Genomic DNA, 72,089 nt, shown 5'->3' on the forward strand with positions numbered 1-72,089 from the left:
TAACAGTTCTTCCTTGTCCCTAGAGGGAACTATCCTTCCCCTAGAGGATGTCTATCCTTTTCTCTATAACCTGTAGCTCTTGTACAAGTACATAGCAAACAAAAGTGAATCTTTGAGGAGGTAACAGATTTTATTTTTTTCCTGGGAAGGGGAAACCTAATTACTGCTGAACTATGTCAAACTGCTACACTCACATTTCTGTCTCCCAAGCCTGCAGCCTTCATCTGTGAGTGGATAGTACTAGCTGCACCACAAAAAAAGAGTAAATATGCTTTACATGAGCAATTAGGGAGTTACCAGTTTTCAAAAAAACAAGTTCCTCTTTACTCTCTGTACTTGGAAAAACCATTTCTGCAATTTTATTTACTTTATAATGTTTACTACTGTAATTCTTGATGTTTTAGTTATTCATGTAATAAACATTCTTTCTCTTTGGAAGTTACTTGCATTGCATAAAAACATCACAAGAACATCCACAGTTCACTATTTATTGGTTATGTATGTTTCACTGCTCAGCGCAAAAGCTTATCAATGTACATGCAAAGGATAGTAAAATTTGGATTGCCATTCTGCTCTCCACTGCCTCTGGCTCTCTCCACTCTCTTCAAGATTTACATTTTTATTTCTTTTCAGAAGGACCTGAACTTTACCTCTTCATAGGTTAATTTTTTTTATGTCCTGAGACTTTCCTACTGCTTTGTGCAGTTCAGTTCAACTGAAATAACACCACATTTTAATGAATCAGCATTATTTTTTGCCTCAGTTTTTCTCCTCTGTTTCCTACATCCTAATACTCTGCATGTTAGTAGAGCAAAGATCTTCACTGAATTGCCCACAGCCAAGTCCAAGCCCATTTTTTTACTTACTTACACTTGAGGTAGTGGATGCAAATTACTTTGTCCACAGTTGATCTGTGAGACTTGTAACATGCTGGCTACCTCCTGACTGCACACCCAGGACCCTTGTCCTCCCTCAGGAGGAAACCTGGAGTCATGGATCCAGGTCTGAGTTTGGGAGGAGAGGACACCTCAAGGAGTACCTCCTACCCACACTTCATACACAGCTGGTGAAGTGTCCAAGCAGCACAAGTAGCTCCAGATTTGTCACAAGTCCCTTCTTCCTATTTGCTGAAGGACTGGACTCAAGCTGCCTCTTGAATCTTCTTATTCAGAGATCTTTGCAAAGATGTGAGAGAGAAGTGAAGAAAGGAAGACTGAAACAAGAGGATACAGGATTTCTTGACAGAGCAGGCTGAATGGAGCTGTACCCATCATGTAGGAAATCCCAGTCCCAATGTATTGGATGAGATTCACAGAAAAATTTATTAACTTAACTACAGATAATATTACTTGTTCCTCATGTAATACCACAAAAAGTGGAAAAAGAATACGTATGAAAACATCTGTGGGCTTCTCCAAAAGTAATGCCTCCTATTTTATTATGTAAATGGAATCATAGAATCCTTGGAGTTGGAAGGGACTTCTGAGGGCCATCTAGTCCAACTCCCCTGCAATGAACAGGGACAGAGCATCTAGATCAAGCTGCCCAGGGCCTTATCCAAGCTTGCCTTGAAAGTCTTCAGGGACGGGGCATCGACCACAGCACGAGGTAACTTGTTCCAGTGCCTCACCACCCTCACTGTAAATGATTTTTTCCTTATATCTAACCTAAATCTACCCTCCCTGAGCTTGAAGCCATTTCCCCTTGCGCTATCACCACAGACCCTGATAAAGAGTCTGTCCCCTTTTTTCCTGTAGCTCCCCTTTAGATACCGAAAGGCCGCTATCAGGTCACCTAGCGACCTTCTCTTCTCCAGGCTGAACAGCTCCAGCTCTCTCAGCCTGCCTTTGTAGGAGAGGTGTTCCATCCCTTGGATCATTTATGTGGCCCTCCTCTGGATGCACTCCAAGAGGTCTGTGTCTCTCCTGTGCTGAGGACTCCACATCAGGATGTACTATTCCAGGTGAGGCCTCACCAGCACAGAGTAGAGGGGCAGGATCACCTCCCTTGACCTGCTGGCCACACTTCTTTTGATGCAGCTCAGGATAAGGTTGGTTTTCTGGGCTGCAAGGGCACATTGCTGGTTCATGTCCAGCTTGCCTTCCACCATTACCCTCAGGTCTTTTTCAGCAGGGCTGCTCTCAATTTTTTCATCCCTCCATTTGTATTGGTAATGGAGGTTGCCTCAACCCAGGTGCAAGACCTTGCACTTGGATTTGTTGAACCTCGTTAGGTTCACCTGGACCCACTGCTCAAGCCTGTCTAGGTCCCTCTGAGTGCCATCCTGTCCCTCTGGTGTGCTGATTGCACCCCACAGCTTGGTGTCATCAGCAAACTTGCTGAGGGTGCACTCGACCACACTGTTGATGTCACTGATGAAGATATTAAAGAGTATTGGCCCCAACACCAACCCCTGTGGGACACCACTCATCACCAGTCTCCATCCAGACATTGTGCCATTGACCACCACTCTCTGGACCCGATCCTGCAGCCAGTTCTTTGTCCATCAAACAGTCCATATGTGCATGTATACGTATTATGTGCCAGTATTCAATTACATTTTTTTGCTGTGTGACGGACAGTAGCAGAGGGGCAGACTGACAAAATCGCATCTGACGTGGAAGTGCATATGAAGTAAAGGTGTGTCTTTGAATTCCTCCATGTGGAAAAAATGGCACCCACTGACATCACTGGCACTTGCTGAATGTTGATGGAGACCAAACAATGGATGTGAGCACAGTGAGGTGATGAGTGGTGTGGCAACAGAAAAAGTAGCACCTACGCTGGAGCAGATTTTTACAAGTACAGTGTGAATGCTCTTGTTCATCGCTGATGAAAATGCATGGCTAATGATGGTGACTATGCTGAAAAATGATGTTTTGTAGCAGATATCAAGTAGTGATATTGCTCTATCAAGTAGTATTATTGTGCTCACTGTATCAGTTACAGTTTCCATGGAAGTAAATGGGAGATATTACTTTTGGAATGACCTACGCACTTTAACAATTTTTCTATACAGTTTTAATTTTAACTTTAGATTGTTTCATTCTTTGCAGAGCTTTTCTTCAATAAGCTGTCTGTAAGATAACATAAATTCCTCAGATAGCATACTTTTATCAAGCTATCATGCTTACTAGCTATTCTGATAATAAATTAGTACATTGAGAGGAAAAAAATTATTTATTCTAAAAATTTCATGATGTCATATTTTTGCTCAATTTCTTAAAATTTTAACTTTTAAAATTATATTTTTTGTTCTTTAAAGAAATATTTTTTCAAAATTGCCCAGATTAAAATTACATTTAAACATGTCCAGATTTTAGTAAACATATGAGCTTTCAAAAAAGATACTTTTTGCTCTAGGATTCTCTGTTAAAAAAAATCTTGCTTTATAAAACTTTTTAATTATAATTATGTTTAAATAAAAATATATTTCAGGCAGATCCCATGTTAGCTGACCTGCAAATCACAAAAGGGAAATGATATGAATTTTTTTTAAAAAACATATTCAGTAATTTTCAACTAAATATTACAATGCCTTCTCTCCAGAGAGCAAACCAGGGTAGCGTGTTTTTTGCATTATTCAGAAAATCATCTATGATTGGACTTGTTTTCAATTAAAGTGTTTTTTTTCACTTACACTAAGAAATTATGTAGGGAGTTTTCTCTTTGGTCACATGATATTCCTGAGAGTACTTTGAAGTTTTTTCATCTGAAAATAAAAGAACCACACAGACACAACCCTCTCCTCACCCAAACCAACCAAACAGAAAAGTACCTTTAATTCCAGCATTTCTATTTCCTTTGTTTGCTTTATATATATTAATTTATTGATCTTCTGTTATTTTTTACTGATGTGAGCTAGCAGCTTTGGCTCAGGAAAGAGCTACTGAAATTATTCATAAAGATGGAAAAAATTCCATTAGACTTGAAGCATAAATTGCCTCATTCTACCCCTGGTCTGTGATCCCTTTTCGTTTAGGCTGCCGTGTGTCCCTGAATGTATTCATTTTCAGAACTGTTAATTGCCATACCATATTCTCATTTGAAATGTAAGAGCTTTCAAACAAAATAAGTTCAATCTTCAAACATTTGCAGCACCCAGCATCTGGGTAGCAGGGACAAGCTAGGGATGTGCAACAGTACAAATCCAGGCCACACATTTTTGAGAGAAACGATTTAATTCTTCCCTCTTGTCTCCAATCTGACTGTTCCAGCTTTATTGTGCCTTGCACTGCGGATGTGTGACACAGTGCAAAGGGTGACACAATGCTGGGAAAGCAGAAGGAAAGTGAATGGGACTGTAAAACTCCCTCTTTAGGCTCAGCGGGGAGTCTTCAGAGTTTACTTCAGCAGAGAGGAACTCCTTTTGAGTTTTCCTTAAACAGAGCAACACAGTAAGAGGAGCAAAACTGCCTCCTCTCCCCTCCTTTTTTTTTTTTTTTAAATCACTTTCTTAGCATGATTATCGTAAATTTCTCATCCCATGAATATAAACAAAGCTGTTACTCTTCTTGGTTCCTACAGGGCAACCCTGTGGAGGGTTTCTACCTGCTCTTTAATATTTTTCTATCAGTGATTGCATCTCTCAAAACATTATTCTATTGTTCCCATGAACCGCATGTATGCACAAATACACATACACTTTCAGAAGGGTATTTTTCTGCTGTAAATGGCAGAAGAAAAAGCTACAGGAATCTCAGTTACTCTGTCTAAGTATCCCTATGCACGTTCATAATTTCTACCTATGCCCCTTTACATCACTGATATTTTATAATTTTCTAGTATCTGGGGCCCCATGTCACCCTCATACTAAACTTTAGTCCCTATTATCATGGATAAGAAATGTTCTGTGTCTTGAGAGACATCTTCAGTTATCCTGAAGGATGTCTGCATTGGTAGGAATTCTTGTCTGTGTCTCATTATGTAAGTTTTCTAAAATATCCTGTACAATTATAAAATGTGGAAGAATTTTCTCATGGCTGTGGGAAGAGTTGATCTGTTGAATCATCCAGAATTAGCCATGATCCTAAACCTAACAGTACTGAACAGTATTGAAGCTCAAGCAAAATGTAGCTCATAACCTCCAAAGCCTTATTTCCTCAGAGAACAAGGAAGCCATTACCGGATTTTCATAATTTACAAGCAGAAGCAATCACCATGGCTTCCAAGTAGACAAGATTTCACTTGAAACAGTTCACAACTGGGAAAGAAAAAGCAAGGGATCCCAAATCACAGGAGGAGGTCATGGGAAGGAAGAGTAGGCATTAGAAAAAGGGTAAAAGAAATTGTCAGTTTTGCAGAAAACACTTACTTACTGATCAGATTGAAGCATATTTCTAGTTCAACATTTCAAGACTCTCCACACACTTAACAGTTGCACGCACACTTATCACATGGCTTGCTCAGAGTGCTGATGGAGAGAAGAGATTCTCCTCACATAGCCACTGAAATACCACACAAGATTTTGGGTAAATCATGAACCACTTTGACAAATTTTACTATCAGTAAAATGATAGTTAATCTCACCAAGATATTCAGATCTTTTTGTCCGTGCTCTGGATGAAACTGGCTATTGGCCATGTATAGGTGCAGGATTAAGCCATAGACTAGATTAGTTGTCCTGTTTAATTGTGAGCAACATCTTGGGCAGTTTTGATAAGTATTGAACATTACTCTTCACAGGCAGTGCTCAGGCATGATTAGGCAGCAGCCAGTGGGATGTGGAGGTGGATATAATCGGGGCAGGTCAGCTGTGCCATGCCACTAGCACTACGAGTCAGTGGACAGTCCAGTCTCTTTGTCTACAGGTACATTTACAGACAAAACATACTCTGAGATTGGAAGTGTTTGTGTGAGCTAACTTTTAGGTTATTTAAAGATATTACCTGTCCATCAGAACTGCTGAAGCTGAAAACCTTGGCACTACCACTCTTGGTGCCTCTTGCCCAGCCTGCCTAAGCTCCCTGGCAGCTTGTCTTTTCCACTCTGCAACTGGGCAGGAGACTAAGTTGGCTGAAACCAGAGAGGCACAGATGGTACCAGAGTACTGTCTCCCAACACACCAGGTGCTTTAAACCTTGGATTTTTGTCAGTGTCTCCAAAAAGCTTTGTTAACAGTTTATGTGGTGCAAAAACGAAAGACATGTGAGTGACATTGAGTATCCAAGTTGTTTTTATTAAGCAGTGCAATTCTCTTTCCCTCTTTTTTTAAAAAATGTATATGCAGTAGATTCCTAAATTCCCAACAGTTTTCCTCCAAGCTTGAGCAGTACATTAAATATTGAAAGGAAAACTTAGAAACAAAAAATGATCTAAGTACAACTTTTAACCCAATTAGGTAACAATGATCTTTGTATTTTAACAGTTAACTCTTAAGGATGTGATCAAAGATTGGGTTAATCTTTTTCCTATAACATCCATGATTTTGCTCTTGTCCATTCTGTAGCTATAGAATAAGTCTTGAATCCAAAAGTTACTTTATTGTTTGACTGTATTAAACTAGATTATGAAACGTAATATGGAAACTAAAGAATGCATGATACCCACAGGTCAATCCTACTATATACGTGCCATAACAGGTAAGTTTGTCTTTGCTAGTGTATTTCCTGGTATATACAATTAGATCATAACCTTATTGTGATAGGAAAAAAAAAGCATAATAAAACTCATTCTCTAGTTATGAGCACACAATACTTTCTGTCTGTGAAAATATAAGCAACAGAAAAGAAGTAGCATTTCAAGATTTCTGTATTTGTCATTCTTGAATAGTAGAAATGTTACTTTCCTCTCTGCTATTACAGGATGATTCATTGACCCATTTCACATTTTGAATATACAAATAAAACAAAACAAAAAAATCCAGGGAAATTAATTTGTTCTTCTTTATAGTAATTGATTTGCCAATCGGTTTATCTAACTTTATTTATCTATCGAAGCATGCATGCATTCATCTATGCTTCTCAGTTACTATATTTTGTGACACTTCCAAAAACCTGGAAAATGCACAGGAATGATTGTGTTCTGTTCACAAAGTGTCTCTAGTAAAGCCTCCTGCCAGAATTTCATTTCATGTGCACATGAATAACCCACTAAACCCAGCCAGAGGTTCACTGGAATCAAACTACTTTTTATTAATGGGTCTTGGGGTCAAATTCAGCAAATGCTAAAGAATGCTTACTCCCAGGAGCAATCTTTAATCATTTGGCCCCCTTTCCCAGCTAACGGGTACTTTTGTGAGCAAGGGCTGCTCTGTCTAGCTCAGATGTTCCAGCCAATGATGATGAATTGATATGATGCACTCAGGCCTTGTAAATCACAGTGTTAACCTGTTAATTCACTGATTAGCGTATGTAGGATATAAAGAAAGCTGGCAGTTTGACTGAAAGACAACTGATAAAGACTGAAGGGGCAGAGAAATGTTGGCCTCAACTACTTGCATTCTTGCCAATCTGCAGTGGGTGTGATACTGCCACTCTGTCCCAGAAACTTTGATGTTGGCTGCTGTGAGAACAGCGTAGCAACTTTTTAACTTTATTTGAGGAGAACTGAAGGACTGGATAATATGGAATGGAAAACAGTGTTCACACAATTTGGTATACTGTTTAACCATTTGGAATGAAGAGCTCTTTTGCTTAGAAAACACTCTAGCACACCAGTATGAATGTTCACATTTTCTTTGGGTCAGTACAATCAGGAGGACAACACTAAAATGGAAAAAAGGTGTGCACGTTCTGAAACAAATGACCATATCAGTAATGATCTGCTAGTATAAATCACAACTCTTAAAGTGGAAAATTCAATATAGATAAAAACTTTCTATATGCACACATAAGTTCCACAGAATTTGCCTATTTAGATTTTAAAAAAATTATATTTTACATGGAATTCCCAAACACTAAAGAAAATGCATGTTAGAAAATGACACAAAGTGGCATAAAAATTAAACATTATGAAGATTATTTTTCTTTACATGCTTCTGCACCCCCAAGAGCTAAATAGCTGAAGGTCAAATGTGCAAAACAATGACTACAACTAGAACAAAATGGATAGTAATCATAGAATGTCTTTTAGACAGTTTTCTTTATTATTCAGAAGTTGGAAGCACAGAATATTTCACTTAAAATCTTTTTTTGTGAGATTTCTAGTATGATTTCCCAAATCCAAGAAGTACGGGTAAGATTCTAAACACTAGAGAGTCTTCCTGTCTTGTGGTTTATCTGCCTAGATATTAACAGTCTGTGATGGATATGCACCAACCACAGGGATGAGTCAAATGGAGGAAATGAATACATCATTAAATAAGATGAATTCATTTGAGACATCTTAGCAACTAAGACAGGTTAAAATATTCTGTTGCTGCCAAACAGGAAATATGCATAAGTAGGCATGGGAATAATGCCCATATTTTGCTAGCTCTAGGAAGTTATTATAGAAAAGCTAAACTTACTTCTGTACTAAGCATTTCAGATACAGTCAGCTGGGAATTACAATAAAAGTACAAATCATTCCTCATTATTGAACGGTAAAATCCAAACAGAATTAATATCTGGAAATCCCCTGACTTGTTAACAGCTCTTTCTATGTTTAATTTGAAATGCATTTTGTACAGTTGATATGAAATGGAACAGCCAAGGCAGCTAGGCTATGAAAGTATTTATTACTGCGCTGTGAAGTTCAGCTGTGACCTCCAGCACTAAACCACCCCATCCCTGGCTTTTAATTCCCAGAAGCTGTAAGGTGTGCATCTCCTGTTATGCCCTGCAGCATTTTAAAGGGGAAGCACACTTTGTGAAACGTTACAGCATACAAATCTGATCAGGATCATAGCTATTCTAAGGAGAAAAAGACTCTCCACTACCCCCACACACAGATGAGGTTATAATTTTGGCATTTGCTTTGTTTCAAATGGCAGCAATTATTTAAATATTTAACAGAAGGGAAAAAAATGGTTCAGAAATATTGACGTGAACTATTTTGAGCTAAGCAAAACTACAATTTTCCCAATTGGAAGCACAATTTTAGTTCAGTTAGCAAACTGCTGTTCAGTTTTGGTGAATGTGGCTGGAGGTGAGAGACTGTGGTAGATAATGGAAAAATATAGTTGGAAAGGATGTGATGATCACCAGGTAGGAAAGAGCCACGTGGGTTCACAATTGTGACTTAAGATCTTGTTTTTTTAAAATCTAATTTCTAGACTAATTTTATTCAGAATTAAATTGTATCCATTTGGCCTTGAGTTGACATCATCTGGTTCTTTAAATTATTCGTTTGTGGGCCTGCTGTTTGTCTTCCATGTAACACAAAGAACAACTTCCTCTCAGATTTCTGTTTTATACGAATAGGTAAGCCTTGAGGTCTTTCTCGTTTCTCATAACGTAAGCTCTGCATTTCCCTCACCTGGTGGTATCCCAGCTGTACACCTGCTCCACTTTTGAACACAGGAAACTGTGATGGATTAGAACACCCAGACTTTTCCCTTCCTTGCGTTCCAATGTTTATACTCTTGGGACTCACCCAGCATAGCAGAGGCATACTGCATCTACTGCTTTTACTACTCTTCAGTGCACCCTAAAAATTATTACATGCATAGAGCTATCTCAATGATCAGTGTAATTTCAAGCTGACCTGAACAACTGGTACTTTAGAGACACAGCTGAACTGTAAGTGCATATTTTTTCAGAAAGGCTGGGGATGACCAACAGAAATTACACATTCAGTCATATGACCTCTGGCTAGCACACAAAAAGAATAGCCCATTTGGCCTTTTCACTATCTTCTAGCTAGTATTTCTTACCTATCCAACACTGAATCAACTCAGAAACTGGGGTGACTGTTGACTGTCAACAAGTTACTCTAAACACTTTTTTAAAAGTGACTTTCTTATTTATTCCCAGTGTGTGGGCTCATAATAAAGTTCATTTTATGTTTGTAAGTGTATGCCGACACTTGGAGGTAAACCAGACAGAGCTGAGATACGCACTCAGGTGATTAGAATGCCATTCATGCCCAAGATGACCAGCCGACTTGGGAACCTCTGAATTATCCAGATGCAATTTCAGTGATCCCTGTATTATCCCACTCAGCATTAGGAGGTCAAGAAGAGCCTGGGAGAACTTAAAAAGAAATGAAAAATCAATACCTTTGAATTGTCTAGTTCTCAATAGTATGTAGACTACTGAACAACAAATTCTGATGTTTTTAACTCCAAAAAATGCCTTGAAGCACCTTGTTTTGATATATGAGTATTTCTAGATGTCTGAAAAGCGGACTTCACAGCATGAACTGTGGTGCTCTGTAAGCTCTCCTCAACACTCTCTGGGTGAACACAAAAAAAGGCCTGAATGTGTCCATGTATCCCCTGTCCAGATGCATGACAAAAGCACTGCCACCCTGCTGCCTGCAGGCAGAGATTTTTCAGGTACTTGGTTAGCCCTGGTTCACAGAAAGTGCCTGGAATTGTCTAGATGATGACATTCAATTTTCACAGATATACAGAAAGACAAACTTTTTTCATATTCAGAAGAAGGTCCATTTAAGTATGTATGTAAGCCTAAAGTGAAAAAAAAAAACAGCCTATTGGCTCAAATATTTACTCCCATGGCAAGGAGAAATCTGCAGCCAGCATGTGGTACTGCCAGCATCCTTCTCTCCCCTCACGCTTTGGAAACAAGCAGTATATTCCCACTAAGAAATAGGTATAACCACAGAGTAAGTGCACTCCTGTAGTTCCTGAGCTCACTTTTGTTTGGGCTTTTTTAATTCTTATGTCTTATAACATATCTGAGGTTGCTCTATCAGAAGAAAGTTCTTCATGGAAAAAAAACTGTCACCATGAAGGTCACAGGAGTTAGAGATATAGCGTACACAAGAATACTGAAAAGCTATATTTACCAAAATGATTTGTAGACAAAACAATGATATAGAACTTCGAGGATTATGGGAAAAGTAACTTATATCCTCTTTCATTTCATTATTATCTTATGGGAAGAAATAATAATAATGGTCCCACTAAAACTCCTGTATAAAAGTTTACTCCAAATATTGGTGTCATATGTATGCTGTATACATAGTTAGGTGCTTCCACAACTGTCCACAGCAGCTCTGTTAAACAACATTAAACATTAAGCAAGTCACACTGGTAACTTTCCTCTGCATGTCAACACCCAAACACTCACAAAGGCAAGTCAGAATACTTCCTTTATAAAAAGCCACAGAATAAATTTCCATTCATATTTTCTAGTGACATGTAATTGAACAAAATCTCTTAAGGAAAAAAAAATTGAAGGACTACCCAAAATAAAATATGTTTAAGCCCTGTGAAGAGATATTTTAATGGTTTCTTTTTGTCCTTTTACAAGATTAAGGAACGTGAGAGCAAGGACAGAGATTGAAGAGAGAGATTGATGCAGTCAATATTTAGCTGTTATATCTTTATTTGATCTTCCCATGATCTTGAATACCTCAAAATATGTTTCCTGTGAAAAGACACCTATTGTGATTCTTGTGGCCAAATGGAGATACAAAAGAGTTGCTGAAAATGACAGTTTTCTGGGTACATGTGCAACCAGTGTGGGAACTTGGGGGTCCCTGCATGCTTGAGCTGGGGGACAGCTTGTTGCAACCTCTTTTGGGGCAAGCTGGAAGAGAGGGTGTGGAGGGGCTGGGCTATTGCACACTCACTGCGCTATGATGTGCATGGCCAGAGTGCTGGGGTGGCTGGGTGGGGGAAGAAGGTAATACGTAAGAAAAGCTCTATTGATATGAAAAGGGGCACAATCTTTCCACTGCTATGCTGGGCCAGCACAGCTTCATAACAAGCAGGGATGTGATGCTGAACAAACTACACTATGTTGTCGCTTCTTTTTTTAGTCTCTTTTACCCAAGCGTTTGGAAAGCAACAAGGAGAATTTCAGCATTTAAGGGAGGTCTTTGAAAACACCTTGTTTCTCATGAGAGTCTAGCGCAGACCTCCCACACCCTTTGCTGTCCAAATAAACTTTACAAGGGAATGTGCTTTACATTCCCTGTTGAGCATGTATAGATAGGATTGCTTCGGCACAGCTCACTCTCTGTTGACGACAGTGTTTCCTGTTATTGTGAAGGAGTCATGGGCCTGCCTCCATTTCAGATCTGTGGAGTGGTGGTGCCACAGATGTTTTTTCAGGTGTAACATTCCTGTTGGCCACACAGGCTGTTCACACAGAATAAAAACCGCATCTTCAGCTTGACTCAGTGTGTCTGTTTGCTCAATGCCGGGCTAAAGCATCTCCTCTTCTTGTGGCAAGGATGAAACCAGGTAATGTGGAAAGGAGCTGAAAACCCTTCCCACTGCAATAAGAAATGTTCTGAAAACCAAAGATTTCACTTTTTGTACTCATTATGGGTCAGCTAGGGCTAAGCGAGAAGGACGGGGAACAGCGAGTTCAAGGGATACGCAATAGGAAAGACTTTCCTTTTGCCCAAAGAATGTGGTTAAACTTTCTCCCTGTACAAGATTTATCCTGTTGTGATTTCAAGGACCCTTAAAAAAAACAGCATTTGAGAGCCACCCACACAAGATAGCAGTGTAGCAGCTGCATAACAACATTAATGTGGTTAATGGCTGTAAATACAGTGTAGTATTATGAAAAGGTCACTGTGAGAGTGTATCCTGCTGTGCTAGAGCTTGTGCAGGTGCTGTGGGTGTATTCATAATAATATCGTATCACTGATGGCAGGGAATTATTAGATACAAACCTTCCCTGTGTCAGCTGGTAGAGAATTTTGCATTCCATAAACTTACTTAACCCCAGCACGAGAGCCTTTATAATACAATGGCTGCTTTATTGACTAAGAAACTCATCTCCCTATCACTTTGATGTACCATCAGAAACGTGCTTTCCTTTTTCTTTCCAGTTCAAATTTGTTCTTACTTCATAAGCTTTCTGTTTGCATTAGATAGTTAAGAGTACTAAGAGTCCTAAAATTATTGGTTTGATGAAATGCAGACTTGCTCGATATTACTTTTATAGTAAAATATGGTAAGGAAAACTATAATCTATAAAAGTGAAAAACCATTGCTGAATTGAGGTGTTTTTTTTTTTTTTTTTTTTTTTTTTTAAATAAAAATGCAAGCCCTGCAACCTCCTTTTGCAATGAGGGCAGTCTAAGGGTTCAGTTTTCTTCATTCTTTCACTCGACTGTGTTTTAACAATGGTTCTTCTGTTTGTTGGAGACATTCCTGAAGCTGACAGAACAGTCAATACTTCGTATTAAGAAGCTGTTGTTAAATATTGCACATGGGAAAATAAATGGTTATTCGGGATGTTTCTAAAATGTCATCAACTCTACACAGCTATTCACCATACTTGCATCATTCTCTGGTAAATTCATATGAACAGAGAGCTAAGATCAACGTACAAGCCCAGAAAAATATAAAGGAATGCTGAAAAGAATTATGACATTTTCCAAACTTTATTCATGTTTACCTCCCAATTTCAAATTTCAACACTCATTTTAGGCAAATCTATAGCTGTGGTAGTAATGATGGCAATAAAGTCATAATTATCAATTATCCATAGTCTTTATAATCTTCTTTTTCCCAAGGAAAAGGACATCAGTAGAGGAACAATATTTTGGGTTCTCTCTCTGATTCATCAGAAGTCACCAGGATGTTATTCAGATGCAGTAATTTGCAACTTACACATGTACACACAGAAGTATACACAATTACATGTAGGTTTGTGTATACATATTTTTGAATAACTATCACTTTGTTACCTCAAGAGATAACAAGTGAAGTGACTAGATCAGATTGGGCTGGTCACACAATAAAACACTTTATTTTTACATATCATCATTCATGCAAACATATCATTAAATTCTTCAAAGCCACTTTATCTACACATGCCTGAATGGTACAACAAAATTGCTCAGCTTTACAGGAAGCATCTGTAGGTGTTGAAGGGCAGGGGTGAAGATGGAAACAATGGCCAAGTTTCAGGAGAATGATTGAGTACTGGAAAACTGTGAAGTTCAGGGAATGGAATATGCACTTTTTTAGGCAGTCGAAGAGGCTCAGAGCCACTGAGCAGATGACTCCCAAAAGGAATTTGAAGAGAATTAGTGGGAATAGCTATTTCAGATGGCAGAAGGAATCAAAATAGAAAACCAGTTCCTTGGGCCTGAACTGTCTCCTTTCAAGTCTGAGACACATTTCCTCTTTATCAGATCTTCTGTATCCAAGAGCTCTTTATCCTCCCCTGATGGAATGCTTCGGGGGTGGGGGAGAAACTGAAGAGTGCTCTGCTTCTGACTCCTCCATCACTCAGATGGAGGTGGACACAACTTGCAAATTTTCTGTCTGTTCTGGATTTGTACTGCTCAGATATTTCCTCAGCGTATTCCGATTTGCCTCTCAAGACCCATTTGCTTTCTCAGAGCAGCATTCTGCCTGCTAAGGAATCCTCCATCTCATAACCAGGCATCACTTAAATATTTGCTGTCAGCAGCAGAAAGAATACTAACAAATCTAACATGATAAGCACTGGAAGTAAATTAGTGTGGACTTCAGATACTGACAAACTGACTTTATTTTGACCAGTATTATGCACTTATTTCCATGATAAATATCAGCAATAATATCAGAAGACACTATGTGATTTGTCAAAGGGCACTCTGTGGAACTAAGTAAAAACAAATCAATAGAAGTTTGTATTTTAGTTACTTTCATTATAACACCTTCTGTTAGTGTTAGGCAAAACTGCAAAGATGATAAGTGTTCAAAAGAAGTGGTTTTGAGGATACATGAAAATCTGCCTTTTCCACATGAAGATAATAGCTACAGCAAATGTTTGAGCTGTACATTTTAAGATTCTCTGGAAAGTTTAACACTTACATATAAAATTCAGTTTTGAATCACATGGCAGAAATCCTGTTGGTTTCATTCTGGCAGAATTCTTGCCCTTTCCTAACTTTTCTCTTTCATTTGGGCTGTGATTCCCTTTAATTTTTCTTGCCTTTTGTACAGTTTTCCTTTAGCTTCAATTTATTTTTAGATCCATGGTAATGCATAGTTGTTTGCAATTGGTCCATTGGATATGTGGCATAGCTATTTTGTAGTCGAAAAATGAACAAAGAAACAAACAAAAAAACAGAAAAAAGAAGAAGTATGCATGTTGAAATCTTCATTTAATGGTCTCATAAACAGAAATGATAATAATATGAATTGGATTTGTAGGACTTCAGCATTACAAAAAATCAATAGCTCTAATTAATAACTTAAATACAATACCAGATATCTCAGCTTGGATCATTAGGGACCTTCATATCCAGCTGTGAGTCAAAAATTTAAGAAAAGATTTAAGAAAAGAAAAGGAAAGGTGAGGGAAGGCTCTAGAGAGTCTTTTGATCTGCTGAACCTCCTGGTTGGCTGTGTTAGATGTTCAGGAATGCAGGTAGCAGCTGGGGCATTCTTTTGCTATCAGTGGCTGTGCCTAGCTACAGGCAAAAAGCAAGGGACATTGTTGTATTGTGAGATATATGCTTTATGGTTTTAGAAGGGGTAAGTAATCACTTACTTGGTGCTTAATAAGTCAAGGAGTTTGGGAGTGATAAATTCAATTTCCAGTTATCTATTCAAAAACAGATGGTCACATTTCAAAACACTTTATTGCCACCATGCTAGCTTGAAAGGTCACTCAGTGCTCTCAGCTGAAGTCTTCTATTGTTTGTGATTTCTGCTTGCAGGCTGAGAGCAATATCCTGTGCATTTATTTAGCCTGCGTTACTAGTCACTTTAATCTGACACAAGTATGGCCTGCCACCCTCAACTGGATATTCTTTGTCTTCCTTTGGGTAGGCATAAGGATTTGTGCAGCTGTACGGCGATCTGACTCACCCTACAAACATGAGATCTGGTACCATGATGGTGGTAATAGGCAACTGGGGGTGTAAATAGGACCATCTTTTCTAGCATTAGGCAGCATTTGCATCAGATCAAAATATCTGAAGGAGCCTTGAACTGGAATCTCCTTGAGCTTCATGGAAGAACTTGGAAAATTCTGTAGTTTTGAAGGCAACAATACTCATGCATATGTTTTATTACTGCTAAGTTTAATCAAATCTCTGGAAGAAATTTCACAGCATGCAAAGCTAACTCAGAAAAAAAACAAACTGTGACATCCTTAGCAAAACTGTAACTGGTTCTTCTGGCAAAGGCTGTTTACTTTAGCAGATGATCAAATACTAAATGAAAGAATTTTAAAAAATCTCATGTTAATTGTTTTTGTTGGTTTTCTTGCCTAGACAGCAATGCAAATTAACTGTTCAGTTGCATCTCAACTTAAGTTGAAGGGAGGAAAGAACATGAATAATAAATCATTTTTCTCTATCCTGGCTGCTTTTAACCTTCCAACTCACCAACACATATCTTAAAGTGAAGATTTATGTAGTAACAGAGAAGTTTGTGATGAAGAGACTGTTTCGTAGTCATCTGTTTCAACTGCCAGTTCTCATGGCTCATTTCTACTCCATCACACCAATTTTACTTCTTCAGATTTCTTTAGATAATTATCCTCACCTCTTCTTATTTAGTATATAATTACTGTAGCATTCTGTGTCACCCGATTTCTCGAGTTCTGTCAGGCCCAGGCCTGTTCCACTGGTAAGCTTTAAAGTGTCGATCACTTTTCAGACGTTTTGCTAAGTGAAGGCTCAAGCATACAACAGAGAGGCATCTCCTGGCTGCACTAACCTACAGCTTCTGAGTCATTTGCTTACCTGGCTTTTAGTGTATCCACTCTGAGGGATGTGCACACAAGAATTTGAGAGGAGAAGCCATGCAAACTGGAACCTCCGAAGAATTAACTCTAGCTAATAGACTGAGATCTAAAGAATTAGATCCCGTGAAGCATTTCAGGTAAATATTTGTTGTGTTGTCAGCAACATCACTTTTCTTCTTTCACAAACAGCTTTGCTAGATCCTTTTTATTAGTGCTGTTAGTTACACACAAGAGGTTGTTGATTGCCAGAAGAGGCAACTGCAGCAACACAGGCTGCTTCAATTTTTCTCTTGGCTTCTAAGGGACCTTTTTTAGTTTTGCTTATTATTTTATTTTATTTCTACCAACTCCTGCTAGCAAACAAAATTTAGATTTCTTCTATCTGAAATAGGATTGTCTGTGATCAACAGTAATTGTTTACCCATGCTCAGTACTACTGTAAAGTTACTTGCTCTCTCTCACCAAAAAGTGAGCTCCAAACAATTCATAGCCATCTGGAGAGCCTATACCCCCTGCTACCATGTACAAGCCCTCTCAGCCTTCAAAGCACTCTCCAGCTGACAGTTTATCTTTGTGTTGTTCAGTGTCAGCAAAGACATAGGTTTTGCATCTAAGGGACTTCCCTGATGTATCTGTCTGATAGAAATTAATTTGTGAATTTACACATATGTAATGCCAGAGAAATCACTAACTTCTCCTATTTTACTCCCCACGGTAAACCTCTGAATCCTTGAAGTGATCTCAATAGGATGATGGTTCTTCTTACAGAGATAGATTAAATTGCAGAAATTGAATATTATCTTTATTCTCCACGTGTGGTGTTAAAACTAGCAAGCTCTCTGAATTACTTTTAATATCTTCCAAACTACTTCAGGGAATATTTCTATTGTCTGATGAGCTCCATATATCTCCTGTGAATCCTGTGCTTCAAGTGTTGATTTTTCCTTTACTATACTTTTCATGACAACTATTAGTTTTCAATTGTTTTGAAGAAAATCCATAACACAAATTGTAAATATATATATTTCAGATTCAATTAGAACTTGGATCATTTCAATGTTTATTGTATGGTAGACTTGAATGATTTTTCTTCAATGCTTATATACTTATATCTTTACTTTGTCTGCAGAGTCAAAAATGGAAAGCAGCTTTATTCTCTTGTAGAACTGGCTGTTCTGCATAAATTATGCAGTGATAGCTTTTTTTTTTTTTTTAAATAGTTGTTCTTGCCCTGTTTAAGCAAATGAGTTCCAATTTGGCAGTCTTTTTTTTTTTTTTTTTTTCAGGTGTCTATTCATTAATCACTGGTTAAGAAATACCTCTCAAGGCTTATGTCTGAAGACAGCTGTAGTCAAGTAAGGACCTTGATTAACTTCCTTTGTTTTCTTAGTTTGAACAATACATTCTGTTATCCAATTTGGGTTTTGCAATGCCTAGTGTTTTAAACTACTATTGAATGCACTATTATTATCTTAGAAAACACCAAGGGTATGATTACATCTTTTGAAGTTATTTATATTTTTGTATGGTAATAGAGAAATGGAATTTTAATGTAAATGAGTAGAAGATTATGGTGCATAATTGTACTGTCTTCCATGCTGCCCAGTTTTTATAATTGTTATGTCCTGGAATACAAAGGTGTGACTTTTCATTTCTCAAGTTGGAATTCTTTGATGTTTTAAAATAAATTTCAACTGACAGTTCTTTACAGTGAAGAATTCTCTAGTTGATTCAATTTAACGTAGCTTGATGTGAGTCAGAAACATTAGAAAATCTTCGTTTTTTGGAATTATTATTGTCAGCCATTACACTTTGGCAGTTGTTTCCTGGAAGCTTACTCTGGTCTGCAGAAAGTACCTGTGACAAACTGCCAGTTTACTCCAGATTCTGGCAAGGGAATCTTTTTGCATAACTCATTTTACTCTCTGAGTAAATAATTTCTGTCTTTCTATTTATTTATATCAGTATTTTCTCCTTTTATCTAATGTGAGAGGATTCAGTGATAGAGATGTTATTGTGCTTGTTTAGAGATAGCAATATGTTTAGCTTTGTACAGTACTCAGCAGCAGACAGTCACTGTCCTGGAGAGCTTAAAGTCTAAATATACCTCAGTTAATGCCTCAGCTTTCTTTCAGTCTCTAATATTCTCAATATTCTCTTACTTTTTTTTATCTTAATATGCTTCAATTTTAAACTAACATCTGAAACAAATCAGTGTGATTTCTCTCTGTGAAAATAATCTGACAACAGGTAAAAAATTATTCCCTTAAATTTGAAAATACCTGTGGGCTCAATCTGGCATTCACTGAAAAACAAAGGAAGAATCCCATTATAACTATAACCTTGAGTGCTTGCCCCCTGGCAGTGTCAGTAAAGCATATGCAGGCACCCTGGCTGTGACACCTCTCTTCTCTGTATCTGCAGAGAGCAGGTGAGCTGTGGCAAATTACTGATGCTCTGGTCATGAATGAGTTCTCTCTGGATAAATCACATCTGATGTTTTGGTGAAAATAGACATGCATTTTGAAGCAATGAACTGCACGTCTCTTCAGCAAGCCTCAATGTAAATCTGTGATGTATCTTTTTGGCATCAAGACTGCCAGCAGCAAGGTGAAGATGAGTGTGATCTGCTAGTTGAATGCTGAGCATATGGAAGGACATCCTGTGCTAGGAACAAAAGGACAGTCAAGAAGAATGAGGAAAAAGCAAACTTCAGCAGGAAAGCTTTGTAGTCCTTTGAGCACTGCTTCTTTATTTTGGTTGTGGATAATTCTGTGTCTGCCTCTGTAGTTACTCCTTTCTAAGAACAACATTAGACAACACTGAGCTGTGGTGCTTCAGATTCTTTCTGTGGATTAATCTTCAGGTTCAAAATTTGGGTTGGTACAAGGACCATCTGTTTAGTGTAGTTTGCAGGCAGAGTGAAGATATGTATGTTGTAATTGTATGTAACTCACTAAATAGAGAAGGCAGAGAATGTACTTGAACTTCTATGTTTGTACTGATGGACATTTTGTATATACAGAGTTGTTCAGTTGAAGCTTTGGCTTTCCTCTTCTTTCTACTGTTGTGAGTGGTTATGCTGCTAATTTTGTTCATGCTTGAGAGTGCTTGTAAAGAATGAAGTGATCATATCTTTTTTTTGTATGTGGTGATGTGGAGAAAAATTTCTGATTGCGCCTTTATTGCGTTTGAACGGTGCAATGGCTTCCAGGGTTAGTAAGAAATAGAGACATTCTCTGTCACCCAAGCTTTTTCTGTACTGTTCTGGTTATAATAGCTTAACACTCTGAGAAAGGGGACATTTCACTCTGTATTTGTACCTTCACATTTCCCATCCTGACAGCTTATACCTTGTACTGATGTTAATTTTGCTTCCTCTTTGGCTCCATTCTCATTCAATTCGGTCACTGTATATAAAAATTTGCTTCTTGTTGTCCTGTTTGCTATAAACATTACTTCACAAGCAGCTGCATGCTTACATGTGTTTCATACTAAGCCCAACACCCATATTACACCCACTTGACAAGGACTCTGTCCGCTGCATAAACCAGAGCCGCTTCTTTGCCTTGACATGTTCCTGGACTAGCTAGTTAGCTTTAACATTTTTTCTACTCTTCAGCTTCCATCTTCCCCATTATGCATAGAGATGGCCTTCACTGTATCCCTTCTGACTTGCTGTTTTCAAATGTTCATTTGTTTTTCTTCAATTTATTCATGTGTTTTAAAAAACTGTAAATCATGGCTAATTGAAAAATGAGAGAAGGCAAAAAAAAAGATATAGAACACTGCTGCATAGAGGTAGGTTTCCACCACATATTCTGCTCCAGCTCATGTCAACACCAAAAAAGATATCAGAGATTGATAATTCAGTTATTGACCTCAATTTATACCTCATATTCTTTAAATTTTGACTTTACTAATCATCTATCCACAGTATTTAACTTTTCATCATGAGCTTTCCTCTATCTGTAAAGGGGCAGTTAACATTTGGAGCTAACTGGAATGCATGTTTAGGATTTGAAATACTGTAGAACACACCGAGAAAGAAAAATAGAAAGGTTTTTAAAAAAAATTGTTGCCATTTAAGAAGGATCTTTCCAACCTTGATTTGGTATATTCAGGAGGTCATGTTGGAAGCCCCTGCTTGAAACAAACATGTATCTGAATCTCTATGAGCTATGATTCACAAGCTCAAGCAGACAAACACAACAATAAAAAGCTCTGAAACTTTCCATACCTATTAATCACACTAATTCCATGTACCTCCCTCTGACTACAGATCCAGCTTAGCTGATCTTGTAGTATCCTTTAAGAATGACCAATTAATACATGTACTGTTATTGCATATGGAGGTCTGTGTTCATGCTGCGGTGAGTGGGGACACATAGGAAAAGGAGAGACTGCTGGGTTGTGGTGGGATTCTTCCCCGTTATGCAAAACCATGAACTGTAACTCATGAATCAGAGCCTTGCCTTATCAAGCACACCAAATTTCACAAAATACAAAGAAGCAGATGGATTTTTAGGCATTTCAGGTAGAGAAAAATGAGAAAACAGCTTGTTATCTATCCATCAGAACTTTCTATCTGTTCCTCACATCTCCTTGCCCAATAAGATCTGCTAAGCTGCCCCTGTGAGAGTGCTATAATGTCTTTCAGTCACATAAACTCATTGAATGATATATGTTCATTAATACAGTTCACTAGATTGTGTAGATTTAATCCAGATCAGTCATGGGCATGTGATCCCAACTCTGTACCATTAGCGGGAGAATGTGATGTGCATGCTGGCTTTTTGCTTTTAGTCTGGTTCATGCTGGCTACAGGAGAGCAGATTTCTGATCCAGCATAAAGCTGGAGCAGTACAGACAGTCAACACCTGAGGCAACATCAGGTCTGCTAGGACAAAATTACCTATTCAGAGTTGTCTAAACAAATGTGAAGTGGCAGAGTGAGTTTCTAGTAGTCTAATGCTTTGTGCTATGCAGCCATGCAATTTTGTACTTGATGCTAGTTTTACAGATGCCTTTAAACAAGCGTTATATGCCTTCATACTTGATTTATCATTTCATGGTACCGCTGCTTTGAAGAGTACAGGAGGCAGGTATTAGCTAACACAATCCTTTTTCACTGAAGCAAGGTATGAAGCAATTTCAGCTCAGCCATCAGCAAAACAGGATCTGCTTATTGACAATGTCAAAAGTCAGTCTGCAAGAAAGGGGGCACAATACATCTGTTTCTCTGTATTTTTTTTTCATGTAGGTGCAACTTAGCCATGTGCATATGCTTAGCAGACCAAATTCAAGAAATGCTGAAGATACATAAATTGCAGTGTTGCTTTATATTTGTATTAAAAAGTGTCAGGTGTTGCACAGATTTCGTTTCTAGCTGTCGTGAGACCCAAAGGACAGCATTTAAAAAAAATACAATTCCTGATTTACAGAAAGGATGACAGAAAGGGGAACAAAGGAGTTAAATCAGGCTCTGTTTCTTTTTTGGGGGGGAACATTTTATTTGACAGAATCTTATTTTCCTCCCACCTCTTCATTTTTTGACAGGTGTCAGTCAAGTTATAATCCACAGATAAGAACATTATCACTCTCTACCCTTTTTCTGAACTACTTATACATGAAAGGAGGAAAACATGCAGTCATTGAAGATGATAACTGCCTAATGAGTTGTTCTAGAGAACATTTAATTTGTAAAATTCATTATGAAAATGATGCAACAGAATAATATATTTAGTGGGTAAATCTTTACAGGAATGACTTCTTATCATTGCTATTGCAATAAAAGGTTTTTTTTTTTTTGTTATAATATAAATTACATTCACTTGCTTCTGAATTTCTTAGCTATACTTTCATTCAGTCAGTGCAAATGGTTTCTGAGGTGAGTTCAGAATAACACAGACAAATATGCCACTAGTCAAATAACCTGTAGCACCTAAATAAATAGAACAATACAAATTTCCTGATTAATCAAACTTATATTGCTATCATCTGCAGAAAAAACTCTTTTATACATGACTAATTTGAGAATGATTAATCTGTTCAGTAAGAAGTACTGCAGCATTGTCTGGAATAAACATTTATATGCCTATCCTGCCATACACACCTTCTGCCCTGCCATACTTAGACATGGACTTCTGTTTGTACTGCTGGATGTTATTTGTATTGTGGACTAAGTTCTAGTTGCATAATTTAGCACTCATCCCCATTCCCAGAGATTAAAGCACTTTGTGCTAGAGTCATGTTGCACCTCTTCCTTTGTAGACATGTGAATGGAAGAATAGAGAGAATTTCAGGAAACTGTAGTTAGCCCTGCCCATTAAGTTAATTGGCTTTTTTAGATTGCAGACAATTTGAACACCTTTTAATCCACATCTGCCCATCCTATCTCATATAGATTTTGTGATACAGTGGTGTTGGGGAACCTACTTCACAAAAACATTTCCTAGTCCTCCACCAGAATGTAGAATCAGCCAAATGTGGGAACAGCACTCCATAGCCACTGCTGGTGTGATGAGCAGGCCCAGGGATCAAAATTTCATCGCAGGGAAATCAGTTTTTAAGGTCATATTCTAAAGTAAACCACTTGGATTTCAATCAAGTCATTCCCGGAGAGGCAAAGAGCTGGAATGATTCTGCTGATACATCTGCAGGGGATTTATAAAGCCTTCTTTCCCCTAACAAGTCTTTCTTTCCATTTGACACCCTCTCACTTATACACTAATGCTTTTGGAAGCTAGGTGTGAAATGAAGAAAAGTGTACCTGTTTGCACAGTGACTTTTTAACATTAGTAGTGGGAAGTATTATGTAAAGTGACTACTGCAAACAACTGGAAGTTTAGCTTGGCAAATGGCAGGCAGTCTCTGCACAATATTGTTGCATGCATAGGGAAATTCCTAGCATGACTGATTCAAGAGTTTAACATAGCTGACACCTTGCTGAAAAAAAGATATATTTCAAAAATAGGTGCTTGGACATTGAATTTAGCATTGCTGAAGAATTTAAGCCATGCATCCAAAAAAGGAGAAGAGAGAAGAAAAAAAAAATCCTTTTCATATTTCTGACATCTTCATTTTATGAGAAAGCTGCAGTGGTGAGTTCAGTTACTTTCTACATCAAAGGATAGCTGTAACCAGCTCTGGAAGTGGGTTAACATGTGATAATTAAGTGACTTTAAATATTAATCATCCTATTTAAAAGTAACATTGGCAAAGAAATAGATCCCAAAAGAGAAATAAAATTACATTATAAACACTATTCTGTAAAAAGGGGACCTATTCAAATGCTTTCTTTGAAGGCAGATGAGAACTGATCCAGTGCCTGGGTGCTATGAGGAAGCTGAATTTTTTTCATAATTGTTTGACAAACTTCTTCCAAGACACACAGCGCACGGATTTAAAATGCATTTTTCCTGTCGTGTGTCTGTGTTTATGAGTGAATACCATATGGACTTTGGTCTGGGATTTGCTCATCTGAAAAGCGCTGGGAGAGGGCTCCATGTTTCAGTTAACTGTTTCCTGTCAAGCAGACAAAACATGTTTATGTGAAGGAAGCAAAAATGACAAAGCTATGTCAAGGTAAACAAGTGTATGACTGAAATTTCATTTCCTCAGGGCCTGGGGTATTTTTGTTGTTGTTATTCACATCTGGATAAAAAGGACAGATTAGGCATCACAACTGTTAGCTTCAGCTTTTATCAGGGAACTAAAGATAGGCTTTGACTAGGAAATATCTACATAATTTGAAGGCTAAGCTGAGCCTGAAGGCAGCGATCAACTTAAAGATTTGTCCTACAATAGTATATTGATGTTAATCTCGAAATGGAGCAGATGTGCCTGACTGACACAAAGTCAGGCAAGGCCATGCTCTGAGTAGGGATTCTGGAAACTGATAAAGATGATAGAAAGTTTTTATAAAATTGTGCACTCTTTCACAGTGGCTAAGGAAAGAAGTGGGAATTTTCATGTAGATTGACTTGGATGGATGTGACTTTGTACAGTGTCCCCTCCAGCGCAGAGCAGTGAGACTGCAAACTTTCTCATAGAAAACTAATGTAAATATAAATACATTGTTTGGATAAAATTGGAAATTTGTGAATTCTGCCTTCTAGTTTTTTGGGGGGGTCTTGTTTTCTGTGCTATAAGAATATTAGTTCAATCCTGAAGATACTGCTTACGCCAAATCCTGCTGTTCTTGTGCCAAATGACATTTAATAAAATGAATGTTGAATTTGGTTCTGTCTTTATTCATTTTTTAAAAAAATATATTCACTGACTTTAATAAGAGTTTTGTAAGGGCTGAATTAAACTAAGTAGAAACATCAGGACCTAGCTAAGATACTGACTTCTCCCATGTCCTCAGAGCTCAGTATACTGGAATTCATTAACTCCTATAAAATGCAAATGGTTGTGTTATTGAGTAATGGTAAACAGAAAGTTACATAGATGCATTAGCTTACTTGCTTTCAATTTCTGTTATGCCTGGTAAGAAGCTGTTTGTGTAATTTTGGACATCCGGCTATGACTGGAAAGTTGCAATCATGTAAATTATTGGTGGGGAATTTGTAGAACTCACAGAACCTCAACAGTGTCTTGAGCTGGACAGGTGATCATGCACACAGTCCCAACAGATCAGAGCAACTGAGTGAGCAATGAAGTATGCTGCTGTCCCTACTGTCACATGGAGAAGTGCAGGGGCAGCAGTGAAGGCAGTGACAGCATCATTTTACATTGAGCAATGGATTGTCACACTTGGAAATACTTATCTAGCTAGCAGAATTAGTTCCCAACATTATTTCCCTATTATATTTTGAACTGATGAAGGATAATTTGAAGCCTTAGTCTCCCAGGGAAAGCACTGTTAGAAGACACAGTGCCTCTTTGTCAAATTTTCTGCTGGTCTATGCACCATTTGTTGTTGCCAATGTATACAGTATTTACTTTCAGGAAAGTGTTTCTTCTTTGCATAGAAATAACCATTTGAACAGCTTTCTGCTCCAGCTGGAAAAAAAAAAAAAAAAAAAAAAAAAAAAAAAAAAAAAAAAACCTGTCCAATTTTTTCTCTTTCTAAAAACAGATTATTAAGGTTACAATATTTTTAAGAACATTTGTCTCTGTTCCATGAATTGATTGTTATATATGAATTTTGGTTTTTGTGCTTTTCTAATTGCAGTCTTAAATATCCTTTCTTGTTGCCTTGTTTGAGACTTTTAGCAGACAGTGACCAGAATAATAAAATTGTATATTGTCCTAGGCAGATTCACTCCTAAACAAACTGTTCCTCATAGATTTTCAGAAGGCACCAGCAGCTCTTTAAGAAGTAACAGCCTACAAAAATGTTATTTTTCACAGTTAAGCAGACTTTGGTCTAAAGCTGTGCAAACAAGCCTCTGAATCTTTGTTGCTCTCAGGGACTGTTTTTGGGTGTGTGCTGATCTATAAATCAAAACCATTTGAAACAATGTAAAAGAAAATGTTTTAAGAAAATAAATACAAAAGGAAGCGCTTTTCTCTTCTCCCTCCTGCAGATCAGGGTATGTTCCAGGGAAGCCAAAGGCATTACAGAGATGCAAAATGAGAGTATGAGAGAGGAGGTTTAAGAGTGCCTGATCCAAATCCTACTGAATTAGTGGCAAGTTTCTCCTCAACCACAGTGAGTTTTGGATGAGATCCCAAGCTCTGATTTTGGCAGTAATCTTGGCTACAACATCACAGTTCACTTCAGTGTGAAATAGGCAAGTGCTAAACTAGGGAAAAAGTAGGTTAAAAATAATAATAAAAAAAGGCATCAGATCTATGAGGACCTTGCCAGACTCTTTTATAAATAATATGTGGCTCTTCATGAAACCATATGTAACACTGGCATTGTATAAACAGTCCAGATAGCTTAAAAACTTTTGAGTAGCATTGATGTAAGAGGCACTAAAGCAAGATGACAGTTATTAATGCTTTGCGAGGACTACAAGATAATATGGCCACAGGTACTTTAGAGCAGGCAGTTTATATTGGATCTTATTCCATTTCTGATGTCAGTGGCAAAACTCCTGGAGACCTCAGCAGTGAGAGGATCCAGGCAGTTGTGATGAGAGGAATCTATTTTCTCTGAAGGCAGCAGAAATGACTCTGAACATTACCTGATGTTTACTGACATCATCCACCCTTGTGTTCCTGATGGTTGACATCAGCGTGCAGTAATAAAAGTAGTGCCCTCCCAGGGAACCTAAACATTGGAGAACGGCTGGAGGTGAAGTCCGTGTATGAGAATACCCTCAACGAATAAAAGTTTTTCCTGCCAGGATCCACTTAGAAGGAAAAATAAATAAATGGCTAACTTGTTCTGGCTGTTCTTTTAAAATCAAATGATGCTGATTATTTTCAAAGAAAAAAAAATCTGTAGGGTCATTTAAGCAGCTGTAGTTTTATTGTTTTTAAACAATATAAGAAGAGATAAAAGATAGGGCTGGGTCAGGTGATGTTAATCACAGATTCTTGGTGGTTTTTTTTTTTTTTTTCCCCGTTCAATGCCTGCAAGTAGTTACACTCATAGTATTTGCCAAAAGGAATATAAGAAGCATCTTACTCTGTGGTCAGCAATTAACTATTGAATAGCCAGACTCTGACAAATTGGCGCAAGTTTATGCTTTGTATTCAAGTCAATGGGAGTGTTGTTCACAGAAAAAAACCAATGCAGCTTTCCAATATCCTGAGATCTGGGAGGAGAAGAGATTTTGTCCCTAAGTATTTCCTGTGTAACTTTTTGTTTAACATTCAAGAGTAGAAAAAACACATAGCTTTGATGAGTGTTAAAAAGTCCAGTCAGTGTTGGGGAAAAAATCTGTGTACATGTAATTATCCCATAGTGCTTTTAGGTCTGCAGTTTGTTCTCTGGTCCTGTGTGTTGATTGCCTGCTCTGAAGAAATCTTCTTCACTCTTGGGCTCTCTTTTATAGCGAATAAACTATATTTCTTCTCAAACAAACCTCAGGTACAGTTCTGGAGGAGGATCACTCCAGAGGCTGCTAGAAATAAGCCCTATACTTACTCAGTCCTCCAGGAGACTTTGTACTCTTGGCCATCTCCAAGGAACTAAGAGCACATGTCATGGTTTTATGATTTTCTGTTATTGGTATTCCACATCATAACATCATGTAGTGAATGTACCTGGTTCTCAGAAGAGAAGGACTACTACATTCCCCAGGGGACTTTAATCCTCTGTTACCGTTTTCCGGTCAGAGAGAAAGATAAAAACTCGCAGATCACAAGACCTTGTTCTCTTTCCGCCTGTCTCTCGTCCCGGCAGCATCTCGCTCCCCAGCCATCTTATTGTCCGTATTAGATAAGGCCTACCTTAACTTTGGACACTCTCTCTCATTGTATTGGATTTATCAGCTTAAATTGTAATTATATTGTATTATAGTGTGTTATTTTGCATTCTGATATCTTATTTAGTAAATTAGTTTGTTTCTCCTCAGATTGTTGCCACTGTTTTGTTTTTAGGCCCATCTTCCTACTCTTTTTCCCTTTTCCCTTTCCCGGGGCATGGGTCCGTGGGTCCCCCGCTCCATTCGTCACGGAACTGGGCCGAACGCCCGTAAACCGTTGACAGCACATTGTGTATTTCATGGTATAAAATCATTATGCTGAAATGTTCCAACACAGTCCTTACACTGTTTTGGACTCATTGTACTGAATAAAATACAGAGGAAAATAATACCTATGTCTGATGGCCTGATGGTACCACATAGGGCCTTGGAGAATCCCAGGGCCAAATGCTATGGAGTGTGGATGCAGTTAATCATCTTCACCTCTTGGCAAAAAAGCAATTAGCAGGGTAAATATTTACCTAGCCAAAGCACATGTTAGGCATGGTTAAAACAAATCTGTGTATGAGGGATCATAATTAACACTATCAAGTGCTCAGTTTATCTTTCAGGGCTTTGTTCATCTCCCTGCCTTTAACAACTGATGCAAGCAGTTAGAAGAGTGCTGGGCTGTGGAGTTTAGCAGTCACAACTCTTGGAAATCTCAAATAGTACTTCCCCATCTACTAGGAAAAGGTGCCAGATCACTGCCAGATGAGACGGAAGTATTATGTACGGCATACTAGCGCCTTTTCAAAAAATACATCTTGCAGGATCTTTCTATTTTATGTCTCAGGACTACAGTGTGATACAGAGAATAGAGAAAGCATTGAGAAGAGACTTAATCCTGCATAAGTGAAAAAGGCCTTCTTGGAATTATTCTGGGAGTCGAAGAGGCTGTGTGTCTTGGCCATCAGACCTCTTAAGAGGTTAGTGCTTCTCTTTTGTAATATTTGTATCCTGCTGGTTGGGTTATTTTCTAAGTCATATTTCAGCACTGCTTAGCTTTTAAGGAGGGCTAGGGAGAGGCAGGAATGTCCTGGTTCACAGGGACATTTCCAATAGTGGCACAGAAAGTGTATACAACATATTTTATCAAGCACTGAAAAGTACGAAGGACATTGTTCTCCATAAGTATTGTGAACCCTGGGAATGTCATTTCTAGTCACTGAAAAAGAGGTTCCACAAAGCAAGGAAATCATCTTAGTCCTTTAATGTGATGGTGGATTTTCATAAGAGACTTCTGGGAGCCCCTGAGGGTCTCTTCTACCACATCAAATGGTGCAGTTCAGCTGCACCTGCATCCCATTAAGATTCTCTTTCTATTCTGGATAGCAGGCCACCAAGGTTAAATCTGATTCAAGGATTCTTACTAATGCAGTGCTCACTACATTTTAGGAGCTGAACAGAAATCAGTTGTATGTGATAGATAGTGAAGAACAAAGCAGAAACATGAGGTATAGGGGGTGTTTATCGTTAAGCATATTTAAAATAAATAAAATTCAGTGTTGATAACAAATTATTTTTCTGGATTTTAGTATGTCACTTCAGGACATACTTTCCCTGTTGGTAAATTTGCATAATGAAAAGCTGAAGTGATCAAGAAGTTACAGTCAGAAATATGTAATTCTCTATAAAAGCAGAAAAGCTAACCCAGTGACTTCTCTTGTGCTGTGAAAACTGAATTCTGTATCTTCAAATGTTGTTTACGTGCTTCATATCTATGAGCCAGAAAACATAACCCACAAAGCCGGGCTTGTCCCCATGACCCACTGACTTTTTGACATCTTAAGGTCATGCATCCAAAGCATGCACAAGCAGGAAACACAAGGCTTCTTCCAACCACATCCTGGTGTGTCTGTAGTGTAAATTAGTGCTGTGAGAGCTCTGGGAAAATCCATCTGGCAGGCATGCTATGTTTCTTTTCATTTTTTCTTATAAATTGTGCTAAAGGGTTTGCTCTTAGTCTGAGTCTAACTGAAATTAATGGGAATTAAAGGTAAAGGAAAAAAGAAAGATCAGCTATAAATGACTGGTGATGGGGAAAAACCTGTATGTTGAGAAGTCGTCGAGCAGGAATCTCCTACACCTCAGGACTGATGTGAGTGATAAGATGTAAGACAAAGATTAGGGAATATTTATTAGAATTGTAATGCAGTGATGTAAGATTGACAAATATTAGCCAAAAAGCTGATCATCTTCAGTGTTCAGGATAGGATAAGTGCACATTCTTATTTATAGAACAGGACATAAGAGAGTGTATTTTTGACAGGACTACAGATATCTCCATTTCAAGTCTTAAAGAAACTTCTTAACTCATATAGCAATTTATTTATCTAGCAACAGAATTAATCCTCTGTCAGTCATATCTGTCATGTCAGCCAAAGCTGAAAGAATCTACACAGATGCCATTGATCCCTACTGAGTAACTGTTATTGAAGAGTCTCAGATTGCTTTTAAAAATAATCATCTTTCATTAGGTTTACATGAATGAAAAGCAAGCAAAAGAAAACCAAACAAACAAACAAACAAAAAAAAACCCCAAAAAACAAAAGCCAAGACGTAAAGGAAAAAGTAGAAAAAGTAAAAGTGTAAAAGTGTTCTATAAGCAGTTGTTGGTCTCAGAGTACTCAGCTAAGATTTAAATAAAAGCAAATTATTTTATCCTGTGTGATTCTTATCTCAAGTCCAGGTTAAAAATGGACCTGAAGTTTCAAGGTGCTTATCCGAAGATGAGGCCACTGAACATTCTGCCAGACAGCAGAATGTTAAATAAATGTCATCAAGGAGCATGGCAGTTTAATTCCTTAAAAAAAAAAAAAAAAAGAAATTCCTGAGCTCTGTTCCTTTGTGTTCCTTTGTAAATGAAACATGAAACAAATATTTACAGAGTTCTCTTTAAACTGCGAAATACATCCAACTGCCTCACTTGCACAAACCCAACAACCGAGAAACATAAGTCCAGTGCTTTCTGCACAGCACAAATGAGGCGCTGTTGACACAAATGAGAAATAAATAAATAGGGTTAGAGAAGGACTTATCCTATTTGAATCAAAAAGGAAAGGAATTAATACATAGAGTCTGTAAGTACAACCGTTCACTCAAGAAACTGCTTGGGAAAACTACTTATGTAATAGTTTTGTACACAAAGCAAGAACAGGTGCAACTACAGTTTGACAAATAAAACATGATTTCTGAATGTCTGCAAGTTCTAAGTGCTGCAGTATCCAAGTGCCAACTGCTCAGGTCTTGAAGATCTCAGCTGGATAGATTATCACATTTATGATGTGTCGATATTGAATGAAAATAGTCAGTAACAGCAGGGACTAGTACTAGCATCCAGTGCAACATGAAATCTCCAGCAAACCAGAGGAAAATGTTGAACTGGATAGCACGAGGTGAGGCACAGAGAATGCATATACAACAAGAAAGAACAAAGCTGACTGATGGGATCAGAAAAATAAAGATGATCTACTTGGCCTTAGTACCTCCCATCACAGCCATTCTATTCATATGGAATGTCTTTTGCCTACGTGGAAGTTCAGCAAATGCTATTGAAATCCATGCATCTCTTTCTGACTACTCAGAATCAATGTCTGCCATGCATAATAAAGCATTGTTGCAGGCTGACATTGTGAGTTCATTGTCTGATTTGATGCAATACATAAAACTTCCATCAGCTGAACATCAGTAATGCTGTAACTATTTCAAGATGTGACTTTATGATTCTTAGCTTTGTTTTATACTTTAGAAGATTGATGAGAGAGGTTTGACTGATGTCATTCAAGACATGCTGTAAACACTGCTAATTTTAATATTAGAATTCCATAGCGCAGCTCAGTCCAGATGCTATTTATTAGAAATAGCCTGTTGTTTTCTTTATTTGTACATTTTTTCTTTGGCAGTCCCTATAGCCTTTCCTGGAAATAAAAAGAAAAATCCTATACCTTTAAATCAGACACATCTGGTATAAAAGCATTCAGCTTAGTGCAGAAGGATTATACAATGGATGAATGGGTTCCTTTAAATACAAACCGATCCAGAAGCCCTCCTTGTATATAGCTCCCAGAGCAAGGCAGCCAGTGTGTGAGTGGCAGCACAGAAAAAAACCTTTCCCTGGCTGTGTCTGAAGCTCACACAAGTCAAACACAACCGTACCTGCAGATTACAGGTGATTTGGAGGCAATAAAGAGGTCATACAAATGGAAAGATATTTAGAGTGAATAAGGTTTCTGTTTTAACTTGACAGATGAAGTAAGGGAACCCGGTAGCTAGGCAGAAAGGTTTTGCCTGAGCAAAGTATATCACTATAAGGAAGTTTTGTTAGTGACAAATACATGAATAATGAGAAAGGCTTTGTTAGGTGAACCATTTAATCCTGAGAGGATATAAGGAGTCAATTGAAATAATATTTCAACTTTCAGTGCTTGCTGCTTTTGTTTTTGTCTTATTTGTGATAGAGTAAAACAGGAAGCTAATTCTTTCATACCATGTTTGAACAGTAAAAATGAACTCGTATCAATCAATGTTTGGCTGGTTTGTGGCTTTCACAAAAGGCAGTGCTGAGGTGCATTTCTTTTCCTAGTCATTGGAAGCAGCTGAATCTGAGACTATTTAAAATGACACTGGAGAGATATAAAAATTGAACACAGAGCAGCCAAATACCAGGAAATAAGAAATGAAGACTGACAATTGCCCGTAAAACCAAAGAAAATATTTCCATCAGTAAAACCAGCAATTAAGTTTAAGAAAGATGATACAATTAACAATTGTATATGAACATGCAATGGTTTGTGCTAAAGTGAAGGTAAGTCAATGCTCTGAATTTGCAGCTTTGGAAGTCAGGTCACATACCTTCCTGGAAGATAGGGTATGAGTATCTTAACAGTGATTGCATTTCCTAGAGTGTGCCACTATGTTCACTGGAACATAGCATAAATGTGAAAGAGGCTTATTATTAGAGGCTCAAATTAGTAACTCCTGTGGGTGGAACCACTAAAAAAATGAGTTGCTTAATGCTTTGCAACATAGTGTCCAGTTTAGCTGTCCAGTTGTTCTGTAATGACTGGATTCTGTTACAATCTGCCATTATTGTTGGTTTGGGCAGAAACTGTACTTCTAGCTTGAAAACTTGGCTGGACAGCATGCATTTGAGACCCTTGACCTTTTTCTGGCACTCTGTTGATATTCTATATGTACACCAAGCCTGAGCTACCATGAATACGTGCCCTGGGTCTGATGACCTCTCTTTAGTGTAAATAAAGCTGAGTGCCTTTACTATGCTCTGCTGTGTCAAGACATGCTCTAACTTGTCCATATGGACTCGTCAGACAAATCATGCTTTCTTACTTCTATATTACAAACACATAGCCATCTCCTCTGTAAAGGAAATGTGGATGGATGTCAGTGACTTCTTGCTAACGTCTTTAGTGGTGGACATGAAGTTCACTGACAGGAAAATTCAGTTTTCCAACAGGAATAGAAAAATTCCCCATTCCACATTTCAAAGAAAACAACAGTTTCCACAAGTGTTTTGAAGGACACTGGAAACTCCATTCTGATCTCATTTATGTCAGCTGGAAATCTGATAATTAAATTCTGTAATACCAGTGAAGCAGTGTAGTCCTGTCAGAGAGCAACGTTGTCAGAGTAGCTACCTTCTGAAGAACGCTTTTCCCTAGTCACCTATTTTGTCCCAGATGTTAGACATCCATGATTATGGGTATATTTGTATCTTACATAGCATGCTGCTATGCTGTTATGTTTGCAGAGCTGTGCTATGAGCCTAGTTTTTGAATGAGACAAGAAACCACCCTCCTGCCCAAATGGTTATTGGTCTCACGCTGAAGCAGAATACATTTTAAAAGCCTATGTTCACTGTTTAACTGCTCCTCATAGAATCAGACGACTTGCTTTAATACCTTATTTCCATAACAGGTGACTGCTCACAATTGATGCTACTGTTTTCTGGATCAAATATAATTATGTAATTTAAAAAAATATTTTTTTCCTGGATTGCTATTTCTGTTTTGTGTCTTCCCACAGTTCACTAGCTTGTGCGTTTCTCCCCTTGTCTTTCCCTTTTGAAAGTATACTTCTTTCTACTCTTGTATTAGTAGTTCCCTCCCAGTCTCTGACTCTCAAATAAAATGCCAGAAATATATATGCTACATTTTAGGGAGTTTAATGACCTATTCTTCCTTTGATTGCTTCATATAAGGCTGGCTCTGCCAGAGAGGGCAATCCTCACTATAAAGACAACATGAACAATGCTTAGTGATCTGTTCCTTTGTACATGCAAGTGTTCCTCCACCAGCATAATTCAGCTAATGGCAGGAGAAGACTCAGCAGATTTGGTCTTGGTGTATTTAAGCCTGCTTACCTTGCTGACAAAATCTGCTGTTCTCCAAAACGGATTTTGATGTTCACAGATTTATTTTGCTCTTCTTGTGCTATGCCAAGGGTAATACAACAAAGAAAAGGTCTAACAGAAGGGTCAGTCAGTGACCCATGCCAAATGCCTACAAAGGAAAGGTTTGGTCCACTGTTTTTATCATAGGAATTATCACTATAAAAGAAGTATCACTATGAAATAATAGCTACTGCAGAGCTAGTATCCACCAATTTATCAAGGACAACTGGGGAATGAATAAACAGGGAAAAAGGAAAGAAAGAAAAAAGTATACTTTTATATCATGCCAGCTAGTGTAGCTGAAGTTGTGCATCGGGAGAAACACCTTGCAGAAGGTATCAGGTTTAAGTGGAACAAGTTCTGTCTATTTCAGAGAATCACAGAATTGTAGGGGTTAGAAGGGACCTTTAGAGATCATCGAGTCCAACCCCCCTGCCAAAGTAGGCTCCCTACAGCAGGCTGCACAGGTAGGCATCCAGGCAGGTCTTGAACATCTCCAGAGATGCGGAGACTCCACGACCTCTCTGGGCAGCCTGTTCCAGTGCTGCATCACCCTCACTGTGAAGTTCTTTTGTGTGGAACTTCCTATGCTTCAGTTTATGGCCATTTCCCTTTGTCCTATCGCCACCCACCGCTGAAAAGAGTCTGGCCTCATCCCTTTGCCTCCCGCACCTTAGATATTCATAAACATTAATCAGATCCCATCCGAGTCTTCTTTTCTCAAGGCTGAACAGACCCAAGGCACTCAGCCTTTCCTCATAAGAGAGGTGCTCCAGGCCCTTTAAAATCTTTGTGGCCCTCCACTGTACTCTCTCCAGGAGATCCCTGTCTTTTTTTCTACCAGGGAGCCCAGAATACTCCAGGTGAGGCCTCACCAGAGCAAAGTAGAGGAGGAGGATCACCTCCCTTGACCTGCTGGCCGCACTCTTTTTAATGCATCCCAGGATGCCACTGGACTTCTTGGCCACCAGGGCACACTGCTGACTCATGGCCAACCTGTCATCCACCAGGACCTCCAGGTCCCTCTCTGGAGAGCTCCTCTCCAGCAGGTCATCCCCCAGCCTGTACTGGTGCATGCGACTATTCCTCCCTAGGTGCAAGACTCTACACTTGCTTTTGTTAAACCTCTTCTGATTGCTCTCTGCCCATCTCTCCAGCCTGTCCAGGTCTCGCTTAATGACAGCACAGCCTTCTGGTGTGTCAGCCATTCTTCCCAGCTTTGTATCATCAGCAAACATGCTGAGGGTGGACACTATCTCCTCATCAAAGTCATTGATGAAGGCGCTGAACAAGATCGGATCCAGTTCTGACCCCTGAGGAACACTGCTAAATACAGGCCTCCAACTGGACTTTGTGCCACCAATCACAACCCTCTGAGCTCGGCCAGTCAGCCAGTTCTCAACCCACCTCACCATCCACTCATCTATTCCACACTTCCTCAGCTTTGTTATAAGGATGTTGTGGGAGATAGTGTCAAATGCCTTTCTGAAATCAAGGTAGGCTACATCCACTGCTCTCCCCCCATCCACCCAGCCAGTGATGACATCATAGAAGGCTACCAGGTTTGTCGAGCACTATCTCCCCCTGGTGAACGAATGCTGACTACTCCTGATAACCTTCTTCCAGTTGCCTGGAGATGCCATCCAGAACAAGCTGTTCCACCACCTTTCCAGGAATGGAGGTGAGGCTGACTGGCCTGTAGTTCCCCGGATCCTTCTCTTGTCATTTTTGAAGATAGGAGTGACATTGGCTGTCCTCCAGTCTTCAGGCCCCTCTCCCATTCTCCAAGACCTCTCAAAGATGATACAAAGCGGTTCAGCAATCGCCTCTGCCAGCTCCCTCAGCACACGTGGATGCATCCCATCATGGCCCATGGATTTATGCATACTGATGTTGCCTAGACAATCTTGGACCATCTCCTCCCTCACCGAAGGGGAGCCTTCCCTTTGCCAGACTCTCTCAGTTACCTCTAGGGTCTAAGATTCCCAAGGGGGAGACTTTGCAGTGAAGACAGAAGCAAAGGAGGCATTAGTATCTGCACCTTCTCAGCATCTCCCATCACCAGACCCTCCTCACTTAGTAGGGGACCCACATTTTATGAAGTGAAAATAGTTTTTAACTTCTCATCTCATGGAATCATGTTATTACAGATGCTTTTGAACACTGGTTCTGAGCATGATAAAGGCTGAGACCTGTGGTCTAGACCATTTAAACACTATGACCCTTGAACAGTTGCCCTCTCCAGTAACTGCTTGGAGGAAGAAAACCACACTCTCTTAGAAGGAAAATTTCAGCTGCAGGGAGTCACATGAGCTATCTCTCCCAGCCCTTATTTGTGGGACATGCTGTTGCCCTCATAGAGATGCCTGTCTTAAGGAGAAATGTCCTCCTTCCCACAGCTTCCCAGCAAGTGCATTCCACATCTGTGGCTGCCCCTGGTGCCACCAAGGTGGGGAGAAGAGGACTCCTGAGCTATGTCCTCCATGCAGCTCTGGGCCAGAGACATAGTGAGTCTAGTTCTCAGGTGAGAATTTCAGCCTGCATTAGAAAGAAAGGATTTCAAATTTCCTTTTGACAATTCCTACTTTTAATGAGTATGGATATGATCCTTATGTAGAGAAAAAAATGTTAGCAACATCAAAATGCTGATGTGAGGTTTCAGGATGATTCAACTGAACTGTTTGACTGAAAAAAAAAATAGCAAAAAGTTTGAAAGCACATGAGATTCTGGCCTTCTGAGATGAAAATTAAATGATTCATAAATGTATTTACAGAGTTTGAAAGAGAAGAGGCTCAGTAGTTAAAGTAAATTTTAAAAATTTCAGAACTGTAAAAAAAAAGTTATTTACAGAGCTCTGTGAACAATGCATTTACACCTTTCTATTAAGCTCCATGGTTTTTCACTAGTCATTTGTCCAAATCTGGAATGGTGAGCACTCCTGACATAAAATTACCAGGTGGGACAATACTGCAGTAGTATATCTTATCTCTCCTAGAGCATTCCTTCATTTGTAGTATCCCCTCTTCCCCCGTGACCCTTCTGCTCTTTCTTGGACACCTCCCAGAATAATTCTCTTCTGTTTTCTTTTTTGCTGACAGTTTCCATTTAAAAGACCTTGGTTTCTGCCTCTTTGTATTCATTACAGAATATAAATCAGGAGATCTCTGATTAGCTTACTTCCTTGGTTTTTTTTTTTTTTTTTTTTGGCCAGAATGATGTCAATGCAGCTCAGGGAATGAAGTTTATCAGCTAAATTGTGGGCTCTCTGCTGGCCAAATCAAGAGTGCTCAATGTTCAAAAGAGTGTAAAAGTTTTGTGTAGGCAGCTATAATTGGTATTGTTTTGGCTTGTGGTTAGAAAGAAAATTTGCATGCGAGACATGAATTTTTTGTGATCAGGCATTGGTTTAAACCCAAAGGAAGAAGTAAAACCTAGTTAAAATGTCACAGCTCTCCTTTTGTTCTGCAGGAACCAGCCTCTGTTGTACTTAGTGACTCATTTGTTTGATAGGTGTGTTTGACAATACTCTCAGAACTATTACTGCATTTCTTAAAAACACTACCATGGAAAAGGTGCACTCTCTTTTCTAATAAAACAAACAGCCAGCTTTGTCAAGATTCACATGATGATTCATATAATTCACAAATCCTCACAAGTGTTTAATGTTGCCACAAAGACTAAATGCTAGTTTCTGTGTCACAGTAGCTCACATGGTGGCATTCAGGTACCAACAAAACGGAGCCTAGGATAGCTTGTGTGTATTCTCAGTGCTTTTTCCTACTCATGCTATATGGTTTATTTTATGTAGCATATTTAACATTAACAAAAACAGCTATAGTATTTAAAGGCAGGTCTAACCTTTATCATGTGACAAGTCAGATTTGCCATTTGGATTCAAAATCACGTTCCATTAGGAAAAGTCACATCAAGTCATATCCTCACTGCTCTGTTTATTTATAGAGAAAACATATTTTCACCTTATTTCTCAATCCATTCACATCTGTTTATTTTAAAATGAAATATTCTCACAATGAAGCAGCTTAGATTGCATTTCCCCAAACACAAAATAAAATTTGTTTCCTCTCAGACCGGTGCCAACTACTGACACTTATAATCAGTGTTAATCAGTGAATCTTAGCCTTGTTCACTTCATTTCAGGTTCTCATCCGAGGCCCTGGAAAAGGCCATTTCTCTTTGTTAGGCTTTCTCCTCCATCCTGCTGTGAGCTGCTCATGTTGGTTTTTGCTGAGTTGAGGAGACGGTGGTTATAGTGTGTGATATGTGTCTATATGTAACCCATGAGATGGGGACCTCTGTGTGCTAATGGGATGTTCTCAGCTGCACAGTTCTGGATGAACAGGCAGAACTGCTGTGAACATCTAATTCCCTCTCAAAATAAGCTCCTGTGGCCCCATGCCCATTTCCTGGTAAAAAAGAAATTATCAAATTGCATAGAGCAATAAATAAATCAGAACAAAACCGTGACACTGAATTACATCAAACCTCTTCTGACATAAGGCAGATGCCTTAGTTCACCTTGAAATGATGAAGTGTTGCAATGAGCTCTCAAACCAGCATTCAGAAAAGACCACAAGGCCTTTCTCTGGGGTTTTTACACTAAATGAGGAAGAACCTGAAGTCTACTTGCTCCTGGCTGGATGATTTGAAAGTTGCATTTCAGCTCTACAGGGCTGAGATACTGTGGACATTTTCATAAACATAGCAACAATAAACTAATACTCAATGACCCTTCACTTTGCTAGTAATTTTTTAAATTGCTGTAATTAAGAATCACAGTGAAAAGCAATAAATATTTTTTTTCTCTTTCCAATTAGAAGCAGAACAAATTGAAAGCTACTGTTTTTCTAATCTTGAAACCTATCATTCCATCTGGGGAATTAGGATTTCTGAAGATTTCTGAAAATGACCTTCCTTTCTGGGGCAACTTATCTCTAAAAATAAAGCTTAAAGTAGTTGTCTGCCTGAATTTCTTGAAAGCCTAGAAGAAAAACGTGATACCAAGAGACACCTGATGATTCAGCTCAGAGACGCATCAACTCTTTAGCCTCTCATTTAAGAGCTCAAGAAGTGAAAAGACGGCTTTTATCATAACCCCTTGCCTCATCTGAACTGACTGGCTACTCATTTTTGAGTCTCAAGTGGATGAATGTTGGTTTTTAGAATGTCACAAATTTTCTTTAGCTTTTATTTTGTAAAAGTATGCTTACATTAATTAAGCAATTTAATCAAGTATAACTTTTAAATTAAATGTAGAAAAATGTAAACAACCTTATCATGTGATTGATGAATACCAACATATTAAATTTATAGAGATATGCATGGTTTTTCATAGCCAGGCATTGTTAGGATATACACTTTCAAACTTTGGTTACAGCTCTTCAGTTTTACACAGACTGCCAAAATGCCTCATGACCTTAGCACACAGCAGGCAGGAGACAAAGAGGTGAACTAAATCCTAACTCACAGTGAGGATATACTAATCACTTTGTATCACACAACCAAGAATGTTGCCACAGAAGCAGTCAAAAGCCAGAAGAATGAGAAATCAGCTCTCTTATCCAAGCTCTGAATTTTAAAGCAAGCCTGTGGAATAGCTCTCAATAAATGACTCATTCTGTCATGTATGTTGAAATAGCCCTGCCCCTGACACACCACAGGTCAGGGCAGTTCCCTTTGCTGAACTCTCGTTCAAACTCCTCAGCTCAAAGCTGCATCTGAGAATTTGGGAATATGAATGCTGGGGGCTTTCCCAACTGGAGAAAACCAGCTCCTTTAGGCTGCTGGCTTGAAACAGTCTGGGGGTTGCAGGGAAAGCAAAATCCTTGACATACTATCCAAAACCTACCTCCTATGGAAATACCTACCTGGCCGCTGGGTGAGCAGGCAGATGAGTTACTCCTGCTGCTAGGGCTCTGATCCCTGTGAGACAGGTCCAGAGCATGCAGGCAGGTACAGAGGGATGGGAACTGAACTTGCTCTGCCTCTGCTTGTCCTGGAAACCTGGTCTGTAGCTTCTGCCACCACTCTGACACCTCCCCTGGGCATATGGACAGTTATTGAAAGAACTGTGTGGTTCTGGACATATAAACAAACATGAGGACTCTTAAATCCCACAGTTTATAGGTTGAAAATGTGCTTGTGGGAGATTAAAGACTTAAACTACCTATGTTGTTAGAAGAGCTACCCAGGAGTTTTCTAAATGAAACATAAATTCCCCTCACCGTAATTACTGTGATTATGCTAAATCCAGCAAATAGCTTTTCTGTAAACAAACATTTTGTTAGTGACATTAGAGGTCATCACTACTGATTCTAGGGATAAATCGTTAGTCCTGATAAAAGCAGAACTGAGCCAGAAATTTCATACTTTTTACTTAAATTTTGAAGTGAGTACTCGTACAAATTCAAGCAATTCTTTTTTAAAAACACTTGCATTTACTCTCACTAATATTTCTCCAAATGTCATTATCCCAGGATGGGTTTTTAATCTCACTGATTAAGGAAGAAAAAATGAATAGAAGGACAACCTAATGCCACATCAATAAATCAAAAACAATATAAAAATTGATGATCACAAAATGGAGTGAGATAATGTTTATCCTCTTTCACCATCTATAATTTCTTTCCTAATGGAATAGGAAAATGACTGCTGAAAATTTTAATAAGAATATTTATTATGAACCATTGTGCTGATTGGAAACTCTCACCAAAACCAGAGTTTCATGCCCCAAATATCTTAAAAATACAACTAGAACTCACATGGTAGAACTTACTGTCAAGCACAGCATCAGCCAAAGTACTGAATTAAGCTTTGATTTTAGAGTACTTGTTGAAAAGATGTTAAACAGAAGGATTAATTTTTGTGATTAACTGGACAACTTAGCAAAAAATTATCTCAGTTTTCAAGCCACTGACTCTCGAATAAAAAGTCCTGATTCTTGCATTAAGTTTCTCAGTTACTTGCATTCCTGGTTTACAAGCTGAATGTCATGTCTGAAAGATGGGTATCTCAGTAGGCAGCTGAAGGCAAACTAATAGTTTCTCATCTCTTTCAAGCCACTGGAATATTTTACCCTTGAGTTTTTTGACTTCTTACAAAAAAAGAGTGTGCCCAAATGTCTAGGCTGTTTTGTTCTCTGATTCATATTATGATTCTCTGCAATTAGTATTTTGCATTTACTTTGCACACTGAACAAGCACTAGAGCGTTTTAATACTGTAATTTGTTCTGAACTCATGATTTAAGAGACACAAAATAATACTATTAAGGAAGTTATTTTTTAAGGCAATAAGTACCAAGAAATATTCTGTAGTCTGAACCGTGGTCACTTCTTGGTCAGGTTTCCCAAATAAAATTGCAGTCTGAAAACTTTCATATTTGTGGCAGTACTGATTATTTTTTTTTCTTGTAGAGTTACCTGTCCTTGCTGTTTGCTCTCCTGTGTCCTATATTTGCTGATGCTCATACACGCACCATATCCGCAGGGGCAAGAATTTGCATTCCAGGCTAGTCCAAAGAGCAGGAGCTAACAAAAAAGTATTTAGCATTGTCACTAGCTTCTTGATGATCTTTTGACATGCTTGGAATAATTTACTTTGGCCATGTAGATAAGAGAGTAGCCTACCAGGTAGTGCATTGAGTGTAAAACAAATAGACTGCAGAAACAATTGATTGTGCTTCTGATTAAAGGCAGAGAGAAAACATTACCCTGAGTGGAGGTTGAAATTCAAGAAGGTGAGTTCATCTGGAAAAAAGAGGGGGTGTCTAACCCAGTACAACTTTGTATTTTGGAGCTGAAAATGTTAAATTTGCTCTGTATACTTACAAGAGTGTTGTCTATGGCATGTTGCCATTGCTAAACTAAACAGCATAGCAATAAAACATCTTTCCATGTTGGAAAAGGAAGTAGGAGATTAGTTTATAAGAAATAAATTGCAAAAAAATATAAGAGAAATCCCAAGGGTCTCAAATGTGTAACACGCTGGGGAGAGCTTGTTTTATACAGCTTTTAGCTTGAACTAAGCAATACGAGTGTACATAAAGTATTTGCTTAAGGAGGCTCATGTAATGTGTTTTATTTGGTTTTCTCATGAATTGAAAAAACAGGTCTCTACTGTTATATTACTTTTTAGCAAGTACTGTCCCAGTTTTTGTACTGTATTCACACTTAGTGTTTTTTTTTTGTTGTTAATTTTTGATTGCCTTTTGATAAAATATCTCTGCTATTATAGAAGATTACAAGTCACCTATGCCTTCACATTGTCAGCTGTTAATTACAGCTATATAGGCTTTGCACAGTCTTCTTTACAAAGATTTGTTGTGTGGTTACAGTGAAACATTTTCTGTATATTAAGAGAAAAATAGGAAAAAAAACCCAAACAAACCTAGAGGAAGATACATTATTATTCAGTTTGCAGTTGGACATCTAGACCTGAGATAAAATTTGTGTTATACTTTGAATGGAAGGGTGCACTCTTGCAAATCTGGGAAACATGGCAGTGTTAAAAGAACACGGACAGACAGGTAGACTAAGCAGTGACCTGAATGACAGTTTAAGGACTTTTCTTCATTTAGCATAAGTTGTATAACCCAAGAGTCATCTGTCATTTTAGCTCAGTGAAGTATCTTTCACCAATCCTTTTTTTTTTTTCTGTACTGTATAAAGAAGTATATTTTTAATGAAACAAAAACATTTTTGGAATGCATTTTGCCAAATCTTTCCTTAGCAAGTGTAAACATTCCATAAGTTCCCCATGACCGATTTGACACATTTTAAAATGATACTTTGTTATTTGAGAGCTGGAATGATTTCTTATTTCGCCAAAACTTCTCATTTTATCTGTTGTCATTTGGAAAAAATAAAGTCTCAAACTCTAACAAAAATGCACTGATTTTCTCCACTCCTAAGGATTTCACAGAGAGGTTCAAGTAGGTTTTTTTTTGAGAATTTTCTTTCTTTTTTTGGATGGGGAGGACTCAATCGATTAAGAAAACAACACATTTAGGATTTCCTATGTGAGAACAGCTAGTGAGCCAAAGGAATGATGTGCTCATCCTGCTTGACAACAATTAACAGTTTCACTTCCCCTTCCTCCACATGGGCAGGCATGAAATGACCAAAGGAGTTCCTTTGCAGCTCACCGTGACACGACCATGCACTAATTTGACCTTGAAAACTTTTGACTAAACAGTGACATAGCTGTGGAAATCTTCTCGAGTTGGTGAGACAATGCGTATAATGACAGACGCACACATTAGTGACTACTTTTTCTGGGAAGAGTTTTATTAGTGTGTTAATTGATGGCCGTGGATTGGCAAAATGGGATCTTAGTAGTTTTTCATGTTCTTACTTTCATTAACTGCTGCTTCTCCCTTTGCAACACTCTCCCTGAAAAAAATTAAGAAGAGTTACAGATATGTTAGGATTCTATGTCATGGATAAAATCCAGGCCCCTCCCTGTGACTTCAAAGTGCCATTTGTGGTGGAATGAGTGTCATTTGCTGGTGGGAGCAGGAAGCTGTTTGAGCAAGAGGCATGACATCAATGAGCCAGGGCAGTGCAAGACAGGAGCAGGACCTGAGGGCTGGTGCAGAAGTCTTTCCACCTATTGAAGTACGCAGGTTATTTCAGCTGCTGAGATGCAACAGGCAATTGCAGGACACTTGTTGCAGGCCTGGGGAGGGAGGGAGGATTGCTTCTCTTTGGCTCTGTGCCCCTGTGTGCTACAAGCACCATCCTTAATGAGCATTGGCATAAGCCCTGGTGTTGGATGTCCATAGCAGATAGGGGACTGTTGCTCTGAAACTAGGAGTAACCCAAAGTTCTTTTCTCTAAGGAAAGTCTGACTTTACATCCTGTTCTAACATATATGATTTGAAATGTCACAGAGCTTAAATTGCTCACTCTGTATTTTCAAAAAAAGAAAAATAAAACTTTTCCTTCCTGTTATAAAGCACGGCTTTACTTTCATAAATGCAGATAAATGGAGTCCTGCCACACTGGTCTATAGAAAAAGGCTCACTTTGTGTCTTTTCTTGGTTTTCACTCTTGTCTCTGTGAGTAATTTTTTGGGTGTAACTGATTAAATTTTTCTTGTCTTGAGTTCCTGCAGGCCTCATTTGGATACAATGCATACTTGCCTCATTTCAGTTCCTGTAGACAGTGATGTATTTGATCTGCTGGCCTGAGATATGCATTTCTCTCATAAGTCCAAATGTAAACACTGGAAGTAGTTTATAGCTGTGAATCAGCATCCAATAGCAATGATGATTTAAGGCAATGAAGAAGTGACATAAAAAAACCCCTCCACTCCAACTCAAGGTCTTAAGGTGGTTCTCTATTTTCTACTTACAGCTGCAATCAGAAATTCTGTAAAAAGAACTTCTGGTTTTCCTCTTACATTTTTTCCCCTCTTTTGTTTTCTTTCTTCCCTTCCCCGCCACCCCTCACCCCCACCCCCCTGCCTTCAGTTTTGGTCAAGTATAAGGAAGTATTTTTTTTCCGTGCTTTTTTTTCCTGCCCAGCAGACTTGGAGCTGAAACAGTGTCTTGCTGACAGGCTTTAATATGAGGAAGTTTTGCAACAAAATTTATAGCTGGTATAAAGCTTGTAAGTAAATGCCAGAGGGTGACCACTGTGATAAGCTTGCTAGGTATTGTTGGGCATACTATCTGAGCAAGATGCTTGCCCCTCAAACAAACACCTCATGTGGTGCAGAAATTTTTCAAACCCACTCTAATTGTTAAAGTGTACCACTTGATGAGCAGAGTTTGTTTATGTGCAAATTAAAGAAGTGGCAGAGAGACAATCCTAAAGAATTGCATTCTGTTTCCAGAGGCCAGCTTTAAACAAAATTAGAGAATCTCTTCTTTTAGCATGCCAAATAAATTTACCCAACATCCTAAAATTCTGAAATATTGAATAGAGTTACACAGAGTGACTTACAATAAAAATGGTGTGGTTTCCTTTTGTGTGTGCTATTTTGTTTTTCAGAAATATTTGAAGAGTGAAACTTGCTTTTGTACATCTTATTAGCACATTTCACTGTACTTGGCAGTTTGATATTAAATGAAAAAAATATACATGTGTTTTAACTGGAAAGATTGCTAGTGTAGTGGCTTGAGCAGTTATCTGAGCATCTGGATACCTGGAGTTTATCTCTAGCTGTGCCTCTGAACTGCTGAGTGACCGAGCAAACGCATCGCTGCCTCTTTGATACTTCCCTCCCATACAGTGTCTCTCATCTAATTAGCTTGTGAACTCTTTGGAAGAAATATTTCCTCTAGATTTTAATTCGCAAAACACCTAGCACAACTGATTCCTATCTTTGCTGGGATCTGTGGGTGCTCCAATCATGCAAACACTAACAACAAAAATAATTATGCTGTGAATCAGCATAGCCCAACTGAAACTGATTTACAGATAAAGCAAAGGCTCTGGCCTACAGTCTTGTTTCATTGTTATGAAAAGAGAACGAAGTAAAAGATCAAGGGAAATTTTGCCTTTTGTCTCCCTTTTTGTGTCCTCCAGCTGTTTGCCTGGGAAACAGGCAAAGGCCAATCTCTAGTTAGCTAGTATGTAGTGAGGAAACAATATTCTGTTTCCTGTGGCTCTCAGCTTCTCACTGCATTCCTTATAGTCAATGGAGTCAAATCAGAGCAAAGTGCTATTTTTTCACCCTCTTAGACTGGTGAAGAATGGAGAAGAAACAGAGACTTGTTAAAAGATAAAGCAACAATAAACAGAGTTAAACAGTTGTGGCTGGCATACTTGTACTGAACTGTCACTGAAACTCCAACATCTTCTTGTACAAGACTACATAGCTCCATGGCGCTTCCAAGAAAACTGCTGTTAGGACAGAAAAGGATAGACACGCACACACACACACGCACAAAAGTGAGGTATTGGTGACTATAACTCATATTATCAAATTTGTCATTGCTTGTGATAGGCAACAATTTCGCTATTTTATTTACTTACTCTTCCTTTAAAGGGTTTTGGGACTTATTTACATACACTGTTTTAACAAAGTATACATATGCTGCATTGACTGAAGCTCATTTACTTGCTCACATGGGTACTGAAGAAAGTCAAACCAGGCCCAGAGCTGTACTTGTGGATGCAATTATGAATGATCAGTGGTGCTTTCCTAATCTGTTTTTCTTTGCTGTTCTTTTGAAAAGTATGAGCAGTCCAAGTGTTTGATACTCACTGCGTGGTCAACGCTTGCAGATGAATGCTCTCATCTTGGGTACTGTGTCCTTGTAGCAGTTGCAAGCCCATGTTAGCATGCTTTCTAAGACACACTAACTTTGCTGACAGGTAATTTTATACTTCTGCAACTCAGAATGACAGGTGAGTGTGAAGAATGCATAACACTTTGAAAAAATAAAACCTGTTCCCTATTCTGAACTAAATCCTCAGGGCTTGGAGAGATATTTCCTCAATTCAACCTGAGAAAGGCCAGACATCAGCTTGAATTTTCTTCAGCTTCAGACTTAATACAGAGACCTACATGAGAAATTAGTGCTTCAAAAGTGTTGTGTCTCCAGCGATTCCAGTAGGATTTGCTGGTTCACTATTTTTAATTAACTGATAAAGACTTGGAAACCTAACTAACTCTAGGCAATTATTCTAAAAAACTTTGGACAATATCTTGCAGCAATCTTAGTTGTTCAGAATTAACGATCTTCTATTCAGTGCAACTCTGAAGGATGTGCAGTAAACAGGGTGTGACACCACACACAGAACGTGTACCAAAATATAACATCCATAAAAAGTTAGAGAACTAAATTAAATGTGGACAATAATCTTAGTTCTACTGTTACCTAAGTTTTCACGGCTTTATTCTGAAGTTTTTTCATTGTCAGCTTCTAATAACAGAATGTACGCTGGATGTTTGCTATACCAAATTATGAATTAAATGTTTAATTATAAATTATATTAGCAAAAACTTAAATTTAAAATGTTGTGGTTAAATTAACAAGCTATGGTCCTCCATTACATATTAACCCTGCTTTTTATGTGCTTGGTCACTTGCAGTCTATTTTACTAATTCAAAGAATTCACTACATGTCTCTCAGTTATTTCCAGGAATTTGAAAGAGCTCATTTGTTTACTCTTACTTGCAACAGGAATCTCAACAAAATTCATCCAAATATATCAAAGACCTTTTCTCCTCTAAAACAAAACTTAAAATAACAATCCTTTTTTTTTTTTTCCTTGCCAGTTAATTAGTGCATCAAATTACTGTTCAGATCCTTTATTTGAGACTTTAGGTTAAGTCCAAATGGAAACGAGCTTGGCCAGTGCATTTTAACCTAGATTCGTCAGCCTCACAAAGTCACCATGCAATTTAGCCCAGTTGGCAGCTCTGGTTAAGAGACAAGCAGGACTGGCATAGCTGAGATGCTGCAAGCTGGGGAATACTGCAGCACTTCGACAGGACTGCAAACACACACTTTCACTGTGTTTCCTGCTCCACACATACTTCTAGCTGCTGGTATCACTCCCTTGCCTACAGGAACAACAGAAGTGGTTCAGGCTTTTCCAGATACACAAGAAAGCTGCTTTTTAGGAAAGCAGTAAAATTGTTCTGTACACGGACATACTATAAAATTAATAACAATATATTTTGGAAGCAGAAAAATTATTCAGTCCTTGACCCCAAACCTGTTTAAAGTTAGAGCACCTACAGCTTGTGGTATGCCAAGTAAAGAAGGGTACAAGCATCCCTCCTACCTGTGTGGTAGCCCCAAGAAGCCACCTCTACGTACCCCTGGAGCTATGATAAATTGGAGTCATGTAATGAGTGGGGTGGCCTCCTGCCCTGCCCATGTGGTGGAAGGGAAGGGAGCTTTTCTAAATTTCCTAAGAGCATCCTGACCTAGACCTCTAGAGACTCGGTGAATGTTGATGCCAAGCCCAGCTCAGCTGATGGCTCCTGTCCTGGAACAAGAAGACAAGCAGGGGTATAGGCTACCTGCTGTCACAGTCAGTAGAACCCCTGGGGCTCCATCAGTGATGAATGTCCATTAAATTGCTCTATCTCTTTGCAGTGGTGCTCCTAGGAGACTCATCAGCAGATTCCTTCAAACCACTGTCTTGTTAGACTCAAAGCTTTCCTCATATGTGATGAGGACAAGTAAGTAAGCGAAGTGATGTTTTTTTTTTTTTAATTCTAGGTCACCCATGCTGAAGGAGCACGACTGGGCTGAGCCAGACCTCCTCTCCAGGCACCTCCACGCAGGCTGGAGCACATCCTGCATGGTAGCTGTAGGCGCTGGTGGGAGGCTTGTTGTTTGTAAGCACAGAAGCATAGTAATTGTTTGATTGCTTTGGCTGTTCCCCAGGACAGCCCTGACACGGAGATACAGTTATCTTAAGGATCCATCCTGTCACAAAGCAGTAAAATAAATAAAAAAAGCATGATATTTTAGGCTGGGTAGCCACTGCATCACAGGAACTGCTAGAGTAAAGGTTGTTTCTCCTGCCAGTTGTGGAACGAGAGTGTAAGGAAACAAAACAAAATTTTACAAATTCTGCCCAAAGCTACAATTGCAAGAGCCCAGTGAGATACCTGAGGGGTGGTAGAAATTCCCCCTGCAGTTACAAATCAATACATTTTGTTCATTTTTCCAGAACACCTGGTCTCAAAATCCACTGGATGTTATGAATTCCACTGCCAGCACAGTCCTTGATAAGGCTGATTACTCCTATCACAAGAAGATCTACAGGAAAAAAACAACTGTCAAGCTAACAAGGCCAAGATGAGCATCACTAAAGAATGAAGCATTTCGGAGAGCGAGCTTCACTTTGGGAAGCAGCTAATAGAACTTTGCAGGGCTCTGAAAAGAGCTTATTTGTATTTAGGAGTTGGAGGTGAATAAAATCAACTCTTATAAGAACCTTATTAATGAATTATGTCTCCTTACTTGAAGGAAGAAAACAGGTCCTGTGCGACTCCATTTTCTCAGAAAAGAAACACAGATAGGTATTACGTATTTTATGACTTGTAGCATATTTAGAAGAAAAAAGAAACAGGATCAAAATTTGTGCCTTATGTTTTTATTTGGCATTGAAGACTCATAAAAAAAAAAATAGATTTTTCTTTCTTGTTACCCTAACCCTACAGAATTTTGTAATGCTCTTAAAGAAATTTTAGAAAATATGCATGGAATGGAATATGCAGGGACATTTTCACAGACAAAATGTAATCAACTTTTTTTTTTGGTATTTGATAAAGCCATTATCCTCTCCCTCTGGAAATACATTTCAGGAGATATATTTAGTCTTATACAAAATCAAATTAATGTATTTACCCCCTCCCNCTCAAAAAAAAAAAAAAAGAAAAAAAAAAGAGAAAAGTACTTTAATTTATTATTAAATACAATTATTCTTGAGGAATTTTTTTGAGGTTTCTAGTATTTTCCATTAAACTTTCTAAAAAAATAATAGAAAAAGAAATACTGTTAGGTTTTGACATGTTAGAAATTGTTTCTTCTTAATATGAACTTTCAAGCACTCTACTGATAAACTGTTTTTAAAACTAGCTGGTTTTGTGATGGAGATGTTGGCTAGGTAAACCTTCTATTACCTGTCTCTATAGACAAAATGTTTGGAAAATCATTTTATTCTGTAGAAGAAAAATAATACTGACTGCTTTTTTAATAGTTTTTAATAGCTACCAAGAGCAGATTTGCCATATAAATAGGAGGCAAATGAGGAAAAAAAAAGCATTTTAAAAGAAAAACAGTATTTATTGCTTTGTTTAAATTGAGGGAACAGAAATAACTAATTTTGAAGGAAGTACTTTCATTATTGTTTCACTTTTTTTGCTAAATTATATTAAAAAAAAAAACAACCTACCCTGAGCACAACATTTCGGATTCCACAAATTACATCTTCTAGCCAGACGCCTTGCATTTGGTGAAAAAATATATTTATCTCCCACTTACACTCACTAATGTCTTTTTTTGTTGCGTAACCCAGTCAGGGCAGATTGGATTGATTTCCTTGTTCACTTTTCAGGTTCATTGAAAACGTCAGTGCAAGCAACGCAAGATTTACTTAGTTAACATCTCACTCCCTAAACCAGCTGCCTTAAAAAGTTTTGTCAGCAGAGTGCTTGAAAGAGCCGGATTAAGAAAAGCTATGTCTTACTGCTGAGATGGTCAGGTACCTATTATCAAAGCACATACATACACATTTTTTTCCAGATCTTTGACTTTTTGTGCAGTATTTCCTCATTTCTTACTTCTCATGCTTTCATCACAGTCTGGATAATGCAGCAGTGCAGGGGGATGCCCAGGGACCTTGGGGAGACAAATAGTTCATAGATCAAAAGTGGCAGCTATGATCCCTCACAGTCCTACTTTCTGTCATTCGGTGACTGCAAGATTAGCCCATTTATTGTGTGTATGTATAAACATTCATGTGTATCCTACGCAATTTTGTCATGAATGACTACTAACAAAACAGTATTGAGTTACAGTCTGCAGTATCAGGAGCAGATTGCACATGCAGTATAGAGAAAATAGGCAATACTCTCCAACAGACTCTAGCAATGCAAGAGGAAATCACTTAGGTATGAAATACTTCTAATATCCAGTAGAGAAGTAAATTTGAAACCTCATGTGGCTGAAAAGTACAAATTGTACAAACTGAAGGAAGCTAACTTAGAAAACCTAACAAAAAACGACAAGATCATTTTGTCCAGCCTGCTGGGCTCCATGGAAAACCAGTGAAAGCACTGAGAAATGATTTGTTAAATTTACTGAATTACTGACAATGGCAGTTACCTATATATTGGGAAGAAGCTCAGAAGTAGGTTACGGAAGTCTCATGAAGATAAAACCTGCACTGTTACAGAGAGGAAAAGAAGTGAAAGATGAATTTCGTTGTTACCATGATGTCAATCTCTGGAAATACTAACCTCCAAATAATTGTAAATTGTTCAAATGGTGAATATTTAGAAGAGAAAATATCAGAACTCAATGAATAAGAAATTACTATTCTGAGAATAAAAGCAAATTTTGTAAATGGGTCTACTGATATTTGAATATTTATTTTCTATTATTTAAAGAATCAGATCCAAGCAGCATGTCCATAAATCATTTGAAGTTTAGAGTTTATGGAATCATATGTCACACTGCAAGCACTGCAAGGTTAATGTTTTTACTAGGACTGTGACCATGAAATGTGTTCTGTTATTGTTGCTGTTATGAAGTACAGAGATTTACCAACAGTTTTGCCCCTTTATACTGGGCTTCTGCAAGCAGGGATAGTAGATTGCTCCTGTCCTATGGAACTCATTGAAATAATTAAATATATTTGTTTTTTGCTTTGTTTTCCTTGTGAGAAGCCTTCTAAAATTACAATTGAATTTATTGGATGACTTCTGCCTAGAGCTCTAGACTTAGATAAAATGAACATCAGACAAGGATATGGTAATACAGACGTGGCACACTTGTACCAGAGCACCACTGACCATATATATGGTACTACTGTCTTTATAAATGTGTCAACTGATGCAGAAATATTAATTCCAAGAAGTTATACACACAGTCAGCAGTAGTACCAGAGACTGAAGAATTCATAAGGCCAAACTACTAACTAGCAAATACTCAGAAAGAAGGTTTCAAATTTTAATTTATGTCAGACCTCCACTTTTAAAGTCAAGCTTGCAGTAGCCTGTCTATCAGGCTACTATTGATCTGGTCAGCAAAATGACCACAATTCTACTAGAAAATTTTATTTTGAGGGATAACTAACTTAAGAGCAAGACAATCCTATTCATGCTGCCTATTCTCCGAAAACAGTACATATCATAATTTGCCACTTGTGCTTGAAACAAAATCAAAACCGATGTCAAAACAGAAAGTAGAGGGTAATGATTCCTTATCTCCATCTCAGTTTCTTCTGTGTTTAAATACAAAGTCAGTTATGTTTTAGCCACATTGAATACTCTTTGATATTTAAATTTTATGAATAAGCTTGTGCCCTTTGTTCTACTACTGCAAATCTTAATGAAATAAGATGGTTTAGCTGGGTTTATTCAAAAGTGATTTTGTGAAGTTACAAACATGCTTCCTGATTATCATCATAATAACCACATCACATTACTTCTGCTCCGTGACTGAAGATATCACATTGTTAGCCAGTGTTTCAGGATCTGAAAACTCGCGGATGGGTCCTCAGGTGATGTACACTGGTATAATTCTCAATTTAAACATTATTTTGGTGACTCATATCAACTGAGGATCCTGCCCTAGTTTTATATTATATTTTGCACAGTTTCCTTTATTTATTACCTGAGTAATACTTCTAAGGGAAAGAAACAATGTATGCTGTTAATTAACCAGCCAGAACAAATTTAAGCACTTTGGAAATGAACTGCTCACAAACAGTAGAGCAATGAAGAACTGTCTGTTGGACAAGTCCCTTCAGTATATCAGAAGGTGTGGATGCAAGTCAGGAATTAGTTACTGGGCAAGGTCCTATGACCTCTATTAAGCAGAATGCATGATCAGAATGGTCCCTTGTGACCTCCAACTCTATTCAACTGTAGTCTGTGAATTAATGATAATTGTGAATAGTTTCTATAAAGGCATTCATGCAAGAAGAGAAAAGCAGAAAGGAGCAACTTCTTCAATGCTTAGCTGTACACAAGGGTACTGTATACTGGGCATGTCTGCTCTCTATGAGTTTTGCTGAAAATAATGGAAGAGGGAAATTTTCCCACCTTTGTGTAGACTACATTTTGAGACAGTGCTCTGTTACCATTAAAGGAGAGACTACAGCTTCAGCTGTGATGATAGCAATACAACCTGAAAATGAAATAAGTTAATAAAATCAATCCATAGCCACAATGTTGCAACTGGAGGTGAGAGCAAAGGTGTAATACTACCTTAACAGAGTCAGCATTAGAGGTAAAAGATGCTGTCATTTCCAGCATTGAGATTACTTTCATTTTCTGACAGCACACTGAACTACTTAGTTAAGCTCACTGGAAATCAGAATTCATAGTGGACATTATGACTCTTAATATGTTCAGATATTATCTTTTTCCTCTCCTTTCCTCTTTCTGTTTGTTAATTGGCTTTGCTAAAAGATGTGAGAGATTATAGAAAAAGACAAATTTCCAACTTCTGCTTCCTGAAATGTTAATGAACATAGAGAAACTGATACACTATTTCAGTTTTTATGCATCTCAGCCCTACTGAAATTTAGCGCAGTGGACTTGATGGTACCAGTAATGACAGTATCTAAATTTCCTATTCTGATGCTTTCCAGTCTCACTTGAACGGTAGCTGGTTGCCCAACCCACCCACCCCTTTCTAAGCAACTCAGAGAAAACAATCTTGCTGAGTTCACTGCATTGCTTCAGGGAGGGTAAATTTTATAGGCCAAATTAATTCCTGTTGGCCCAGACAAATCCAGTTTGCAGTACCCAGAGGGGAAAAGAAAAACAAACCAAGCCAGTAGGAATTTCTAAAAGCTCATGCAGGGGCCTTTAACCATTTCTTTAACTTTTCAAACTACACAAAACCTGACTTTAGGTCAGGTCCTATAACATACAATTTGAAAATCATCTGTCTCCTATTCAAGTTAGTATGTAATCTCATTAGCAAACAGGGAAGGAAGATAGAAACTGGCAAAATGTGAGCTTATAAATTACTCTCTTTACTTATTCTGATTTACTAAAGATGTAGTAGCAGTTCTTCCCTTCCGTACCATATATCATTACTTTTGTTATGGGAACATGGATTTTAAAGGACTACAATGTACAGTTCAATTCAGCTCAATAGAAATGGGAAGTAGAGTTTCTAAGACAAAGAGAAACAAAATCAGGAAAACCTGTGCTGCTTTGTGTCCTGAAGGCCATATCCTGACGTCACTGAACTGGGGAGCCCTTTGCAGGAACACTGCTGGGAGAAGCCTGGGTTGCCTGCAGCCTCATACTCACACTGAATCAAGGCATTTGAGGTTCAAGAGGAAGGCATTTGCCACAGTATTAGGAGGCCCAGCCTTCCTCTTGCTGTGGGAAGGAAGATCACTGGGGAGATTGCAGAGGATGAAGTAGTTTGTGGGAGGGAGGTGTGGATTCAGTGCATACCTCAGCAACCTCTTTCAACAGGATATGAAAGCTATCCAGATAAGGTGTTGATTGCCTCACCAGCGCAGCCCTGGGCTGCAGTTCTTGCAGCGCATGCTACGTGCAGACTTGAAGAGAATTTAAACAAAATAAATATAAAAAAAAGGGTGGGGAGTGGAGAGGGAAACACCACACAAGAAAATCAATCCTTCTTGTGCCATTCCTGCCGTGACTTGAATCCATATATATAATATATATATTGTATATAATATGTATATATATACATATATATTTACGTATATATATATACATAAATTATATTATATAATATTATATATTGTATATATAAAATTGTATATAATATGTATGTATGTACATATATATATGTAATAATATTATGTATATATAATATATATAATATATATAATATATATAATATATATAATATACAATATATGTATGTATGTACATATATATGTGTGTATATATATATGTACAATATATATATGTATATATATATGTACAATATATACACACTCACACATATATATACACACATATAATATATATATATATATATAGAGTGAATATGTCCCATATAAAGAAGTATTACAATGACTTCCAAAGTGATTAATTCCTTCAATATCTTTTGGAATGATGGGGCTATGGAAAAAGAAAGGAAAAGAAAAGCTGAATTTCCGCAGCCCCATAACATGATACAGAAAGAAGAAAATCACAAATAGGACTTTAAAAGGATGAAAAAATATTCCGAGGCAAAGCTAGGGTGGATAAAAGTAAGTAAAAAGGTACAAAGTGAAAGAGTGATTGAAAGACAGCTGAATCCCGCACAGGCATATTAGACAGTGTTGAGTGATAGACGTTAAAAAGATCAAGTTCATGTCCTTTCTACTGCTGTAAGCAAAGAGCTTAACATGCTGAGTCTGACCAAAAGCATCAAAGAGTGCAGTGTAAGTCATGGGATAGTGTGAGTCATTTGGAGAATGATCTTCAAATGCTTTTCCCTCACCACCACCCTTGAGAAAGCCAGTTTGTCAAAATGGTGTGAATTTACAGAAGGGATCCACAACATGGAAGTTACTATGCACACTGAACAAAATAAAACAAAATAAAACCAAAATGTTTTATTTTAGGAGATAAATCCATTACTGTCAGGATCCTCATAAATATCAGATGAGAAAGTAATTTCAGCAGAGAAAAGAGAGAGTGTTTTGGGGGATCACTGCTATCTTTTGTTTTTGATATTGCAATATTGTAAAATAATTATGAGTTTTGACTCTATCTGGTGTTGGGCATAGTCAGAAAGTAAGAAACAACAGGTTAATCTCTGCTAATATTTAAGTTCAGAGAAGAAGTGAAACTTCTTTGAAGAGCATTCTCTTTTCCTCCCCATCTATTGCACTTTGGCTCTCATCATGGAACTGTCATGGAGTTCATAAAATGAATTCCTTTTTGACGAAATGAAACCAAATGAAATTTTTCCTTAATTTACTGTAACAGGTAATGAATGAGTCTGTGGGGCCAGATCAGAGCTCAACTGAAGTAAAACCCCTGAATATCCTTCACCTGAATTTGGATCCTCAGCAACTGTTTTTCTCCAGAGAGCTACTCATTCTGATCCCAGTGGAGTCTCACTGGGGATGGTGTGTGATTGTTTTCACCTAACTAGATGGTTACAATATATATTTGACGTAGGGACCTGTAACCAATAGAAGAAATAAATACTTCAAAGGCATAAATTATGAATTTGAAGGAAGTACCTTCTGCTCAGTTGAATCTCATATTCAAAACTATTATTTTTCTCTGCAGTGAAAATGAAAAGTGTTTAGATAATGATGTTTTGGGTAGATATTCATCCACTGAATGGATTTAAATAGTGGATAGGAACAACTGGTTTAAATTGATGGCATTGACAGAGAGCAAGAAACATTCAGAAAAGAATTACCTGATTTTTCTGGGGCTGCCTCTACTGATCAGTGCCAGAGACAGGACTAGGCCTCATATCTTTCAATGGCTATTCCAATGTCCTCTGAGTATACACAGTAATTCACTGGAATTATTTAGCTTGTTGATGTTGCGTGGTAATCAATGTTGTATTTATGCCATATGAAAGCTTAGAATTCTTCTTAGAATTACTGGTCAGAGCTAATTCTGAAAAATCTCTTTATTTTCTTTCCATTAAGAAGGATGTCTCAGTTTTCCAAGCACTGCAAAATTTTGCAAATTGTTGTGTAAATTTGCTCTTGCGCATTCTTTAATTCACCAATCATATTATGAACGCATGTTATATACATTACATTGCACTGATTGCACTCAATCCATACTATTTTTTTATCAAGTAATATTTAACGAGATCTTTTATGAATTTAAGAGATCTAGTGTTCTATTTGTAAGTACAGATGTCAGCCTGAACTAGAAATATACAATTAAGCTTCCAGTTGCTGAAATGGTTTATGCTAAGTTAATTTTAAAAGGACCTATAATTTAACAACCTGCTTTCTGTTTCTGTGTGTTAGAAATGCTGCTAAAAAGTGGTATCAAAATATTCTGTTATGTGTCATGTTGAGTATATTATTACTAATTTTCCAAGTTATCTGGAAAAAACAACAGAAATACTTTTAGGCATAGATAAATATTTGATTTTCTTTTGCAATGAGTCAGTGGGTGAAGACTTATTTTCATCACATTAGAGTTATACATGTACTTTAAACTGAAAGTCCTGCAAAAGGTAACAAGAATATCTACACTCATTTGAACCAATGTTCTGAAAAGTGAATTTAGGCATAGATAAAAATTGAACAAAATGGGACTTTTTCTGAAATCCTCTCTGGTCACATAAATTAATTTTATAGAAATGACTTGCAATTTGCAGTATGGCAGTAGGTGTAGTGCTTAAGTAATACTGAAAAGAACAAGTCTTTATGTAGTGAAGAAGTGGGTTTAAAAAACAGCACTAAGTAATCCAGATACCTAGGATATGATTTGTGCAGAGTTAAGAACATGGTGCCAGTTTTAGCAGTTCCATTTTATGCATTGCAAAGTCTGTGTAACTTTTCTTTTGCATTGCAGAGGCAGAACAGCATTTTAATATGTCCAGTCACTTTCTGGGAGAGAATACCTGTAAAGAAATGAGGCACAGTTGGAAAGACTGCAGTTCAGATGATGGGCTGAAGAGAGCTGGGAAAAATCTCAGCAGATGGCTAAAAGAAGATTGTAATCATGCTTAGTTTTTTTCACTTCACAATTTGAATAGCCATTTCATGCCAGGAATTCCAGTGTCTCTGGATGTCCTTTTAATCATGCTCATCTTTCTCTTTCTTACAATTCCAGAGCTGATTCAGTGATACAATGATACAATGCCAGCCTGATTCAGACAGTGTTGCAAAACAACAGTCCCAAACACAGACTGTTGCTCTTTCTTACTATCTCACCGCAAATAAATTGGAGAGATCTGTTTCTTCTGCCTTCTGATGACACTTGAACTTTCCAAGATCTATTTTAATTCTAGAGCTTTGTAAAGACACTGAGTCTGAGTCTTACAACGTTTTTGAGTAAATCACTGATAAATTTCTCAACAAAAGTCTCTTCAGGGATCTAGTTTACTTCTAAAACAGATATCAGGCTAATAACTGCATGTCATCTAAAGAAACAAGTCCAGTGTGTGATATGCTTGCCAATCCCACAGTAATCTAATGGGCAGTGCATTTCATGTGGACATTGCAAAGGTGTCTTCCACTGCAAAGAGGAAAAAAATTCTTGTTGCTATGACCACAAACTTTAAACCCTTATGAATGCAGCTCCAAACAGCAGACCATCAGAAGACAAATGACTGGGGAAGAGCAATACAAATGGTTGATTCAAAGTCTGTTAAAAAAGAACCTTCAAGAAGGTGTGCAATGAAAATACATTCAAAATGCAATGTATCCTGAAAACACTTGGTGCCAAATGTGACTCATACAGTGAAAGCAGTACTGAAAACGGAGATTTGGTAGGAAGACTTGAGCATCATGCAGACACCATAGAAAAAAAGTGAAAAAAAATTATAGTCTAAGAAAAAGGAATACAAAAGACCTTTTTTTCCACTTTACCAGAGCATGAGGTGGTGTCCCTTGAACACCAAAGTGTGGGCAACATAGCATCCCTAGAACTCAGGGAGTATAGTTCTGTAAAGCAACATTAAATCCTCTGCTTTTATCCCGTTTAGTCAAACCAGGTAAAAATGAAATGGAATAATAAAATAAAATTAGAAATAAAATACAGATTATAAATATTCAAATAATATTTTCTGCAGCCAGGTGAGGTACTTGGTCTCTACCATTGCACCTGAAGCCAACCGTATTTGATTTTGGTTTATTTGCTCTGCAGTCAGAAGTGTTTAATTTTATAGCTTCCTACTTGTCTCATACCAGTGTAGGAGCACTCTGCTCTCAGTCTCAGACAGGAATCTTTTCTTCCTAACTTTTTTCTTCACTGCAGAAGTATATTAGTATCTAAAGCAATCTCTTAACCTGTGCAATAACAGAGCAGGCTCTACAAAATTTTAAATACTTTAGTCAGTAAGAATATTAGCTGCAATTTTTTTTTTACTTGGATAAAAAAATAATTTTTTTACTTGGATTAAGAGATGCACTTTAGAAGAAGACTGCTACATTTTCTGAAAACAATCATTCTGAGTGAAAAGTAGTGCCTTGGGCAGGAAGAAGTGGGTCTTATCCTAAAAGTGCTGACATTTCATTCTAACACGCAGCCAGCTTGTGGGGTTGTGGTTTGTCAGTTAACTGTCACCTAGTGCTTTCTTTAATGTATGTATTTCTGTAGGGCTTGAGGATTTGTCTTCTGTTTTCCTTCATAGATGTCTTTGATTGCTAAGGCTATATACAATGTCCCAGAAAAACACAGAGACTGAGAAAGGAGAAAAACACAGTGTAACTTTAATGCTAACAACTAACCTTTGCTTTGGCCTATAAATAAATTTCCTCTGGATTGTATGGCCCTCAAGCTCATGAGATGTCTAAGAATGTCACAGATGTCAATACATAGTGAGTAATATAAAGTTAAACAGTTAGGGTATCATTTTACCCTAAGTATCTACAGTAGCCATATTATTTGAAGATTTCACTGTGGTATAAAATAATGATCTTTATTAAAACATTATAAAAAGGTTTAATTAAAGGCTTTATTAAAAGATTATTCACAACATTTAAATAAATCTTGTGAAAGATTTACTGTTTGTTACTTGTATTCTTTTCCAATAGAAGAACAAAGCTACACACATTTGGAATTCCTTGGCAAAATGCTCTGGATATAGCATCATGTAGGTAGTACAACAATATTTATTTCAATACTGTAATTAAATATAGCAAAATGCAATATCTGTGTGCCAAATTTCCATAAAGAAGTAATAGAATTTCCTGACAAAATTTTAGAAAACCATTTAATAATTACATGGAACTTATGGCATCTTTTTTTTTGTTAGTTTCTTTTCTATCAAATTAAGTTTACTACATTTCTTCTAAACAAGATACCCTGTGATTGAATTCAGAATAGAACAGAACTTCATTTTAGATTTTGGATTACAAAGAAAAATTTCCCAATTAATTTAACGTGTTTAGAGGACATATTTTTAAATACAATTCAGCAAAATCAATCCAAGCAACCTCAAGATTCGATTTTTAAAAAATATTTCCCATTACACATAAACTTTGACACAGATTTGTAATACATAAATAATGCATTTAATGTCTTCTGAGTAATATTTGCTGCTTAAATCTAGAGGCCTAAAATCAACTGTCTCACATCCTGATTCTCCTCCCTAGTTTAAGATAGCATGGAGGCATTAAATTCTAAATGACACTTAACCTTTTATATCAAATGCCACAAATTCTTACATCTGTAATTGTCCAGAAGCTTACATTCAGTAAGAAAAAAAGTCAGTTATTTGTATCTGGACATTCTTTCCACAGTTCTAAATCTTGTCTGATATTGATAAGTTGAAACACTTACAAATTAAGGTCTTATAGCTTTATATGTATTCTGAATTTATTACGTGAATATGGTTCAAGGACACCTCAAATCTGCCCGCAACAGAGGCAGGTGAAAGAACCTCTCAGTTGTGATTAAAATAGAAAAAAAATTTCTTCTTCAAAGCCATGTTCAGGGAACTAGGAACCATATTCACATCTGTGGAATGCTTGTGAAGGTAATTCTGCACTTGGCAAATCAGCTTGTTGTGACTCCCTTTTTCCTCACTTCTGCTGGACAAGGACACACTGGGTGCTCCTGGGCATGACCAACCACCCCCTCAGAAGCCTTCTGCGCACAGGGCAGCATTCCCTGTTTAAGGGGCCTCTGCTTCTCACTCTGAATAAAAAATCTGGCACATCTGTAAACTTTTTGTAAACACAGATCGTTGTGCTGTTTCCAGGAACTCAAAATACCCAGGACTGGCACTAGAGTATCTCATGTGTGGTGTCAGCCAGTTTTGACTATCAAGAGATTGCAAAACAGACACAAAAATTAAACCCGAAACTGCTTCAGTAGGCAACTTGGAGAGAAATTCCTCTGCTGTTCCCTTTTTCATTTCTTAGCTTTGAACAGTCATTCCAGTTAATTGTAAGTTCCCCCCAACCCCAGCCTCCCAACTAGATATCTAAAATTGGGTCTTTTTTCTTAAAACAAAACAGCCTTTATGCTTGTAAAGCTCTGTGCTCAGTGTGCTAAACACAAGTCTGAATACTGTAGTTTCTTCTTGTATTTGACAACATGACTTTTCATCTTTTAACAATTTATTTCTGAAATGTATTTCTCAAGTAGCATTTCCCTGTCTTCTCTTGTCCCTTCCACTTTTTAAAATATTGGTTTTTTTTCTAATGAGAATAAAGTCGAGAGTGATGTTTGCAACGAAATGAAGCAACATTTCAGAATCCAGTCTGACAGAACCTGTTTGTAGAATGAATTTCCATCATACCCTTTCCCATACAGAGAAAAGCTTGTCACTGTGTGCTTGGATCCAGTCCTGCCCATTGGCAGACTCTTGCATTGAAACACAGTCCATTGGAAAAGAAATCAGGGAATGAGAAAAAGCACACTAGTATTTTTTTTTTTTCTGTAAGAATTCTTAAAAACAAACACACAAAGCCCAACAAACAAAACCCCAAAAGCATACCCCAGAGTCAGAAAAAAAAGAAAAAAAAAAAGAGAGAGAGGATTCCGGAACAATGATTTATTGCAAACAAAACCAATTGCCAATGCTGTTTTTAAGTAACACCATGTTGTTTCTAATAATGGGAGCTGTGTGAATGTATCAAAAGACAAAAGTTCAAGTTCAAAACAATGTTTTAAAATTTTTATGAATTATAATATAGTGCTTCCCATTATCCTTGCATTCTCTTTGATTAAAAACTGAAAGACTGAATTAAAAAAGAAAGAAATATTTCTAGGGAAAATGGCTTATAGTGAAGCTTGGAGATGAAAATAGGTAAATAAAATTAGACCTTCTGGTGTCCAAGCTGGACTTAAAATAAGATTTTAGCAGCAATTCATCCATTAATTACCCTCAATTCTGAGATAATATCAACCTTCAGCAGCCAGCCTACCTCCGTTAATGATGAGCATATAACCTATTCAGAAGTCATATGAGTTAATCGAGATTAATTTCTTGTGAGCAGGGAGCTTGAGTCTCCTGGGGTCTCATCAGAATGATCGCACTTCTGATTTATATCCGTGTAACAGTATTATTTATAGAACAGAGTTATTTTTTCACAACAAAATTAAAATATTACTCCTTGCTTCCCCTGCCTGTCAGCTGTTCTCTAGAATACATGTATGGCTTTCCTACTCCTTGGAGCCTTAAAATTATTTATTTTCTCTGCACATAAATTGAGAATTATTAAATGTAATTAATGATCAAATAGGATAGGAATTAGGAGACGATAGCTAAAAATAGTGTTAAACTCTCCATAAATATGAAAGAGATGCAATTTTTATTCATATGAGTTTCTTATGGTGGCAAAAGAATGTCTGCTTTATAAAGACTGACTCAAATGCAAAAATCTCCTTTTACAGACAGTGACTGTAGCAGGTAAAAAGATATGGATGAAAACTGAAGCGATTCCTAGAGCAGCCATTGGTGTGGGTTCTGTGCACTGTCACTGGTCTGGTACATCTATCCTCCTGCCTGTACAGACAGCTGTTCAGAAGTTCCATGGAACTTCTGAATGTTTCAAGACATGACTTCAAATAGTTTGAAGTCTGCTCCCTTGTGGCTTTTACATTTAGGAGAACAAAGTCTTGTGGGAAAGCAATCAAACACTTTTGCAATAGGATACACATTGTGTTTCTGCCTCCATTAGCTAGCTGGTGGGAGATTGAGGCAATGAGGAGGCTCATTCAGAAGTGTGAAGGCTAACCATTAAGCAGAAGATGCTGAACATTTGCAGAGAAGGTGATAAACAAAAAAGAAGCTGGATTTGGCGAAAAGCAGAAACAGCTGTTCAGAAGCAGAGATCTGAAATGTCGGGATGGAGTCTGAGGGAAAACAGTTGGGAGAATGGAGCACAGATGAAAGAGAGCATGTAGTTAAAACATCCAATGTTAATAAGTGGGTAATGCCTCCACACAGACTGTTGGTGTGTATGAACACCCACATCATCTTGCCCTTGCATTTTTTAATCTCCCGGAGGAGCGTGAACACTTTGCACACTTGCCATTTTTATGGCATGACACCCCTTATAAAGAAAAAATCTGGAGCAAATTAGTAATGTTTATAGAGACACCAAATTAAATATGGATGAGTCCTTACTCACAGCTGATCTAATCTCTCAACAGCAGAAGTGCAGAAAAGAACTAAATCTTCTGTATTTAAAGTCACTTGAGAATTGCATTGGGCACTGCTACAGAGGACAAGCTTACTGATGACACTAAGCTGTGAGGTGCAGTTGACACACCAGAGGGACAAGATGCCATCCAGAACGACCTAGACAGGCTTGAGCAGTGGGTCCAGGTGAACCTCGTGAGGTTCAGCAAATCCAAGAGCAAGGTCTTGCACCTGGCTGAGGCAACACCCACTATGAATACAAGCTGAGGAATGAAAGGATTGAGTGTATCCCTGCTGAAAAAGACATGGGTGTACTGGTGGATGGCAAGCTGGACATGAGCCAGCAATGTGCCCTTGCAGCCCAGAAAACCAACCTTATTCTGGGCGACACCAAAAAAAGTGGGGCCAGCAGGCTGAGGGAGGTGATCCTGCCCCTCTACTCTGTGCTGGTGAGGCCTCAACTGGAATAGTACATCCTGATGTGGAGTCCTCAGCACAGGAGAAACACAGACCTCTTGGAGTGCATCCAGAGGAGGGCCACATAAATGATCCAAGGGATGGAACACCTCTCCTACAAAGGCAGGCTGAGAGAACTGGGGCTGTTCAGCCTGAAGAAGAGGAGGCTCCTAGGTGACCTGATAGCGGCCTTTCAGTATCTGAAGGGGAACTACAGGAAAAAAGGGGACAGACTCTTTATCAGGGTCTGTGGTGATAGCGCAAGGGGAAATGGCTTCAAGCTCAGGGAGGGTAGATTTAGGTTAGATATAAGGAAAAAATCATTTACAGTGAGGGTGGTGAGGCACTGGAACAGGTTTCCCAGAGATGTGGTGGATGGTGGATGCCCTGTCCCTGGAGATTTTCAAGGCGAGGCTGGATAAGGCCCTGATCAATCTGATCTAGCTGTGCATGTCCCTGTTAATTGGAGGGGTGCTGGACTAGATGACCATTATAGATCCATTCCAATTCTATGACTCTATGATTCTATTCTATGATTCTATGACTAACCTTTGGTGTGCAAGTGTACACTAGACTTTTTACTGTTATTTAGTCTGGGATCAGGAGGAATTGCAATCTTCCTTCTGTTGGAGGAGAAGATATTCTCCAGGACTGCTCACCCACTCCAAGATCTTCTGAAGCATGGATATAGGGAAGTTTCCAATTGTCTCAACCCTTTTCTACAACATTCTGGATTAATACTTACGAAAGAAGCACATGAAAATCACATGCAGACAGAGTAGAGACTCTACAAAATGCCAGGGACTTATATCTAGTGTCTACATTAGGCTAAATAACATTAATTGCTGTCCTTTCTACAGAAAAGATGAGTTCCCTATTGTGGGCAGATTATAGTATTCTTGCTCATTTACTAAAATGTCCTTAAAAATAATTCTCAATACCTCAGAACAATTTGAGTAAGGGGGTTTTGCATGGGAAGAGAGCAGAGTGGTGATTAGTTTGGACAGTACATCTGATGTGGTTACTAGGATCATCTTCTTCAGGGGTAGCTGGTCAGAGCTCTCCTTCCTTTCTAGGACTATACACTAACAACCAAGAAATTGTTCTTGCACTCTGTGCAAGGTTCTGAAGAGCTATTTGTCAAAAGGCAGGAATATAAGTTTTTCCTCCCTAATACTGAAAGATATGATATCATTAGGAGGTTACAATTTCAAACATACTGGTTGAGGAATCTCTCCAATTTGAGCAGGCACTTCCTAGATCCATGCAATGAGAAGCAATGCCAGTCCTCAACTAGAATTTGAAGAAATTACTTCTACTGTAAATGTTTGTTTTGTTTCTATCACCTTCAGGAAAGTCATCAGTCTAATGGGAAAGCAAAATATCAGCCTTTCTCAGACTTCACAGGAATTCCTTCAAGATTCAAAGTTTTTACCTCCGTTCTCTGAATATTCCTTTCATTTCCGTTTTGCTGTACTGTCTTGGAATTTCCATTGCAGTTACCATAATTCTGAAAAAGAAAGCAATCCAGCGAGCTATTCATCTGATGGTGGCATGATTTTCCATAGCACCATTTAAAATTAGTCATTGAAAATCCATTATGCAAAATCCTTATTCTTCCTGGAAAGGAACAGAAAACAATGGAAATCTCTCATGTACCTCTTGATTGTCTAGGCTTGGAAATGTTTGATACTCATATATCCTACACATATCTAAACTTTCAAGTGTTACTCTGAACGAAATTAAGCATTTGATATCCTCCAGTCAGTCGTGATTATCTCTTATATCCTTGGTTTTCACGTGGAAATGAGATGTGTTTATCCAAGCCAACGTATAGCATTGTCATCATGATGATAAATCTAGCTACATGGTGACTCATATGAGTAAGGATAAAACATACTTTTCCCACAATGGTAATATAATATTTGTATTCAAATATAGAGAGGCATCCCTTAAGCTGCATGAAAAAAACATCATAGCTGCTTTGACAAAAGAGAAGAAAAACTTCCAAACATTCAAGTTCAAGATGAATAAATGAGCAGTATAACAAAGGGAAGAAATAGGAAGCAATTGCTAGCCGCTCCATCCTAATGTATGCTGCCTTCTCAAAGTTCCATTTGTGACCTCAGAAATTATTTCTTCTATTTTAGTTTATTTTTAAAATGCAGTCTACATAGAAAAAGTTTTCCAGCACTCAAATTAATGTATAGAATACTGCACTGGTAAGAGAAACTATGCTAGCAATGCATATGTAAATTTATTTCTGCCTTTGAACTCTGTTTATACATCACTCTGGAACTCAGCTGCTAGTATTTAGCACTAGTATAGCCCTTGCTTGCAGCATTTTAATGCCAAGTGGAAAAAAAGGGATTTCCTTTTCTTAGCAAGAGATTTCAATGAGAGGAAGAATAAAAAAGGACTGATCTTGTTGAACTTTCCTCACACATAACTTTTTTCACTGGCTGTGAAATGTCCACATCTGTGTGATTCAAAATGATACTATCATAAATGAAGTATCAGCAATTCTGTGATTCAACATGCACTTTCCTTGTAAAGGAAAGCCAACATAAAAATACTTCAGCATCAGAGATCAATAAAAATATCCTGATCTTCAAAGAAATATTCTCATGGATTTGTCAAGTAGAGCACTACAAAACTGCATGCTGAAATGTCATTGCTTTCTGGAGAACAACAAATTTTTCTAACATCCAGATCGATGTAGTGCAGAGTCTTAATCATTCAGACTGAAATACTTTGAAGTTCTTACACAAAAGCCAGCTGGTGGAAGTGTGCTGTAAAAAGAGCTATCTGAATTATTCATTGAGAATAATCTTTGGTATGAATTTATCCTCCCACTGCCCCACCTCCTTTTCAGTCGTTGTCTGCAATGCAGTCTTCATTTCTGTGAGTGTTTGGCAAATGGTTTATACTGATACATTTTTATATGGTTCCAAGAGTTGCTGGATCTTTTGAAAACTATTATTTAAATTAATTATACTTACAGTGTGTGAATACAACATCATGCAGTAAGTAGTTTTATGTATTATTTCAGCATACTGTAGGGATGATTGAAACTTTTTTAACCTAGGGAGTAAAGAACAGAGATCTGCTATTTTGTTGTCTCTGTGAAATGAACTGATGTATAATTGCATTTTCTGGTCTGCACTTATCTCTTGCAGACAGTAAACTGAGGTGGCTGAGACACATAGACACCTTAAGCTCTTTCCACAAGAGAGGTTGAATGACTGTCATTCACAGAGGCTGGGGCAGGTCTTCTGAGAAATGATTGTTCTTCAGAGGTGCCTATCCCTTACAGACTGAGAGTGTAAAGGGACTTTGAACATTAGGTTGAAGAATTAAATCTGGGTCTAGAGGAGTTTCCCTGCCTTGATGTAATCCTTGGGTAACATAGACAAGAGAATTTTCAATTCAATTTATGTGGAATAACTCCTCTCTGAGGATACCTTTATGGTCACTGGGGAAACATAAGTCATTCTAGGGTGCATTTCACCCTGAGTAGATTTACAAAATATCTAGATGACTTATACCAGGGTCTTATTTCTCAGATATTCTTGCAATAGGAACTTAAATAACCAGCCCATATCTGTGTATCTATACCAAAGCTATTCGTTTAAACACATTCAGTTAAATTAATCTCACCCACTGCTTCTGAAAAAGCATTACCTTTTCCACTGATAACAGTGAGAAATGAGTTTTCAGTGTCATTGGTACTTATGAAGTGTGGTGAAGTATTCAGTTACTCCTAATCCATTTTTCAGAATTACCACCCCCCAAAAGAAACCATTGTGAATGAATATAACATTGCTTACTTGCTCTGCATGTGGATTGCAGTGGGAAATCGCTTATACCTTTCTTACTAAGTTTAAGTTACCTAAGAAAATACAGGATAAGTAGATATTGTATAGATACTGTGCAACGTGATCTAGCTGTAGATAAACCTGTTCATTGCAGGGGAGCTGGACTAGATGACCTTTTAAGGGTCCTTTCCAATTCAAAGGATTCTATGATAGCTCTTCAAATGCAGAAGAATGGTGACAGAAAATTTAAGCAGTACTGGTTTTTATAGTCACTCAAAAATATTTGGTTATAAACTTCATGTTAATAAATTTACCTTTGAAATCAAGATTGTTCTAGCCATCAAAGCGCTAAAAAACATTTTGAAACAGCCTTCCAAAAGATTAATAGTGATTAAGAAGGCTGAGTTTGATGGGTTTGTGAACAAGATTACATGATGTTGAATCTATTTCAGCAGGAGGTTGGGCCTTTGTTGGCTCTTCTAATATTTTGTCACTGCTAAAACCAGCGCTAACTCTTAAAGTCATTGAAAGTCAGAAGTTTGAGAAGATTAAACTAGTGCTATAATATAGATCTGAGAACTGATGCTAATTCTGTTCAGTATATGTGCCTTCATCACTGAGCTAAAACTATCCAACTGCCTGTCATGTGAAGGAACCACTTTCCTACAAACAAATATCTAAGCCCCTTATGTGCAGTGAAGCATGCAATTTATTGGAAGTGTTCATTCCAATTTTTCAGGAATTCACATCTTCCTTTGGCTTATCAGCACCTACTGGCACATTCTTTTTAATCTGTGTGTATATTCAGAAAGGCACAAAAATGGTTGCCAGTCTAAAATACATCTCAAAAAACACATATATATATATTGTAAAAGATACCTTCAGATGTTCAGTGACACCTGATTAAAACTATTGATTATATTTAGAATTAAAAAAAAAAGAAGTATTTTAAGGCTATTAGTTACAAAAAATAAGCTTTGTTAATAGACAGTTTCCAGGGAAAATATAATTCATTGTTTAGAGCTGGCACCAAATTTGTCTTCTCAGCCTCTACTCAGCATATATGCTAGTGCAGGGGTGATGGAAGGAAAAGGAAAGTGAAACACTAAGATATTTTTATATTCCTTCTTTTATCCTGCAATTGGCTGGAGTATGACTTTACATCTTCTTTTACCTAGTGCATCTCCAAGAACAGAACTCAGCAGCCTGAGATAATTAAAATCTGTAATCACTCTTGCACAAATGATATGTTAAGAAACTGGGGTAGTGAGCATAGATTTTGCCAGCTTGTTGCATTGATCCTCTGTCATCAGACTCAATTAATGGATTAAACAGTCCTTTATAAGAGAATTGTGTTGGTTTTTCCCATGTGAAGTAGTCATGATGAGGACTGCATCCTCTGATACAGATGATATTTTACTCCCAGGGAAGAATATGTGCTACCCTTGGTTATTACATTTGTTTAAACTTGTTCCTTGACTTTCTTGAAATAAATGGAGCATACCAAAATACACTAGGGGTATCTTGCTAAATTCTGTGGCCAGATGTGCCAAAACTTAACCTCAAAACGGGGGTTCCTGGCTGCTGGACAATATTGTTACTAGGGATGCAAGGGTGTAAAAGGCACAAGATGTTCCTGCCACAAATATGCTGGAAATGATACGAAATAAGTAAGTTTCCTAATACTCTGATCTCCATCTCACTGACATTTACTAACATTTAAAAGCTTTATTTTTCTCTCACTATTTACTGACACTAAAGATAAATTAGCACGTATTGTAAAGTGCACCAAGACTAAGAACAGTTGAATTTCATCTCCACTTGATGCTAGCACAGAGGAGATGACATTCAGCTTATAGTATAACCAGTGATTCCTCAAAAGTTTGAACTGTGCTTTTGTTTTGGGAATTTTCTAAAAAGCACTACCTAGTACATTTATAAAGAGAAAACTTTCAGAAGAGATCAAGTTGTTTTCAGAAATTAAGCATTCATCATTTTTACTTGAGATTGGATTGAGGTTCTGGAATCATTGACCTCCGGCAGGGGTTTCTTTTCCCAGAGAATGAAGCAGAAATGTACCTCCAGCTCACACAGGGGTTTGCTGTAGAACAAGAACTGAGGCTGAGGTCCTGTTTTCTTTTTGGTAATCTGAGATCTTCTTTAATTAACAAGGACAGTATTTTTAATAGAGCAAGACTTCTTGCCCAGTGGAAGCAGCGTTCTCAGCAGCACGGAGAATTTTGCTTCTGTAACAATCTGAGACATCTCTGTTATGTCCTGGTGTCTTAGCTCCTCCTGGCAAGTTTGTCCCCACCAGGGACAGCAGAAGACATAACTTATTACCCTGCACTGAAATCTCATCTGATATGTAGAACAGAATAACTTTCATATATCTGCCTTACAAAGTACAATCCTTTCGTTTTCCAAGTACATATTTTCAGTAGCTGATCTGAAAGCGTTAACCACAGTTATTTTCATTTTTGCTTTAGAGACATATAGAAATGTATACATAAATACTGTTCCAGTGAACTGGATGCACATTAATAAAGTATCACAGAAGAAAGATGTTTCAGCCATCCTGGTAAAGGGAAAAAGTTACAGATGATAAAATTATGAGAGAAACTTTCATAGAACAAGAAAACTGGCAGGAATAACACAAAATTTTCTGTTTTCTTTATCAAGGAATATTATTTCTATCTTCTCTTAATCTCAGACAATGAAGCTGAGTAAAGCAACCAACCTTACTTTACTGTTATACTTTCTTTCTCATTTTATCATAATAGAAAAGTACGTAAGAGATCAAGACACTCCAAGTACTGAGTGTGCACTGTGTCCTGTACAGCATGAAACTTCTGCAGCTTTGGGTTGTGTAGGGCTCTCTGTGGGACTGAGTTGCACTTAAAATGTAAGACCTTCTATTCAGAAAGCTGTAGTTATACAGCTGAGTCTCTCTCCAGAAAACTTCAGGTCACAGAACCTTTTTCCTATTCTCTGATGACCATAAATATTCTATGTTTTGCACAGAGAGTATGACCAAGACAATATGTTCAAAAATCAAAAAAGAGGTTTGAAAAAGCCCACAAGACTGCAGTAAAAGTTGTGAGATTCAATTTGGAAACACTGATACATTTGCTTTTGAGACATTTCAACTGAAAGTAGTGTGACATAGTTTAGTGAACTGGCAACAGCATGGTGAGAACATGATATTGCTGAAGAAAATATGTGACCTGAACAGAAGGTTTATTAGAGCTCCAAATGAACAGACTATCTGCGTTTTGCCTCCAAACATCTCCAAGTGAGAAAAAGCCAGTTGCAAAGTGTTTTTTTTTTTTTTTTCCAGATAGATTACATAGTGTCTGCTATGTAAGCATGATTCTTTGGTAAATTTTTTTTCATTACATTTCTATGGTGATTTTTTTCCTAAATGTTTTATTTCTCACTGCATTTAAAAAAAAATATTTTATTTTACTTTTCTGCTCTACCTGCAGTCTCTTGCTAATCATCTCTTCTGTTGCTTTTCTACTGAATATTTTATACTTTTATGTTTCTCTTTCTTTTTATTTTTGACATATAAAATAGTCTAACCTAAGTCTTGTATGAAAAACAGGAAAAATTAGAAATCCTCACTGATATCGTTAAATATCATCTGTTGATCATCCTATTCTTAACAGGATGTGCTTAATTAAATTTAGAATGGAAAAAAACCCAACAAAACAACAACACAAAAACTCATCACTATAAGCTATTCTGAAAAGATGAAGTAAGAAATAAAAGGAAGTTATGTGAGACGTTTAGATAAAAGGCAAGACTATCAACAGCCTTATTTGCATTTTTCTTTGTTTTGAATTTGAAATGCTTAAAAATTGCTCTCTAGGTGTATATATTGAGCCTATTTTATTCAGTGGTTTCATTGCATTATATTATAAGGGTACTTTGTAAAAAGATTTAAGAAAAGAATATATTATCAGATTTTAATTTGAAAAGAACACTTGAGGAATCATTAGGAAATTAGGTGAAGATAACAGAAGGGAGAGAATTACTTGGCACTGGACTGGACCGGTAAAAGATGCAATTTCATTGATTGGCCTACAGGGTACTATGAAAGAAAAAACAAATTTAGCTAAAAATCTCCCTGTGTACCCATATATACCATTTCATCTCTCAGTGATATTAAACTGTATCACACAGTCTGCCTTACATCTTCTCTTTCATTTTAGTGATAATATGTACCACATGGCAACTCGTAATTGTGATAATGGCTGATAGAGCTCTGAAAAATCACTTGGAAACTAATTGTAGCCTTGAGATGAGATACCTGAAG

The 72,089-nt window shown here is 37.7% G+C and overlaps 1 long non-coding RNA gene across 2 annotated transcripts; it reads left to right on the plus strand.

Moving 5' to 3' along the window:
* LOC110396603 lies at positions 15,777 to 20,540 on the plus strand. Of its 2 annotated transcripts, XR_002437099.1 has the most exons (4): positions 15,777 to 15,837; positions 16,773 to 16,900; positions 18,050 to 18,118; positions 19,188 to 20,540. It is a non-coding gene; the product is annotated as an uncharacterized LOC110396603 (long non-coding RNA). The 2 variants fall into 2 exon arrangements; XR_002437098.1 differs by lacking the exon at positions 15,777 to 15,837 and having other exon boundaries at positions 16,630 to 16,900.

This window comes from Numida meleagris, chromosome 3, assembly GCF_002078875.1.
Source record: "Numida meleagris isolate 19003 breed g44 Domestic line chromosome 3, NumMel1.0, whole genome shotgun sequence".
Lineage (NCBI taxonomy): Eukaryota > Metazoa > Chordata > Aves > Galliformes > Numididae > Numida > Numida meleagris.